General features: G+C 36.1%; 2 protein-coding genes, 1 non-coding gene and 1 pseudogene across 3 annotated transcripts; all 4 read left to right on the plus strand.

Moving 5' to 3' along the window:
* Positions 1-20,245: 20,245 nt before the first annotated feature.
* On the plus strand, positions 20,246-20,351 carry LOC127813789 (U6 spliceosomal RNA). Its single transcript, XR_008026195.1, has one exon. It is a non-coding gene; the product is annotated as a U6 spliceosomal RNA (small nuclear RNA).
* Positions 20,352-20,597: 246 nt separating this feature from the next.
* On the plus strand, positions 20,598-22,598 carry LOC127812820 (zinc finger BED domain-containing protein RICESLEEPER 2-like). The gene is made up of 3 exons (XM_052353348.1): positions 20,598-20,812; positions 20,903-22,247; positions 22,356-22,598. Exons 1-3 carry the CDS (start codon positions 20,598-20,600, stop codon positions 22,596-22,598), a joined length of 1,803 nt encoding a protein of 600 aa, XP_052209308.1.
* A 19,532-nt stretch (positions 22,599-42,130) lies between these two features.
* Positions 42,131-44,002, plus strand: LOC127812821 (disease resistance protein RPV1-like; annotated as a pseudogene).
* A 367-nt stretch (positions 44,003-44,369) lies between these two features.
* Positions 44,370-47,231, plus strand: LOC127812822 (disease resistance protein RUN1-like). The gene is made up of 4 exons (XM_052353349.1): positions 44,370-44,657; positions 44,822-45,220; positions 45,329-46,219; positions 46,356-47,231. The coding sequence occupies exons 1-4, from the start codon at positions 44,370-44,372 to the stop codon at positions 46,641-46,643; spliced, it is 1,866 nt and encodes a 621-aa protein (XP_052209309.1). The 3' UTR covers positions 46,644-47,231.
* Positions 47,232-72,089: the final 24,858 nt, after the last annotated feature.

Genomic DNA, 72,089 nt, shown 5'->3' on the forward strand with positions numbered 1-72,089 from the left:
GACCCACACTAACCGACTCGTGCACTAACCAACCCGTGCTGCTACACCTCGACTGTCGGCTCCATTCAACATTCATTGCCTATTTTCCTTTCTTCTTCCTTGCGTATCACACCTGGACCTGATAGCCCGCCCAAGCCGAGAAAAATGGACCGTCTCACAGACTCCCCCACCCATTGTCAACCTTCACATCGCTGCCACCATCGTCGTCGGAGCCAAACACCTTTGTCATCAATTTCTCCCCCACCCGACCCAAAACCCAACCCCCCTCACTCGTCGTTGTCGAAGCATCAACCCTAGGCCCCTAAGTCTTTGGCGGCTAACCCTCACCTCGCCATCGACGCATCGTCGTCCTCGTCAGACCCAAGCGTCTTCAAGCCCTTCACCGTCGGCTTCTTCCCCACCCAAGTCCAACACGACAACACCCAACCCCCTTGGTCGTTGAAGCATCGAGCCTAGCCCTAGGTCACCGGCTAACCGAACCCTCACGTCGCCCTCGCCCTCGCCCTTGCCCTTGCCGTCAGACCCAAACACCTTCATCGTCGGCTTCTCCCCAGCCCAACACCCATCCCCCCTACACTTGATAGTCCGAGGCCCAGCCCACCCCCTGGCTGCACTCTCACCCTGCAATTAAAACACATTAAAACTTTTATATTTTTTTCTTTATTTTGGTGAGAGGTTTATACTCGTCAGTGTACGAGTGCAGTTGTAGTCCAAATTTATATTTACTGGATGAGTCTAAGTCGTCCACTGAGAGATTTATTTATGGCAAAAGAAAAAGAATGTCACACACACGCACACGCATTTGGACAAATTGACAACAAGGTTTTTTATAGTTTTTTTTTAGACAACATATACTGGGAAATAAAGTAAGACAGAAATTGAAATAAATACTGAACGTGAGAATATGAAATTGGATAGTACTTGGGTTAAGACAATTTCAGCACCAACCCGTTAATTTCCAAATTTTAGCAGAAAATATTAGCAATATTAATTTAATTTCAGATATGAGAGTTTGTTATTAAAAACAATTAGAGATGATAATAGTTCTAGTTTAAGTAATCCTCATACATGATATGCGAGATTCTAATTTAAGCAATCATCATAAATTCAATTGCAATTAATACACAAAATAACTAAATTAATCATCTGGGTTTGGGTATGATAGCATTTTCAATTCTAATAACTCCCATACATAGCATGGAAGCTCTAAGTTAGGTTTACGCTTCAATCCAAACCTAGTGATTTTTCAATAATTAATGCACACTCATACTGAAAATTAAATTAATGTTACTCATTTAAAGCACAAGTTTCTTTGGGAATCATTGGCGTTGGACACTGTCATTGTCTTAACCCAAGATTGGATTTAGCTAATCATCTCCATTTAAAAGTTAATTGACAGGAATTTAAATGACGTAATTTAGATAACAGAATTTAAATGACAGGAATTAAAATAGCAAAAATTAACAGGCCATTTAGGCGGTGGATAATTAAAATATAAGAATTAAAATTGTAGAAATTTAAAGGCATAAATTAACCGGCCATTTAGGCGGTGAATAATAAAGTAACAATAAATAACATAAGAATTTAAAAGAAAAAAGAAAGAAAGTAAGTAAGATCACAAGAGAAAATAAGAAAGAACAAAAGCAATTCTCAAAGAGAGAATTTTGAGAAAATAACTAAACTTTGATTCAAGAATAATAATCACACTTACAAATGTAACCAAGTGAGCTATTTATAGCCCACAAGATGTAATACAAACCACACAATTTTAATTATTCAACTAAACATAATTATATCTAATGAGCACTCACACACTTAAAATTAAATGGATTTTAGCTATAATACACATCTAATATTAAATGGATTTTAACTAAAATACACACTTAATAAAGCACTCATAAAGTTAAATAGATTTTAGATATAATACACACCTAATAGTTAAATGGATTTTAGCTAAAAAACACACATAATAAAGCACTCATAAAACAAATATTTAAAAATAAAAAAATAAATTTCTACAATTGGGTTTTTTATCTTCATTAGGATTAAAAATAATGCTTGTGCCTTCTCTAAATGATATCTTCTATGGGTTGCCCAAGTTAGGCCTTAATTCTTCATGAGTTTTAATTCTTCATAGACTTTAATTCTTCATGGGGTTTAATTCTTCATGAGTTTTAATTCTTCATGGGGTTTAATTCTTCATGAGTTTTAATTCTTCATTCTTCAATTCAATTTGAGTCTCCAAGCCCACATTCTTTATGCCTACAAACAAGCAATTGAGTATTATTAAATTATATAGATGCTACATGCATACACTCCATTGAGTATATGTATTATGTTATAATATATATATTATATTTACATATTTATTATAATATATTATATATTTATATATATTATATATATACATTACACATAACTATTCAATTAAACCAATTTAAAAATCAAAATGGGGGTTATAATTATAACAAAATTAACCACTAATCACCCCCACCCTATCGAATGCGACAGCAAACCCTCAGCCATTTCACCATCCTCACCATCAATATCAACAATCTGGTTGGTTTCGACAACTTAGGTGTAAAGATTCGAAAAAAAAAACTAAATTAATTAATTTAATTAAATTATAAATATATAATAATTAAATAAAAAAAGAGGAAAATATAAAAAGAAAAGGGGTAGGCGCTCGGCAGCCCCCCCCAAACAGAAATCAACTTTCTCTCTCTTTTATTTTCTCTCTTGCTCTTTCTCGGATTTTCTTCGATTCCAAGCGATTGAACCGTTCGATCTTCGATCCGACCTCATTTTTACCGTTAAAGCGCCCCTGATCTACAAAGAGGTTAGTATTTTGGCTTCATCTTTTCGATTTTTCTTGTTGTTTTCGTGAAATGTGGGTTGAGGCGCGATGGGGTTTTTGGCCGGATGTTTGAGGTTAGATCTATGAAGATCCGACCGTTGGGTTTCTTTGGTTTTTGGATACGATGGTCGGTTTGCTTGAGGGAGTTGGGTGGCGGTCTTGGATCACCGGAAATCGCCGGCCACGGTGGCCGGCGACATTGGCAGTTTATTTGTCCATTTTGGCCGAGAGTTTGACTCTAGATCTACGAAAATCTAGCCGTCCAATCTTTCTTATTTTTGGGTATGTTGCTCTCCTTGGTGCTGCGCACCTCGGGGTAGTCTCTGATCGTTGGAAAAATGGCCGACGGCCGGCAAACGGCAATGGCCAGATTTCGCCCCTATTTTGGCCGAAAATTAATTCTTAGATCTATTAAGATTTGACCGTCAGATGGGTTTCATTTTAAGGTATGTTGTTATTCGTGGTGAGGGCTTCGTATCGGTATATGGATCGTCGTTTTTGGCCTGCCGGCGGTGGTCGCCGACGGTGGCAGTTTGCTGGGAAGGAAAAGAAAGAAAAGAAAAGAAAAGAAAAGAAAGAAAAGAAAAGAAAAAAAAAAGGAATAAAAGGAAAGAAAATAAAAATAAATAAAATATAAGGAAAAAAGAAATGAGGGCTTTTGGAGTTGGGCATGTCGGGTTAGGTTTTAGCCTAGGATGGCGGGGCCCGATTGGGTTTTAGGATGGCCCAATGTGTTGGGCATGACTAACCCAATTGTGGCAGCCCTTGGGCTGGCCCACTCGGCTTGTTCTCCCTTGTCGCTTGTCCGTAGACCTAGGATGACTTGGTTAGATTGGTCCTACTCGGGATATCGAGGTTGGTCTAATTTGGGTTCTCTTTAGGTCTCTTAGAATTGGCGATATGATTGGCGAGTCATTTTGTTGATCGGAGTCCTAAGGATGAAGCCCTATTAGATGACTCGAGGTCGAGTAAGACTGACCCCAAGTGCGTTCTAGGCTAGCCTATGAGGATGATGTGGGTTTATTTTGAATCCTGATTTCTGATGGATTCCTTTTACTCTGAGGCTAGAATATTACAATTTATTCCTTTTAAATTATTTATTAAATTATTAATTAATTATTAAGTTTTTAAGAAAATTTACCAATTTAGTTATAAATATATATATATGTATGTATTTTTGATAAATGAGGAATTTAGATAAAAAAAATATATTATCTATATTAAAAGAAAACTAGTTTATGGGTAAATATATATATATATATTATGATATTGCAGCCTATAAGTGGGTGTGTAGTTCCACTATACACTTACGCGTAACATGCAAGGCGAGGCATGATGACGTAGTCGATGGCTTAGCTCGACGAATTCCATGACGCCAGATTTGAATATTGTGCGGGCCAAGGTATTAAATAATCAATTCATGGTGTTAGGTAATGGTTAGGGTTTTTGGTAATTCCATTTCATCGTTACTCTTGTTACCTAAATGTGACCACCCCATTCTATTTATTGTAGGCTCAGATTCTCAGGATTTTGTTCGGTCTTCTCCCCAGACTCGGACTCGAGTCATCGTTTCCCAGGCGAGTAGACATGATATGTTATGTTTACCTTATATTATGCACGTATATACTGTTTCATTCATAAATATTATAAACTTGTACTGATTTTTATATGCATAACTCGTACATGATTTTTATATGCGAATCATAGAAAAATACTCTTAAATGTTTCTAACTTGCATGAAATATTTTCATCATACTAGGAGAGACATAAACTGAAAGATACCCAAATTGATTTCTTGTTTTGAGAATGTGAAATATTGAATGATATGGTGTATTTTAGGCACCACATGAAATGATAAATGATTATGACTTGTGCATAAATTAGGGTATCATTTGCATTATTATTAGAGGACTATCTAGTAGATTCCCTGGTGACTCACAGCAGGAAAAGATCATGGTACTGTGAGGCTTGGCATGCCAAGGCCATGAGAGACACGGATAGTATGTTTCAGCACTGCTATCACGTGGGCCTTTATAATGATATTATGTGATGATGATGTATGTGCCGATATATATACTTGTGTGCATGTGTATATAGGCATTAGGCCAGTTTCTACTAATGTGTCCTCAGAATCAGTGCATGCATCTCATATAAAAGTATAGGGGACTTAGGTGGTTATGGAACAATTTATGGGGGTTGTCTTTAGGCACCTATTTTTCCTACACTATGTTTTCCTTTGAAACTTCAAATTATTTAAACTTATGGTTCATATTTCCGCTGTTTATACCGTTATTATGTTATTGTACTCATGATGATCATTCTAACATTTTTATTGTATACTCTCCTAGTGGGCATGACATACCTTATACTCGCGAGTCCACAAGACTCACCTCGTTTTATTAAAAATATTTTCAGGGAATTCTCTTTTTGATTATTGGTCTAGCAAATCTTCTGATATGATATCAAACCCTCTTTTGAACCTTGATGTGATATAGGATGCTCTGTGGAGACATACACGTGTTGTAGAGTCTGATGCTTTGTCTTTTATTTTTGTTGGCACATAATTATGCCAAGGGCCCGAGGTACGAGAACAGATATGTATTTATGACAGCAGTGTGATAGATATTTTGTACAGCTGCTGTATATGGAATATTGAGATATTATGTTAGAAGGTGAATTGGTATTTTATTCATGTTCTATATCTTGTCAGTAGTATTGTCTTATTCAAATCGAGCTAGAGAAGAGGCTTACTAGTCCATTGTGGGGCCATTGGGCCTAGGGATTAGTGCCGGTCATGACATATCAGATTTCGGGTCGTGACATTAGGAGTGAACGATCTTGCGGGTATCGTCGTCATCGATTTGAGAAGGTAATACTAATACGATTTCGACAACTTAATCAGTTAATCGTCATATAGTTTTGATTGTCATGTCTGATCTGGTTGGTAATACGATTTGGTTCGTTTGATTTGTTTAATTCATTGTGATTTGGTTCGTTGTTTCTCTTTTGCGAATTTGTTGGTATCACTAATCTTAATCGTCATGTGGTTCTGATTTGCTCATTCAAAAGAGTAAACAAACAACTTAATCGTGTGATTTGGTTCATTGATGCTTTGACTTGGCTTTGTGAATGTGCTGTTATTAATATATAGAATGCACTGTTAATGGGATTTTTGTGCAACTGTGCTTTCTACTTTCTGTTATTGTTATTGTTTAATTTGTTTTGTTTTCTGCTATTATTGTTTTGATATATAAGTGAATTGTGCAGCAAATGCAATGAATGTTTTTTCTGTTTTGTTGGTTTTTAGTGTTACTGTTTGCTGTTGATGTATAAGTGAATTGCACCGTTACGTGAATTGTGCAGCAATGATATATAAGTGAATTGCATTGTTAATGAATATTGTCATTTTAGTGTTTTTTCTATTTTAATATCTTTTATGTTAGTGTTTTCTGTTTTGTATTGATCAAGTGAATGTTTTGTAGCATATTTGTATTGATCAGGTATTTTTTCTGTTAATGGATTTTTAGTGATACTGTTTGCTGTTGATATTAATGTTTTTAGTGTTTTCGATTCTCTTTTTGGATTACTTTTCGATTTATTTTTTGGTTCGGTTAGTCTACAGTCCAAATCGATTAATTCGATTTGGTTTATGAAATATTTTTTTGGTTCGGTTAGTTTAAAGTTCAAATCGGTTATTTTGGTTTCTGTTATTTCGGTTAGTGTATTAAGTCGGTTCAGTTCGATTCGGTTCGGTTAGGCAAAAATGAGGCGGTTCGGTTCGGTTATAACCGAATGCACACCCCTACCAATGACTAGAACTTTACTATCCACTTGGCTTTTTTGATTTTTTTAATTTTTTGGTATTATTGTCTTTTATTTTAATTAAACATAAATTAATTAAAGTTTAATTCAATTCTATTAAAGTTATAAAAGCTAAACTACATTGCTTTACATCAAAATTAATGGTGTTAGCTCTTAAAACTAACAAAGGGATGTATGCAAACAAAATTGTAAGCAAAGACTTCTAAGAATAATTTTATAGTATAAAAAGTATCATAAAAAATGTATCAAACTAGAGGGTATATATGAAATTTATTTTATTATTTATGTTATTTCATATTAAAAATATATTACAAAGCTAATTTTACTTGTTCTACATAAACAAACCTAAAATCAAACTTATAATGACTTTTAATTTGCAATTTATAGAAAGATTTATATGAAGCTCACTTAAAGTTTATTTGAAATTTATTTAAAACCTGTTTCATGTTTAATATAAAGAAGTTGGGTTTGCGCGTAGGCTCGAGTTTGACAATTTCTTAAATCAATAAACACGATTCTCATTTTTTAACTCAACTCAACATCGGGTTAGAATTTTGACCTAATAAAATTCTTAATAAACAAGTCTAAGTTTTAATGTCCTTAGACTTGTTTGCAACTCTATTCAAGTATTTATGATAAAAATAAATTTATTGATAATAATATAAAATCATGTTAAATATATTTATAAGTTAACTTTATCACCAAGGTATCATTTAAAAAAATACCACTATCAGTTGACAACACACTTGATTAGATTGAAACAATAAAGATTTGTTTGATATGCACTTTATAATTAGCTTTATGATTAAAAAGTCAATAGAAAGTTTGAATTTTAATTATTATTTTATAAACAACTTTTTAAATGAACATTTCAACTAATTTTTTCAGTTTCCACCGACACTTGAGAAAAAGTTAAAAGATTTTTAATAAGATTTTTAATAAACCCCACTTGGAAAAATGAAAAGTTAATGCTATTTGTACATAGTATTTTGATATTATGTTTTGATACTCATAAAATTATTATTAATTTTTTTAAAAATTAATTATAATTTTGTAAGTACCAAAACACAATATCAAATTTCATTATCATTATTTTTTTATGATAATAGATAAGTTGAATTAAATGAAATTATTCATTTAATTTAATATATATTAAGACAAACATATAATACTTCATCTACAAATCTTAGGACTAATAGTGTGGTTAACGAAGCTTTGATTTGACAGCAAGAAAGAGACATTGAGAATCTTAAGGTCTCATGTTAAAGTTGTATTATGTGCAATTTTTTTTTTTTTTTTTTTTTTTTTGGGGGGGGGGGGGGGGGTGATTTTTCTCCAATGTGTTGAATTTTTGTACTTTAAAAATATTTAAATTGTTATATTTTTAAAAGAAATGTATATTATATTGATAAAAAAAAGACTAATAGTGTTTGTTAATTTTTTGTTCATATTTAAATATCATTATAATTCAATATATATATATATGCTGAATCTATAATTTAGGATTTTAGCATTGATGAGTTAAGAGTGAATCATAGAATAATTTGACAATCAAACCAAATTATATATTATTATTATTATTTGAAAACAATACACGACCAAAACCTACCGCAGTATTAAGATTCATAAATATCTGAACAAAAATGAAGAAACGAAAAAATACAAACACACACACAATGCAACAAAAATAGAAAATGGACACACAACGTTTACGTATTCCGATCAAAAGATTCTACTCAAGGCAAAGTTTCACCCTAATTAATCCACTAAAATATGTACAATGAATTACAACAGATATACAAGATGAATCATAATCGTCTTACCAAATCAAGAAGATGAATCAAACAGAGTATAAAGCTCAAATCAACCCAAGCAATCACAGCACTCTCAATCTCACCAATCTCTCGCCCAAACAATTAGATATACAAGTGATACACACTTACAGAGATTGAAATCAAAGATTTCTTTTCATCGAGTTCGTCTTTTTAATTGTCGAGTTTGCCGGTTCTTGTTTCTAGGGTTCTCTGTTCTCAGATATGTTTGTGCATAACAATGTGCAAAAAGTGATTGTTTAATTGCCTAGCGAAAACTTATATACAAGGGGAGAACAACTTGCATCCATCCGATTTAAGGCTTCTAAAGAAATTAAGGGCCCATGTTTTAACCGGCCATATTGTGGCTTTGTTTGGCAAAACGATTTGACTCTTTATAAGCTATATTAATAACTTATAAGTTGTTAAGAAAAGCTAGTGAGGTGTTTGGATACACCTCACCAGCTTAAATGCTTGGTAGCTTAAACGCTACCGATATAGCGTTTTACAAAAGCTATTGGGATATAGCTTTTCCAAAAAGCATAGCTTTTGTAAAACGCTGCTTATTTAAAAGCTAAGTTGACCAAGTAATTTACTATTTTAGCCCCATATTTTTGTTAATTTCTAGTCATACCCTTCATCTTCTACCTTTACCTCTCGTCGCCTTTTTCTTCAGCTACTTATTCCCGTCAGCTACTTCATCATCTTCTACCTCTGGCTCTCGCTGCTTCCCGTCGACAATCGTTCCCATCGACCCCCATCAACAACAAAAGCCGCCTTCGTCCCCATCGCTACTCCCATTGTTGTAGGCCACTGTCGGCCCATTGGTTGCTGCCCATCGCCATCTGTGCTTCGCCTCCTTTCATACCCGTTATTGTTTGTGCGTATGTATATATATAAGTATGTGTATATATATAACAATATATTATATATATAACACATAATAATATGTATACTAATATTGTATTAATATATTTTTAATAATTATGTATAATTTATCAATATTTAATGATAAATGTTTACATCATTCAATAACATGTCTATTTTCGTCTTTTTATCAAGTTATAATAACTTATCAGCTTTTTCAAAACAAATACATAACTACTAACTATTATCTTAAAATCACATTTATCCAAATACATCATCAACTTAAACGTTACCCAATTTAAACACTATGGCTACCTTAAACACTATTCAGCTTAAAAGTTTTTAAAAAAAACGCATAGCCAAACTAGTCTTACATATATACATAATATATATAAACCAAATACTAATGAAATGCACATGAAATGAAACTCAAATTAACTATTAACATATTCAATTATTTTGAATCATATATTAACAATTATTATCACAGAATTCCTACTACTGTAGGTGTCACCTCCTTCAATCACGAGCAAACAAAAAACAGTTAAAAATATTTAGCATAAGGATGATAGAAAATTATAATTTAATAATAATATGTCATGTATTTATAATCTCAATACGAAAATAAATTGAATTTTAAATTTTTCACCAATCAACATGCATTGAGATCATAAATCACACGGTATGTCATTATTGAGTTGCAATATTACATTAACATGATAATGTGATATAATTGTTATATAATATTAAATATTTTCTCCAGAAATAATGGTTGTCAGTGAGAGAAAATATTTTTGTATTTTTAATACACTATATTAACGAATAAATTCAAGACTTGGTGTGGTTTAAGATAGAGTTAAAACTTTGCTTATAAAAGGTTTGCACATTTTTGGGTGTAACAAAATCAAAAATTGATTATTAAAGAGTTATCATTTCGATAATGCTTATTTGTACATTGCATTTTGACATTATATTAGACATTCACAAAATTATAAATATTTTTTTAAATAATTGACAATACTTCTTTATAAAGTAATTAATTACTTTTAAAAAATTATAAATAATATAAAAATTAAAAGTATTTCTAAATTTTGAGAATTATACTCTTTAGGCTATCTCCAAGGCTTTGCTATTTCAATTTGCTAAGTCAAACATATGGATCCAACCCCAAATTGATGCCTTTAGCGGAACTTGCAATCACAAAAAATTTGGCGAAGTTCAAAAGTATCATCGCCATTTCAACGCAGAAAAGACCAACCAAACATGACAACCAACGGAGGAAGACGAATTAACAACCAGATTTGACGGTTGCAATGACTAGCGAAAGCGCCATCGACTACAACAAAAAGAATGACTGGCAGTGGTGCTTGCACGACTTGTTGTTCATCGTTCTTTGTGAATTTTTTATCTGATTTTTTTATTTATTTGTGTATTGAATGAGTGATATTATATATTTGATTATTGATCTGTGTATTTGATTACTGATTATATGTATGTGCGTATCTGATTATTTTGTGTATTTAATTATTTATAAGTAAGTTAAAATAAATATAATTAGAGTTTATTAATAAATAAATAAAATATAGCGTGAAATAAAGAAGTAAATACGGAGTGTGGTTGGAGTACGTACAATTTTTGAGATAAAATCAAAATAGAGAGTAAATTATTTATAATATAATAGGCATTGAAACAAAGATCCCTATTGAAGATAGCATTATGTATAGCAAAAATACTTAAAATTTTTATTGTGTTTATAATTTTTAAAAAGTAGTTAATAATTAATGAAAAATGTTATTAGTTTTTAAAAATATTTATAATTATGTAAATATGAAAAATAATATATACAAATATTAGATGGATTGCAAAAGGTTCGAACTAGTGCTGCAATTTAGAAAATAGAATTATTGTTAGAAGACAGCATTTAATTAGAAGACAGCAATAAGACTGCATTTAGCTAGAAGACAACAATAAATTTGAAAGACAAATATCACATGGATTGCATCGAATGTTCAGATTTGAGTATATAAAAATGTGTTTGTATTCAGATTTATCCAATGAATGTATTAGAGGGGAAAATTACTTATCCTTAAAGATTAGTTAAGCAAAACTTGAACACCTTATATAAATAAAAAAAAAGAGTGACCAAGCTCAATCATGTCACCGACAAAGTCCTAAACCACCCAAAATGATTGAACGTTAATAGTGCCTTAAAATTAATGCATTTAACACAATTGTCTGGGAAAGAACCTGCCTTAAAATTAATGCATTTGACACAATTGTTTGGGAAAGAATCCTGAAAATAAATGAAAGATTGTCCTCATTGAGTGATGGAGTTTAATTAAAATAAAAAGAAATTAGGATTTGTTTAAATTGGGAAAGAATAAACAAAACAAAAAATATTGGAAAAAATAGGATTAGTTTGATTTTCAGTAGTCAAAATTACAAAGGAAATTCGTAATTATTTTATTTTAATATAATGTATATTTTATATTATATTATTAATATGATATATTAGTACTTAGATTATTATTTTACACTATTAATGATATAATTATCTTATACTGTTATTATTCTTGAAATTAGATTGAATTCAGTAGCTACACTTATTGTCCAAACAAGTGGGCGTGTTACCCATAAAGAAAAAAAAAAAAACACGTGGATGGGCTTGATTGGTCAAGAAGATAGCGCCCAAATAACTGTAATTTAGCTTGCTGAGTATACTTACGATGTCAAGTCCCTTTTTCAGATCTATCTTCATAAGGATTATGCTATTTGTACATAACCTCATTTACAAATGGATTTACAGATAAGGGAAAAAAAAAAAAAAACTATTTTGTCTCCCTCTTTATTATCTCAATCACCATCTTACCTCTTTCTTCTCTCTCCCTCCTCCTCTCTTTTCTTTCCCTTCTCATTCCCCTTTCAGCACCGCCCGCTGACGCCCACTGCTACCTCGTATCTTGCCTCTTGCCTGGCCCATCGCAGCCTCACCTCTCGACCAGGCGCTCGCCTTGCTGAGAGGCGAGGCGATGATCGGCCAGGCAAGAGGCCAGAGGCGAGGCGACCAGGCGAGAGACGAGCAGCGACCAGGAAAGGTAGTGACAGGTGCGAGGCAACGATGATAACTAGCGACTAGGCAAAGGCTGAAGAGAAAATGAGAGAAAGAGAGAGAGAGATGATAGGAGAGAAGAGAACTCGTGAACTTCTAGTGATAAATCTTTAATTTATCGCAAGAATATCATTTTGTAAATCACCTATAAAACTATTTTCGTACAAATAGCATTTTCCATCTTCATATGAGGTTGGATTTGAATTTTAAAACAATTTATCACCACTTTGTCAACAAAAAGAGAGGAAGTACTTATTTTTCTAAAATTTAAAAAATAAGTATTTATATTTTAAAAATAAAAATACAATAATAATAAACAAGTTTTTAATGAGATTAAGATTTGATGTGATATTAATTTTATCCATAAAAAAAACATTTGAGGTCCAATTGTTCCTCAGCCTCATCTCTCTAAATAATGTCAATTCCATGTTGGCCAATTGAGGTCCAAATCAATGGAAGATTGTGATGTGTGGGGGCACAGAAAGAGATTGCAAATCCTTTGTTTGGTGGATTGGGCTACACCCTAATGCAGACGGAGGTGGCTTTGTCTAGATTAACATCACCGGAGAAGATGACTGGATTGGGACTTGGCCCACCTTAGCTGGTTGTTGAGCCATTTCCACCCGTTTTATAAGTCGCCAAATTGGCAAAAAATGTTAAAAAATTGAAGCTTGATGTTCACATTTAGATCTATGATTTTGAATTTTTTTTACAAAAGCAGTACCCACTATAATGCTGTTACCTAGGATGCTTACAGTTTGGCACAGCTATATGTTCGTTTAATTTGCAAATGAAGTATGTGTGATGTCTTAGGAGTTTTGGGGTTTTAGGTTCAATTTTCGTTTCATTTAATCGTATTCAACTGAATAATTGATTGATAATTGGAGTGTATTTAATTTTAGGGTCCCTAAAAATAGTTTATTTAATTTTATTGCCAATTTTCATGTACTTTTTTTTGGGATTAAAAAATAAAAACTAAATATTGTGTTTGGTAATGGTGTTGTTTTTCAAAATTATGACTATTAAAACAAAAAATTACGTTTCAATGAAATATTATGTATTAATTAATTTTATAGTTTTATTAGATTAGATGTTGCTGTTCACTTGCCGTTATCTTTTGGATTTGTTGTTTAATGTGTGTAATAATCAATGTTATTAAAGGTAAGCTTAGTCGCGAAACTCATCTTTGGCGTCTGGAATGCTCCCAAAAAGATGCAGACATGGGCACACCTAGACCCTCAAGCACAGTCTTGAGCTTAAGTGCACATGGCTTGCTTTTTTTTTTAATTATTTTACTGTTTAAGTTTTTATTGTTATAATTTTTAATAGAATCCTAATAACAAAAGGATATTTTTCATATTTTAATTTAAATTATAACTAAATACTAATTAAATAATAAATTATTAAAAAAATAAAATAAAATAAGACCTCACAGCCAATAAAAAAAAAGAAAGAAAGAAATCTATCAAACCAAATAGACTCTCGAAATCTCCTTTCTTCAAGTAGTGCATTAGGGTTGGTAATGGTTCGGTTTGATTTCGATTTTTGCTAAAACCATAATCAAATCAAACTTAAAATACTAAAACCAAAACTAAACCATTAACCTAGTGGTTTTAAAAATTAAAAACCATAACCATATCATTCGGTTTCGGTTTAACCATGATTTTTTTAGTTTGATCTATATCAACAAAAAAAGACAAATATTTGCAAATAGCATTCATAAAAAAAATTTATAACTCCACAATAAACGAAGACAAACTCTAATAAAGTTAAATTTTTCTTACGTAAAGTTACAAATTAACTTCAAACTTCTTGGATAGAAAATCATATCTCCAAACCTATAATTATTAATATAATATCCCGTATCGAGCGATAGAAAGGACTGAAACAACTTGTAGTGGCCCACTACCGGATAGTCCCGCTAGCATAGGATATCCGAAAGGAGGTCATCACAAGTGTGATATAGAACAATAACATACAACACCATAATACTATCCTTAGATAAACTCAGCGGAAGCTAACATAAAGGTTTACAACATCTTAGACCATAATCTAAACAAAATGAAATACAAGGGCACTAACAAATTTTACAACATAAAATTTCCTCACACTTGCCCTCATCACAAATGCTAACATAGACCATCTAATTTGGAAGGTCTCTGTACACTTCTAACCCTGGGCTTTAGCCCCACTGGGCTCGCCCTCAACCACTGCTCTACTTGTACCTGGAATGACATGAGAGTAAACAAGGTGAGCCACAAGGCTCAACAAGTGTATTTATAAAGCATGGAGATATAGAATCAAAGGCAGGGATAATCAAGATAGAATAAACAACTCTATGAGAAGATATTAGTATAACGCGACTCATAAGTTCTCCGTTTACATTAATTTCCCATGCCGTGATTATTACATGTATTATGCACTCGTTCCCATGCTCATGCATATGCACCAATAGTAGGGAATTTTTCCACATAATTCTCAAGGCTCTCACGGCCTATATATATATATATATCCATTCATGAATATATATGCATCATGAAAATACATCAACAAATGATAACAATTTGAGCCACGCCTTCTGGGTTGATGGCCACTTCACCCGCGTCAAGCGCTCATAGGATATCCTTTCTCATCCACGGACTTAGCCGTCGCGCAAAATAATAGGTGCGCAAATCAGTATAATCATGCATCACATATGCATATCTCCATTTCATATCAATCCTCAATGATTAAGAAAAATCTCAAATCATGCTTAACATGCACAATTACATAAATTAAAGTGTGCACTATCTTATGATCACAGGTAAAATTTTAATACATTTATTTACTCATACTTATAGAAATGCCCAAACCAATATTTACGGTATATTTTTACCCCAATAATAATCGCAAGGAATCAAAATTTATACATGCAAGAAACACTAAATCTTGCATGACACTAGACCCTAATGAATAAATGTCATTCCTTAAGAAATGTAGGGTGACACAAAACCCTATTTAGATTTTTGCAATGTTCAACAAGAAAACGAATTAATATTGCAAGATTTATCGAAATAAGGAAAATAAAACCCTTTTATCCAACAGTGAGGGTTATCAAGAATAATTCAAAAAAACAATGGAAGAACTATACAAAAATCATAATTCTAAACGTAGGAAGGATAGACTACATAGGAAGAGTTGAATAAAAACATATTTCAGAAATTTCCAGATTTCAAGCATATTTTCAAAAATCCAATCTGGGCTCAATATTTGGTCAAATACCACAAACGATATACCAAATCAAAGCCTAATGAGTCTAGTTTCTGGAACATCAACTGGATTTGAAATCGGAAATAACCACAAGGAGATATTCCACAAAAACCGAAACAAGGCAGAATTTGTAACAGTAATTTACAGAATTCTACATAGAATTCAACAAGGTTGTTATGGGTACAAATCATAACCAAAAATTTCAAATCTTATACCGAATCGAAGCCCATGAAGTCTATTTTATATAAAAAATAAATGAATCACAATTTGGATATAACCACAGAGCATTATACCCCAAAAACCGAAGCAAGAACAGATTATTCAAAAACAGAGCAGAAAATTTCCAGATTCTGGGCAATAATTTACAAGGATACTGTAGGCTCAAAACGCAGCCAAAAATTCTAAAAAATTTACCAAATGAAGATTATCAAGTCTAGTTTATACAAAAACAAACGGATCTTGAATCGGATATAACCACAGAGAGTTATACCCTAAAGAGTACAACAAGGTCAGTTTACTCGAAAGCAGTAAAATTTCCAGATCTTAGCATGGATTTACAAGGCTATAACATGATCAACTATTAGTCAAAAAATTCGATTCTTGTGTCTAAAATGAAGCTTAAGATGTCTAGTTTACAACCCAACAAACGGATCTCAATTTGGATATAAACACAAGGATTTATAGACCAAAGAACATAACATGGTCAGTGAATCCGAGAATAAGAATTTAAGAGCAACAACTTAAAAATGAAGGAAACAAGCCTTCTAAGATGGAAACAAGGTTGAAGAACTTGCATTAAAAGATAAACAAGAGAAGAAGAACTTACACAATCATAAGGAGAAGAAGAAGAAGAAGAAAGATCTTGCGTATGAAACAAGAAGGAAGGGAACTTGCCTTAGATGGTTGCAAATCCAAAGAGATGAAGACACCCCTTCAAATTGAAAATTCAATATTCTCCGCTTGAAGCTTCAATGAAGAAGAACAATGGAGGAAGAAGAGACAATCAGGAGAGGGAGAAGAAGAAGGGAACAAGAAAGTAAGAAGAAAGAAAAGGAGGGAAAAATGTGGGAAACTTGTCTCCCAACTCCTTCCAATCCATCTCCCTTTTCATTTTTCCTAATTTGCCCCTCGTACTAATACACACAATTCACATATCTTTTACCCATTTTGGTCATTTTACCATTCTCTTAATCTTTTTTTTTCTTTTTAATTAAGATACCATTCTCTATGCCCATGGCCCAAGCCCAAGTCAAAATATATAGCCCAAGCCCAAGTCAAAATATATGGCCCAATCCAATTAAGGCCCAATGGACTTTTCTTGAGATTTGGGTTCAACCCAATTCATTTACACTTAAGATTTAATTATTTATCAATGGTCTAATTCAAATAAGGCCCAAACCCATTTAGCCCACAACTTTGAGACTTTTTCACACCAAATATTATTTTCATTAATTTACCCCCATTACCAACTCATATAATATTCTTAACAATTAATTAATAAAGGCAACAACTCTAATATGCAAACTAAAATACCCATAACACCTAGACCCACTAACGGGTCGTTACACAACTTACCTTGATGGGGCTACACGAACTTTCCAGGGGGGTCACCCATCATTGGATTACCCCAGGTCAAGCACGTTTAACTTAGGAGTTCTTTGCCAACATTCAACCCAAAGGGTATCCAACTGGTGTTGTTTCCTTTCTTACACTATCCTCGATATATACTAACTTCTCTGGGCTCTCGGGATATTACATTCTCCCTCCCTTGAGCACATGACGCCCTCGTCATGCGACCTTACAACTAGTCTTAGACCTTCTCCCATTTGGAGGCTGCCATCCTAGAAGCCTGCCAAAAGTCGCTCCTTGTACAAGCCCTCGAGCCCCGGCGCTAGGGCCGACAATTTTTGACACGACCCGATTACACGACACGACACAACACAGAGTTAAGCGGGTTAGGGTTGGGGCTAATCGGGTTCGGGTCATAAACGGGTCAACCCGTTTATGACACGGTTATTTTCGTGTCTTAGGCGGGTCAACCCGCCTAACCCGTTTAGACACGAAATGACACGTTTAATTAAACGGGTTGACCCGAACACGTTAACATGATTATATACGAAATGACACGTTTAATTAAAAGGGTTACTGGGTTGATTTGAACACGTTAACACGATTATACACGAAATGACACGTTTAATTAAAAGGGTTAGTGGGTTGATCTGAACATGTTAACACGATTATACACGAAATGACACGTTTAAGACTAATTTATAAGAAAATAAATTAAAAACAATTATAATATTAAAAAAACTATTATATATTCAAAAAATTTATGATTATAATTTAATATTTATAATTAGTAGATCTAATATGTAAATTTTTAAGTTTTTGGATCTCAAGGTTAAAAAATTTATAAAAATGATATATATATATACATATAGAGAGAGAGAGAGAATTGAGGAAGAGGGTGACAATATTCAAACTATTAATCTCTTGCACTATGAAATAGACATTTGATCAAGAGTTATTCATAATATTTTAGAATTAATAATTAAATTTTCTCCCTTTTAATAGCCTATATGAATGTGTAAGATTGATAATAGCTTTATAGTAATACATGGATCAACTCTTAAAAAATTTGCGTAATCAAGTCACAAATATAAATTGTTAAATAATTTAACTTTAAGTTATAAATTTAAATACCAAATAGTTTTAAAATTTAACTATGTTATTTTTTTAAATAAATCTAATATACATATATATTTTATTAGAATTTTTAATAAATTATTGGATTTTTCAATTAAAGAGTCACGAAATTCATTTGGGCAATTATTAGTTGATGTTATATCATTTCTCTAAATTTGATCTCTAATCAACAATTATGAGATATTAGCACTATGGTCAAATCCAATTTGAATTTAATAAAAAAAAGTTTATAATAATTAAGCAATATAATTATTTTAAAAGAAAAGGACAAACCATAAAACTGATAAAGTAATCGATGCTTAATGATGACGATAGTTACCAAACACGATAGGTCCCAGCTCATCGATGTTATATGGGAGTGCCATCTGACTACTGTTAGTGTCATCAGGGTGAGGTAGAGAAGTAGCATCGGAGAAACTAGGGAGTAAGACGTTATCTGTGATGATGGGAAGTTCGGAACTCTAATTTGAGTTTGGATCACGTTAAAGATCACGGGCGATTAAAGAGTCACTAAATTCATTTGGGCAATTATTAATTGATGTTATATCATTTCTCTAAATTTGATCTCCAATCAACAATGATGAGATATTAGCACTATGGTCAAATCTAATTTGAATTTAATAAAAAAAAATTATAATAATTATTTTTTTATTTAATTTATAACTATCAACTCAGTTACATCTATAAATTATAATGATAACTAAAAAATAACTAAATGTATAAAGATTAAAAAAAAAACCATATTAAGAATTCTAAACTTTACAAAATGGATTCATAAACTAAGAGCATTGTAAGAATTTTAGCCTATTATGGTAAAATAATCATGATAGATTAAATTTTGTCACAAAATATATATTTTTTCTACCAATCATAAATTTTTTTCGTGCAAAATTCAAAGAACGAGTAAAGTTGCAACAAACCATATTTTAGATTATTATTTTATTAATTATCATAATTATAAATTATTTTAATGAATTTTAATCAAATAATTAATAATATTATTTATATTTAACAAATAAATATTTCAAAAAATAAAAATAAAAACCAAATTCACCCCCCCACCCAATTTCCTTATTCCCGAAACCCTAATTCCCTAAACTCCCCCCCCTTTTTCTCTAATTCTTCCCCCCCACTGTCGGCGCCTTCTCTCTCCCTTTCTTTCATTCGTTGCCCTAGCCGGCTAGCCCTACCTCTCTCGCTCCGTCGCACCTCGCCCTCTCCATCGTCGTCGGCTGCTCACCTTCACCATCGCTCGCTGCTCGGTCGGCGGTGGCTCGTCCTCGCCTGCTCGCCTCGCTGCCTCTATCTCCTCTTCCGCCTTCATCTCCCGCCTCGGGTCTTCACCGCCGCCTTTGTCTCCCGCCTCGGGTCGTCGCTGCCGCCTTCGTCTCCCGCCTTCGGTCGCCGTCACCGCCTCCTGATCCGCCTCCAGTCATCATCGCAGCTGCCTCAAGAAACCGTAAGGCTAAACTCCCCCCTTTCGATTTCCCTCTTTGCCTCGAGTCGTCCCTCTTTAGTCTTTGGTTAAGAGTTTGATGATTCCATTTGTTCTAGTCAGTTTGGTAGTTAATTAAGATAAGCCTTTTCTTTTTAATTGAATCGTTTCAATTTCTGTAGGTATTTGATATTTCAAACCAGAAAAGGGTATTTTACTAGTTATTTGGTTTCTGAAATTTGATGGGTTTAAAATTCATGGAAATTCTCTGCCATGTGTGATTTTGTAGAAAATTTTTCTGGGCGATGTTGTTGAGGTGAATTCCTAGGAAAATTGGGAAGTTTGAAAATGATTAAATCTCTGATTTCCTTTTGGTTGGCACAATTGGTTCTATTCTCTGTGTCGTATCTTATTAAATTGGACCAATATAGAGAACATTAACATGGCCCTTGCACAAGGATGACATGCACAAATTGAGAAATGGACCAAATTTTAGTTATAAAAAAAAAATTCCTTTTAGCTTTAATGGAATCTTATTATCACATAAAATGGCAGATTCACTTGTTTTTATTTTTTCTTTCCTTGGCAATCTGATGGTGGAAAGATAAATTGCATAGTGTGCTTGAAATTACTTGTATGGATGCTAAGTCATGGGATTCATGGGTATCCATTTGGAAGAACTTATTCTTTAAATGCCATTCTTTAAATAAACATTTAGTACGAGGTCATGTCTATATGCAGATGGATCCTGATGGCATTCAAGTTAATCTTGAGTCACAGTCTGTTTCTTCATTAGGCACACATGAAGATGATGATAATGTGATTGAGCTAGAAGAATTAAAAGTTGATGGAACTTCAAAAATGGATAGTAAAGGAAAGCGCAAGAGGAAGTTAACTTCACAAGTGTGGATGTTTTTTGATAAACTAATAGAGAAATCGGTGGATGGAAAGCAAAGGTGAAAATGTAAGAAATGCGGTGCCATATTTATTTGTGAAAGCAAGTATGGGACAGGTAATCTTAAACGCCATAGTGAAACTTGTGTTAGAAAAGACATTGCTGATATTGGACAATTGTTGTTGAACAAAGATATGTCAATGAGGTGCACCAAATTTGATCCTGATAAGTTTAGAGAGCTGGTTGTGGCTGCCATTGTTATGCATGATTTGCCATTGTCCTTTGTTGAGTATGTTGGTGTTAGGGCATTTTGTTCTTACCTTAATCCTAATGCTACACTTGTCTCTAGAAATACTTTGAAGTCTGATTTGCTAAAAATGTATAAGAAGGAGAAGGATAAGCTGAAATGTGTACTTAAAGAGGCACCAGGAAGGTTGTGTTTGACTTCTGATTTGTGGACTTCTATCACTACAGATGGGTATATTGCTGTTACTGTCCATTTTATTGATAATGATTGGGTTTTGCAGAAAAAAATATTGAATTTTTCTTTTATGCCACCTCCACATAGTGGTGTAGCTTTGAGTGAAAAGGTTGGTTTGATTTTAGAATCAGATTGGGGAATAGAGAAGAAAATATTTTGTGTTACTTTGGACAATGCTTCAGCTAATGATGTTTTTGTTAGCTTATTGAAAAAGAATTTGAACTTAAAAAAGCCATTTGTCTGTAAAGGAGAATTTTTTCATCTTAGATGTCGTGCTCATGTTTTGAATTTGGTGGTGCAAGAGGGATTGAAAGAAATTGATGATTCTATTCACAAAGTTAGGGAAAGTATTAAGTATGTTAGAGGATCCCAAGTGAGAAAACAGAAATTTTTAGAATGTGTGAAGTTTTTGTCTTTGAATGCTAAGAAGGGTTTGAGACAAGATGTTCCTACAAGGTGGAATTCTACTTATCTTATGCTTGAGAGTGCTCTTTTCTACAGACGGGCCTTCAACCACTTAGAAATAAGTGATTCAAATTATAAGAATTGTCCATCTCAATTTGAATGGGATAGAGTTAAGAAAATCAGCAGTTTCTTGAGTGTCTTTTATGACATTACTTGTGTGTTTTCGGGGATAAAGTATCCTACTGCTAACTTGTACTTTCCTTCTGTCTTTACGGCATACATGATGTTGAAAGAGCACATGGATTCAGAAGATGTGTACTTGAAAAATATGGCTAATTTGATGATGGCAAAGTTTGAAAAATATTGGTCTGAATTTAGTATGATTTTAGCCATTGCAGTGATACTAGATCCCCGATACAAACTTCAATTTGTGAATTGGGCTTATGAAAAAATGTATGGAGTTGACTCACCACAATTTGACAATGTCAGTTCAAAGTTGCATGAAATTTATGATGAGTACAAAGTGTCTCCGTCTCCTACTCCAACCTCTCAAAGCAAGGATAGTGATTCCAACCAAGAAGAGTCATCATTTAAAAAGGGTTTGTTTAAGGTAATATATTATTTTTCCTACTTATTAATTAGGTTGCTTCCATTCCTTTTCGTTTACATGTGGTTGTAAGTACTTATTATTAATTATTTTCATGTTTTAACTTATTAGCAATTTGATTCATTTCGAAGTAAAGATCAAACTCGAACTCAAAAATCACAGTTGGACTTATATTTGGAAGAGGCAAGCATTGATAAAGAAGAAAATTTGGATATTTTATCTTATTGGAAAGCAAATCAATATCGGTATCCAGAACTTGCTTTTATGGCTCGAGATATTTTGAGTATTCCTGTTTCCACAGTTGCTTCTGAGTCCACTTTCAGTACTGGTGGTCGAGTCCTTGATCAGTATTGAAGTTCTCTTAAACCTGAAATAGTGGGAGCACTCATATGCACTAGAGATTGGATGTTTGGAGAGATTGGTGATATTTCTTTCTAGTTTGTTTTACAAAATTTATTATTTTATTTTCTTCATTACTTTTAATGAATGAAAAAAGTTGATGATTAACATATAAATTTTTTTCTTGCAGAAAATTCGGAGTTACATATGGTGGAACTAACTGAAGATATCATTCAATTGGATATTTCTAAGGAAAACACTTATTCAATTCAATGCTCTAATTCTTTAAATGTTGATTAGATTGTGTAATATCTAATTTAGAACATTTTATTTTATTATTGGATGACTGTATTTTATTTTATTGTTGGATGACTGTATTTTATTTTATTGTTGGATGACTATATTTTATTTTGCATATTAGATGACTTTTATTATGTGTTGATTATTGAGTACTCATATTCATATTTTGACAGGTTAAACGTGTTTTATTCGTGTTAATAGGTTTTTATTCGTGTTAACGTGTCGTGTCGTGTTAACGTGTCATGTCTGTTTAATAAGTGGGTTACCGTGTCGTGTCGTGTGTGATAAACGGGTTAAACAGGTTAACAAGTGACACGATATGATACGTTTAATTAAACGGGTTAAACAGGTTAACAGGTGACACGACACGACACGTTTAATTAAACGGGTTAAACGGGTCGTGTCGTGTTACACGTTTAATAAACGTGTCGTGTTCGTGTTTAAGAAATTTGACACGATTATTAAACGTGTCGTGTTCGGGTTAGCCTGATACGTGTTATACGTGTGTCTTGACACGACACGATTATGACCCGCCAACTCGAATTGCCAGCCCTACCCAGCGCCACTCCTCGCCCTCATCGAACCGTCTTTTCCAAGGGTCAGCTCTGATACCACCTGTAACATCCCGCATCGAACGATAGGGTCATTACAGTTAAGATCATTAAATTAATATTTGCATAATTAAATTATAATTTAAGCTAAAAAAATTTAGCTACGAAAGTTAATACCTTCATCAACAACATTAATATCTTTTTCGTAAATTGATGCATATCCATCTGAAATGAATGGGCCAACTCCATCTAACAAAAATATAAATATAAAAAGTAAATTAATATAAAAAATTTAAAATCTTAATAATAAAAAATAACTAGTAAATGAAATAAATTCACCTTTTTCCACTTCATTTGACAACCAACTTTGGGCACATATCAATGCTTCTATTGTCTTTGGATGAAGTCGATTACGATGAGGACTCACCAGTTTCCCACTAGAACTGAATGACGACTCCGAAGCAACAGTAGATACAGGAATGGCTAATATATCTCTTGCAATAGTTTGTAAGGTAGGATACTTCACCCGATTCACTTTCCACCAAAGTAAAATATCAAACTGTCCATTGTCAACTATAACATCTTCATATAAGTAAAGGTTAAATTCAGTTATGAAACTAGTAATCTTAGTACTTTTTCTCTTTTTAAGAAAATATTGATATTCATCATCAAAAGAAATGAAATTCTCTCTTAAAGTGATGCTCCCATCCAATGTATATTCTTGGTTATTCACATCATTCACTTTGTTCTTTTTAGTGTGATATTCCTCCATCAAATCATAACAAAGGTACTTGATGCTGCTAATTTGTTCATCATAGTCATAAGGATAGACCTTAGAAGAGTAAAAATCAAGAAAAGTCATCTTATATCTAGGATCTAACACTGCAGTTATAATATTCTAGTATTTTGAGAATAATAATAATTAATTTTTTATTTTTAACATCAATTAGAGATTATAATTGAAAACAAAAATTAATGGGTTTAGAGTTAGTGAGTTAAGTTGGAAAAATAAAGACTAAGTAAATGGACTTAAAGTTAGTGGGCTAAATTAGAAAAATAAAGACTAAGTAAATGGGCTTAGAGTTAGTGGGCTAAGTTGAAAAAAATAAAAGGCTAAGTAAATAGGTTAATTAGTAGGCTAAGAAAATATGTTTAAAATTAATGAATTAAATAAAAGAATAATCTATTTAGAAAAAGATTTAGTGAAAAATAATTAAGGTGACAAAATAATTAAAGATAGTAGGTGAAATAATTGAGAAATGTGGGAGACAAATTAAGGTGTGGACAAATAATCGAAGATAATGAGTGAAATAATTGAGAAATATTGGAAACAAAGTAGAGTGTGGATAAATAATTAAAGATTATGAGTGGGATTTAGTGAAAAATAATTAAGAAAAATGACAAAATAATTAAAGATAATGGGTAAAATAATTGAGAAATATGGGAGATAAATTAAGGTGTGGGCAAATAATCAAAGACAATGAGTGAAATAATTGAGAAATGTTGGAGATAAAGTAGGGTGTTGACAAATAATTAAAGATTATGAGTGAGATTTAGTGAAAAATAATTAAGAAATATGACAAAATAATTAAAGATGAAGAGTGAAATAATTGAGAAATATGGGAGACACAGTAAGGTGTGGATAAATAATAAAAAATAATGGGTGAAATAATTGAGAAATGTGGGAGACAAAGTAAGGTATGGATAAATAATTAAAGATTTTTAGTTAGATTTAGTGAAAAATAATTAAAGATAGTGGGTCACTACAATTATGTTAAGTTTAATTCAACCTCCTATAAATAGAGGAAACTTGAAAGATTTGAACACTTAAATTAGAAGAAGAAAGGTTGAAAGAAAGATTTGAGAGTGAGAAAGAGATTTGAAAAAGAGAAAGAAAAAAAATAGAGAGAGAGAGAGAGAAAAAAAATACCAAAAATAATTTCTAGAAAAATCTTATAGACTGGGTTTAATAGTTTGTGTGAAAATTTGTGGTAAAAGGTATTGTTGGATGCGCAAATCGAGGATTCGTCGCAATATAAAAGAATACCGAATCGCTCCGTGGGAAGGTGAGTTATCTTAAAAAATTTCTTGAAAAATTTCAAAAATATAAAAATGATATTTTAGAATTTTTGATGATGAAATTGGAAGAGAAATGCATGATTGGTATTTATTATAAATTTTTGAGGCAATAGATGCTTGAAAATCAAAGAGAAAGTGAGAAATAAATAGAATATGCATTCTGAAAATTATGAGGAAATTTATGAGGTTTAGGAATATTGTTTTAGGAATTATTGTGGAGAGAAATTGAGAAAATTTTATGAGAATCTATTTATTTCATAATTTGGAGGAAATAATAGGAGAAAATGAGAGAAATTAGAAAAATTAGAGAAAATTATAAATCTAATTTTCTTAAGTAATTATGATACCCAGGATACGTCAAAGTTCATAATTGAGTATGATTGGAAGTTCGATACGAATTTTGAGGCAAAATTATGTCAGGAGTAAAATTATCTTTTTGCAAGGTAAGTGATACTTCCCAACCAAATTTAGTTTTATGAAAATGTTTAGTTTGTAAGTTGTTTGACCCCAAAATCTGATTTTAAGTAAATAATTTTATCATGTTGTCATGCCTTGATATGAGTATGTCATGTAGTTTGCATTTACATGTTTGATGATGAAATATGCATATGAGCATGATGAGATTCACGGTCATACGTTGCATGGGTTTGGGATTAGGTACTGGCTCCGTTACTTTGCCAAGGGTGCACCCATACACCTCAATCTGGCAGGGAGACTAGAAAAATGATGGGTAATCTTAAGGTGCAGTCAACCTAAACATGAGAGTTATGATGTTATGTGCATTGCATACATACATGAGCATTAAATGTTTTGTTCTCTTACTTAGATGGTTCATCATCTAACTTGGGTTTTGCCTCTGGAATATTCAAACGTTCCAAAAGAAGATTGTAGCAGAAACGAGGATGAATGAGGCATGTAATGGCACTTAGCAAAGTACATAATGAGTTGTATGATCAGTTGAATGTATGTTATGTAGCTCATGTATTTATGTCCTGCTACTTTGAATTCTGAACGTTTGAGAAATGATGATGTAAAACCTTATTTAGGGTTAATGTTAGTTGAGAACTTATGTTATGTATTAAGTCATGTTGAGAAATTTATGTTCCCGTGATGTAAAGAACTGATTTATGATTAATGTTATGATATTAGGTTCAATTCTTGTTTCCACTATTGATGTTTATGTAATTCTTTCTCGAAATAAATGTATGAAAATTTTGGGATGGATAAAAGCAATAATACGATTTAGTTTTAGTAGTATTGAAAAAAAAATTTATTATCCCAGAATTATCTTAAGTTTTAACGCGCTCGAAAAACGGAGCGTTACAGCAACAACACCCATCAACTTATGAATCACATTCCAATATGCATTAAACTTATCTGACATACTTTTTGCCATTGTACTAATCACTTCATTGAGAGACATGACCCACTCATTCAATGTTAACTTAATCTTACAAATTATTGAAAAGTACATATTAGCAATTGGATATTTTGTCCCAAAAAACAACTTAATTACATTATAAAACAACTCCAATCTATCGCAAACATCATTTGCAGTTTCCAATCTTTCTCACTTGGCACATTCTTATATTGTGATTCAAACAATTTAAGTCGAGGAAACACATACTTGTAAACCAAAGCAGTTTTAAGCATCACATAAGTAGAGTTCCATCTAGTAGGATAATCCAAACCCAACTTTTTAACACAAGACACTTTCATTTGTCGACAAACTTCCTCAAACTTTTCTATTCTTTTTGGAGATACTGTCCAAAAAACTACACTTTCCCTCACATTATCAATGTCATGCTTAATCATATCTAAACCAATCTTAACAATAAGATTCAAGATATGGGTAGAACAACGCATATGCAATAAAGATCCACCATTCAAAAGACATTCAACATTTAATTTTGCTTTAATCTTATCAATCATACTATCATTGGTAGAGCAATTATCCACTATAATTGTGGATAATCTTGAGTCCACATTCCACCCAAGCATAACATCAATTAACACATCGATCAACACATCACTTGTATGAGGGCAAGGGACATAGATAAACCTAAATGACATACAATTATAAATTATCAGTAAACTTAAAGTTTAAAACTACAATTATCAAATTTAACAACAATAAAACAATATACTAAGTTAAAAAATACTTGTCATACCTCAAAATTTTGCTATGCAATGTCCAAGACTTATCAATGAAATGTGCTGTAACAGCTATAAAACCCCTTTTTTTGGTTACTAAAAGTCCACATGTCCGTTGTAATAGCCACCCTAATGTCAATGTTTTCAATCAAACTCATCACTTTATCCCTCTCTTCACTGTAAATCATCATGATATCATTCTTCAAAGTATTATGAGAAGGACACTTGAAAAGAGGTTGAATGATACTTGTGAAATCTTTGAATCCACTATGCTCCACCATCAAAAGAGGATAATCATGCATAATGATCATCTTTCCTAATTTTTCTCTTCCTTTTTTTCCATCATATGGACCAAAAGAGATCTCTCATTTCAAATCAGATTTTATAAACATTTGTCTTATATCTCCTATCAATTTTCTCTTAGGACACCTATTGAGATGTTGCTTCATAGTTGATGTACCATTCGTTAATTTCCCCGCAAGTAATTTCTTACAATAGTTGCATTGGGACTTAATTTCTTTATTAATGATCACTCTTTGAAAATGTTTCCATACATCACTTCTAGTCCTACCACCAATTTCCTTATCAAAAGCATTTACCTCTTGAGAACTCTCCACCGGTATTGATTGATGAGTTTGTTCACCGGACGAAGATCCACTCACAAAACATTGTTGTGTGCTGCCACTTTGCGAGCATGCCATATTATGTAAAAACTACCTAAATCAAAATGACAACAACTTCAATAACAAATCAAGCATAAACAAGTAAAAAAAATATTGCTGAAAAATAGAAAAACTACCTAAATCAAAATGACAACAACTTCAACAACAAAACAAATCAAGCATAAATAAGTAAAAAAAATATTGCTGAAAAATAGAAAAACTACCTAAATCAAAATGACAACAACTTCAACAACAAATCAAGATTCAAGCATAAACAAGTAAAAAAAATATTGCTAAAAAATAGAAAAACTACCTAAAGGGAGATAGCCGAGAGGCAGAGAGCGAGCGAGGGCAAGAATCAAGAGGCAGCAAGGGCCGGCAAGAGCGAGAGGGGTCGAGCAAGAGGCGAGGGTGAGCGAGAGCAAGAAAGTCATAGAGCGAGGGAGAGTGAGAGCAAGAGAGGGCCAGCGAGGGTGAGCAAGAGCAAGAGAGAGGTAGAGAGCAATGGCGAGCGAGGGCAAAAGAGGTCGAGAGCGAGAGGCAGCGAGGGTGAGAGAGATCGAGGGCGAGCGAGAGCAAGAGAGATGCAGAGAGCGAGGGCGAGAGCGCGCGAACGAGCAAGAGAAATGAGGCAGCAAGGGTGAGAGAGATCGAGGGTGAGCGAGAGCAAGAGGGGCCGAGCCCTAGCCAGAGCAAGAGAGATCCAATGAGGGCGAGCGAGAGCAAGAGAGATGTAGAAAGCGAGGGCGCGCGGATGAGCAAGAGAAATGAGGTAGAGAGTGAGAGGCAGCGAGGGTTAGAGAGAGCTAGAGCAAGGTCGAGAAAGGAATGAGAAAAGAATGAGAGAAGGGTTTGCAGCAGCAAGTGGGCTGGGATGGGCTAGGCTAGGCTCGGGTGGGCTGGTTGTATATAATATATATATATTATATATACATATTATATTATATATAATATTATATATATATTTGGTTCGATTTGGTTCGGTTACCCACCATTCGGTTAGGTTTCGGTTCGGGTTTTAGTTTGATTTTAGTGAAAACCATACCCATTGAAATAACGTTCGATTTTTTCGCAAACCAAACCATTACCCAGTCAAACGATTTTTAACCGCATTGACCGATTCGGTTTTGGTTCAGTTTCCCACGGTTTCGGTTGCAATTGTCATCCCTAAGTGCATCTCTTCCTTCAAATTTACTATATCATCTTCATAATTAGTTAATCTTAATTAGGATTTAAAACTTATAAATTATAAAGATTTAATTTAAATTGAGTTAAAGACTTTTCTTACAAAATTTTTAACTTTTGTGATACTTAATTATATACGCGGTTGCTAAAATATGATGGAATGCAATTTGCTAAAATTTACTGGTATGTAATTTGTTTTAATATTTTTTTAGTTTGTATATAATGAATTTTTAATTTTCTTAATAACATGTTTGTGAATATGTTATTAGGAGTTATGACATATTTTATATCTTATTATTCAACTAGAACATATATATATATATATATATATATTAGTTAGCATGCGCCTCCTTCCACCAAATACATGTCTCACCTTGCGCCTTGCACCTTACACCTCAAGTTCTAACACTCTTATACATCTTAGTGCACCTTAGGTGTAAGCACCCCCGCTCGGATATCCCAACCACCCGGTCTATCCGAACGAGTGCGCTCACAGAAGGGAAGAGGAATAGACAAAAGACAAAAATGCCTTGGCATGCATAAATAAGAAATTTAACAGCGGAAGAAAAACGGTAAACATGCATGCCCACAAGCACCCCGCTGATACAGCGGTCATGGAGTATATAAAAATACATACAGACCCTGTGCCAACAATAGGAGGTACAAATGATAACCTGGCACAGTCAAAAATAAAAGACAGCGTCTCTAGCAAAACATCAGAGATGATGGGGGCAACTAACTGTACACCTTACCAACGCGGCCGACTGCTAAGTGGAACGATCCTCGCCCTCGGCCTTTGCTTTACCCTTACCTGGAATGATGGAAAGCAAGGTGAGTCGCAAGACTCAGCAAGTTTATAAGAAATGAAAGGCTATAAATAAAAGAAGAGACCATCCCAAACACAGCCCCACAAGTACACACAAGTCATGAGACGTTACAACACAACAGTGCAGTATAGTAAGAGCACATACCGGTCCTTGGGGCCCACACAAGACACCTGGCACCCAAGTCCCATACCAACCTGCCGCTGCCCTGAAAGGCAACAATATCCTCAACAAACCTGTGCGCATTGTCCCGGGGCGGTACTCCCGTCACCCGTATCCACGTCGGTACTCCCGACAACCGAGCCATAGGCTCCCTCGGAACGGTACTCCCGTCCGAGAACTAAATACTATCAGTAGCCATGCAATGCACATAAAATGCAATGGCGTAGTGAGCATCAACGTGATACCAGGCGCCCATACGTCCAAGCATCAGGCCATGCTCCGCCCATATAGTAAGCCACACACGATGCATATGCCCGTGCTGGATGCATCATAATCAAGCTAAAATGCCCGTGACCAAGCATAACCAAATCATGTTAATCCCAACATGAGCCCGTACCCATGTACACATCAAGCCATGCAACGAGAATAAAATATAAGCAAGCATGCTATAATCACATAACGGCTAAGCAAGTTAGCAGTGCCTGGCACCGGTCAACGGTCAGTGGGTAGGAGAGACTCGCCGGCGGCCTAAGGTAGTCCGTACGACAGTCACTCCGTCACCGAACCGCCGATCCTAGCCCCCACTGCACAACCGTTCCAGCCAGAAAATAACCAAAAATCCAATTAATACCCGAACCGCTAAGAACCTAGTCCCGGGTGAGTACGGCATCATTCCCAACAGGCAGGGGGGTGGCACAAACCCCCGTAGGCAACCAACGAATAAAACCCACGAGATCCATTTAATAAATTAAATCGTAAACTAACCGTTTAAAAACTTCATAATTAATTAATCGCTGAAACAAATGAAGGGAGGCCCAATAAATCGCCAACGACAGAAACGTCGAGATAGGTAAGAAGAACTTGCCTTATCAGAGATATCCTTAGGCTCGTTGGATCCAAAAGCAGTAAAAATTATACAAACTGCAATATCCCAATTATTTGCCAAAATTAATAAAATTGGGCTCTAAAAGAAATTCTGACCGTACAGAATATTTATTACTAGCTTGTTTACATACCTGGATAATCAATTCACTGATTAAACTTGATTTAATTCTGATTTGAAGCCCAAAGTCTCTCAAATTCACGATCGCGCGCTCGCTGGATTCTTCTGAAATTGCTCACTGCTCGTGCTGTAAAAGTTGAGCAGAAAAGCGGCCTTAAATTGGCCAAAAGAAGCGGCCAGAATGTGGCCACGTGGCTACTGCTGGGAAGCCACCGCCTCTAACCCAAAACGGCGCCGTTTTGGGCGCCAATTAGTTGATTAAAACTCAACCAATTTCCAACCTTGCGTGCGCAGCCCCGCCTGCGTCTCGAACCCGCATCCGCGCCCGCCTTCACATGCCCGCGTGCCACCCATACTGGCTGCATCTTCATTTAAATTAGCATCCCACTTCAATTTTAAATGTTAATTAAGGCTGCCTTTATTAATTCCCACCACTTCACGCACGCCACTCAATTCTTTCCCTTAACTTATACATTGAACCTCTAAATCCTTAAACATTCCATGAAACTTCCTAAGCCTTAATAATAATTTATTATTATTATGTTTATTAATATAATGATTCCTATACTTCACATTATTGTTAATATCAACTAAATATATATAAGTGACCACTTTAAATTAAGTTAACATAATAAACTAATAATTAAATTAAATTATGATTCACGGTACGTTACAAATTCTCCCCTCCTTACAAGAATTTCGTCCCCGAAATTCGTACCTGGCTAGGCAAACAACTGAGGATGAAGTCGCCTCATGTCCTCCTCTAGCTCCCAAGTAGCCTCCTCAGGGGTATGTCGCTGCCACTGGACCTTTACATAGGGAATCGTACGGCTTCGGAGCACTTTTTCTTTCCGATCCACGATGCTGGTAGGCAACTCGATGTACGACGCGTCCTCTTGCACCACAAGCGGATGATAATCAATGACATGCCCGGGATCTGCCACATACTTGCGGAGCATAGAAACATGAAAGACATCATGTACATGGGCTAGCTGAGGGGGTAAAGCTAATCGGTATGCCAACGATCCGACTCGCTCCAATATCTCGAACGGTCCCACATAGCGAGGACTCAACTTGCCAGATACTCCGAAGCGTCGAACACTTCTCATCGGCATAACTCGAAGGAAAACATGATCACCCACATCAAACTCCAAATCTCAGCGTCGTCTATCAGCATAACTCTTCTGACGATCCTGAGCTGCCTTCATCCTAGCCCGAATCAACTGGATCTTTTCTGTCGTCTGCTCCACCAACTCCGGTCCAAGTAACGCTCGTTCCCCAGTCTCGGTCCAGCAAAGCGGTGACCTACACGGCCGCCCATATAATGCCTCAAATGGTGCCATCCCAATGCTGGCCTGGAAGCTATTATTGTAAGCAAACTCCACCAACGACAAATGGTCATCCCAGCTCCCATGAAAGTCCAGTACACAGGCGCGGAGCATATCCTCCAAAGTCCGAATGGTCCGCTCCGACTGCCCGTCAGTCTGAGGATGGAAGGCTGTACTGAAAGTCAGCTGGGTCCCCATAGCACTCTGCAACGCCTCCCAAAATCGTGAGGTAAACCGAGGATCCCTGTCTGACACAATACTAGCTGGGACTCCGTGCAGTCTCACCACCTCATCAATGTATAGCTTGGCCAATCGATGAATAGGATAGGTCTTCTTGACAGGTAAGAAGTGCGCTGATTTAGTCAACCGATCAATAATTACCCATATCGAGTCGTACCCCCGGCTGGATCGTGGCAATCCTGAGACAAAATCCATAGCTATGCGCTCCCACTTCCACTCCGGCACAGATAAAGGTCGTAACAATCCTGCGGGCCTCTGGTGCTCAGCCTTAACCTGCTGGCACACTAAACATCGCGATACAAATTCTGCTACGCTCCTCTTCATGCTGCTCCACCAATACTGACGCCGTAAGCCCTGATACATCTTCGTCGCTCCAGGATGGATAGTATAGGGAGAACGATGAGCTTCCTCTAGGATCCTCTGCTTGATATCACCGTCACTCGGCACACAAATCCGCCCATGGAATAATAGCAAACCATCATCCCTCTGGCTGTACCCCAATGGGCCAAATCTCTCCATATCAGCCATAATCTCACCAAGCTCCACATCCTGTCGCTGTCGATCGCGAATCTGACCCTCTAGATCTGAATGGATACTCATGGCAGCACAATAGAGTGTAGGATTGTCGGGTGCCACAGAGATAGTAAGATCGCTCATCTGCTTCAGTAAGAACCACTCCTGCACCATCATAGCTGCAACTGATGCTCCACGGCGACTCAGTGCATCTGCTACCACATTGGCTTTACCTGGGTGATAGAGGATCTCGCAATCATAGTCCTTAAGCAGCTCCAACCAACGGCGTTGTCTCATATTAAGTTCCTTCTGAGAAAATAAATACTTGAGACTCTTGTGATCTGTATATATCTGGACTCTCTCACCATAAAGATAATGCCTCCAAATCTTCAAGGCAAACACGACAGCCGCCAACTCCAGATCATGTGTGGGATAATTCTCTTCGTGCCTCTTCAACTGTCTGGATGCATAAGCATTCACTCGGCCGTCCTGCATCAAAACACATCCCAACCCTGCATACGAGGCATCACTGTAAACAGTAAATAACTCACCACACCTGGGTATCGTCAGTACTGGCGCCGAAGTCAAACGCCGCTTTAACTCCTGGAAAGACCTCTCACAAGACTCGTCCCAAATAAATCTGACGCCTTTCCTTGTCAACTTCGTCAGGGGCGATGCAAGCCGTGCAAAAGCTTCTATGAATCGTCGATAGTACCCAGCAAGGCCAAGAAAACTCCGAATCTCTGTCACTGTCATTGGTCTCGGCCAATCCATCACGGCTTTAGTCTTCTCTGGGTCTACTGAGATACCCTCTCCTGAGACCACATGTCCTAAGAATACCACTCGGGTCTGCCAAAACTCACATTTCGAAAACTTGGCATATAACTGCTCCTCTCTGAGCTTCTGCAAAACCACGCTCAGATGCACCTCGTGTGTCTCAGGGTTCGGTGAGTAAATTAGGATGTCGTCAATAAAAACTATGACAAAGGAATCCAGATATTCTTTGAACACCCTATTCATCAGATCCATGAACACTGCAGGTGCATTGGTCAGCCCAAATGGCATGACCACAAACTCATAATGGCCGTAACATGTACGAAATGCGGTCTTCGCAACATCCTCATCTCTGACTCGCACCTGATGATAACCTGACCGCAAATCTATCTTGGAAAACATCGATGCACCACGCAACTGATCTAGTAAATCATCCACACGGGGTAGGGGGTACTTATTCTTGATTGTTACCTGATTAAGCTGTCGGTAATCTATACAAAGTCGCATAGACCCGTCCTTCTTGCGCACAAATAATACTGGGGCCCCCCACGGCGATGTGCTCGGCCGAATAAAACCTTTCTCCAAAAGATCTTGCAATTGCACCTTGAGTTCTTTCAGTTCATTGGCAGCCATACGGTAAGGAGTCTTGGAAATAGGCTGCGTACCTGGCATCAGATCGACGGCAAAATCAATCTCTCGGTGCGGTGGTAGTCCCGGCAACTCATCTGGGAACACATCTGGAAAGTCTCGCACCACAGGATAGGCAGCCAACTCCTTCTTCTCCCCCGCTATCACGGTCACGAACGCAAAGTAGGCTTCACACCCACGTCGAATAAGTCTCTCGGCGTGCATAACCGATATCATCGGCGTAGTCACCACTGGTTTCACACCCCGGTATGTAACAACTGGTCTCCCCGGATGCTCAAATGAAATTACCTTCCGACGACAATCAACCCGAGCATAGTGCCGAGAGAGCCAATCCATACCCAACAGTAAGTCAAAATCCTGGATCGCCAAAACAACAAGATCCCCCACAAATACCTGGTCATAAATCCCTATCTCGCAATCCCTGACCATCTCACTCCCCAACAACACCGTCCTTCCCGGTGTCGAAATAGATAAATCATATGGTAAGGGGTTACACGGGATTGGGATCTTATGTAACAAATGGGGTGCTATGAAAGAGTGGGTGGAACCTGTATCAAATAGGGCACGTACGTCATGGCCATAGAGAGAAAGTATACCTTGCACTATATCACTGCTCTCAGCTGCCTCGGCCGCTGACACTGCAAATGCCTGTCCCTGCATCTGAACTCTCTCTATAGGTCCCGGGCGCTGTGCTGCTGGAAGAGGTAATGGCGCTCCTGAACCCTGCGCCCTAGGTGCAGACTGTCTCTGAGCTGGTCTGGGCCCCACACCTCCAGTCCGTGGCCCTCCACTCTGTGCTGGCTGGGAGCACCTGTTCGCTCGGTGGCCCCTCTGTCCACAGCGAAAACAAATAATCTCCTGCCCTGTGGCCGGTGTAGCTGGTGGGGCTGGTGTAGTCGGTCTAGGCGCCTGCGGACAGTCTCTCTTCAAATGCCCCGGCTGACCACAGCGATAACATACATCTCGACGTACCTCCCGACACTGCCCCTGGTGTCTCTGCCCGCACTGCCGGCACTGTGGAAACCCCGAACTCTGGCTGCCTGCATCCCACTTCCTCTTCTTACTGCTGCTCCCTGCACCCTTCAAGACTAACTGCTCTGCTCGGGCCTCCAATCGATCCCTCTCCACCGCGTGGGCTCGCTGAACAGCCGTAGGGAAGTCAGGGGCCTCAATACCAGCCATGGCATGACGGATCTCTGGTCGTAACCCCCTCTGAAACTTGCTAACTCGACGCGACTCAGGGGTCACTAACTCAGGAGCATAACGAGATAATGCCACGAACTCGGTCTCATACTGCGTAACTGTCTTACTGCCCTGCTGTAACTCAATGAACTCAAACACCTTCTGCTCTCTGATCCAAGCTGGTACATAGGTCTCATTGAACGCCTCGACGAACTGTGCCCATGACGGACCTCCATCGCCATATCTCTGTCTGGTGGTCTCCCACCACCGCTCGGCGTCACCTCGTAACAAAAAAGTCCCCAGCCGAACTCTGTGGGCCTCTGCACAGTCTATGGATCTCAAATGCTTCTCCACCGCTAGTAACCAATCCTCAGCCTTCGTCGCATCAGCGCCTCCACTAAACTCTGGTGGTCGCAAGGCCATAAAATCTCTAAGCACTGTAGCACCTGAACCGTCCCCTGCTCCTGACGTACCTGAATGCGACGCCTGGGCCGTAGCGGTCCTATCATCATGTCTGCGCTCCTGTCGCAACTGAGATGCTGCCAGTACATCTACAGCTCGTAAAATACCCGCTAATGTCTCCTGCATATCTGGTGGCCCTGGCTGTCTCTGCTCTCCCGCACCTGTAGCCTGAACCTCCGGAGTAGGGACAAGATGTCCTCTACCTCGTGCCGACGGTCTACCACGACCTCGCCCACGTCGTGCGTCCATGATACCTAGACAACCAGATTTAATTAGAACGCATTTCGAAATAACAGACACGTCCTAACACTCTAACTCTACCTAACAGCCTTGGTGTACAGTTACTTGTCCCCCAAATTGACTTAATGACGCTCTGATACCAACATTGTAAGCACCCCCGCTCGGATATCCCAACCACCCGGTCTATCCGAACGAGTGCGCTCACAGAAGGGAAGAGGAATAGACAAAAGACAAAAATGCCTTGGCATGCATAAATAAGAAATTTAACAGCGGAAGAAAAACGGTAAACATGCATGCCCACAAGCACCCCGCTGATACAGCGGTCATGGAGTATATAAAAATACATACAGACCCTGTGCCAACAATAGGAGGTACAAATGATAACCTGGCACAGTCAAAAATAAAAGACAGCGTCTCTAGCAAAACATCAGAGATGATGGGGGCAGCTAACTGTACACCTTACCAACGCGGCCGACTGCTAAGTGGAACGATCCTCGCCCTCGGCCTTTGCTTTACCCTTACCTGGAATGATGGAAAGCAAGGTGAGTCGCAAGACTCAGCAAGTTTATAAGAAATGAAAGGCTATAAATAAAAGAAGAGACCATCCCAAACACAGCCCCACAAGTACACACAAGTCATGAGACGCTACAACACAACAGTGCAGTATAGTAAGAGCACATACCGGTCCTTGGGGCCCACACAAGACACCTGGCACCCAAGTCCCATACCAACCTGCCGCTGCCCTGAAAGGCAACAATATCCTCAACAAACCTGTGCGCACTGTCCCGGGGCGGTACTCCCGTCACCCGTATCCACGTCGGTACTCCCGACAACCGAGCCATAGGCTCCCTCGGAACGGTACTCCCGTCCGAGAACTAAATACTATCAGTAGCCATGCAATGCACATAAAATGCAATGGCGTAGTGAGCATCAACGTGATACCAGGCGCCCATACGTCCAAGCATCAGGCCATGCTCCGCCCATATAGTAAGCCACACACGATGCATATGCCCGTGCTGGATGCATCATAATCAAGCTAAAATGCCCGTGACCAAGCATAACCAAATCATGTTAATCCCAACATGAGCCCGTACCCATGTACACATCAAGCCATGCAACGAGAATAAAATATAAGCAAGCATGCTATAATCACATAACGGCTAAGCAAGTTAGCAGTGCCTGGCACCGGTCAACGGTCAGTGGGTAGGAGAGACTCGCCGGCGGCCTAAGGTAGTCCGTACGACAGTCACTCCGTCACCGAACCGCCGATCCTAGCCCCCACTGCACAACCGTTCCAGCCAGAAAATAACCAAAAATCCAATTAATACCCGAACCGCTAAGAACCTAGTCCCGGGTGAGTACGGCATCATTCCCAACAGGCAGGGGGGTGGCACAAACCCCCGTAGGCAACCAACGAATAAAACCCACGAGATCCATTTAATAAATTAAATCGTAAACTAACCGTTTAAAAACTTCATAATTAATTAATCGCTGAAACAAATGAAGGGAGGCCCAATAAATCGCCAACGACAGAAACGTCGAGATAGGTAAGAAGAACTTGCCTTATCAGAGATATCCTTAGGCTCGTTGGATCCAAAAGCAGTAAAAATTATACAAACTGCAATATCCCAATTATTTGCCAAAATTAATAAAATTGGGCTCTAAAAGAAATTCTGACCGTACAGAATATTTATTACTAGCTTGTTTACATACCTGGATAATCAATTCACTGATTAAACTTGATTTAATTCTGATTTGAAGCCCAAAGTCTCTCAAATTCACGATCGCGCGCTCGCTGGATTCTTCTGAAATTGCTCACTGCTCGTGCTGTAAAAGTTGAGCAGAAAAGCGGCCTTAAATTGGCCAAAAGAAGCGGCCAGAATGTGGCCACGTGGCTACCGCTGGGAAGCCACCGCCTCTAACCCAAAACGGCGCCGTTTTGGGCGCCAATTAGTTGATTAAAACTCAACCAATTTCCAACCTTGCGTGCGCAGCCCCGCCTGCGTCTCGAACCCGCATCCGCGCCCGCCTTCACATGCTCGCGTGCCACCCATACTGGCTGCATCTTCATTTAAATTAGCATCCCACTTCAATTTTAAATGTTAATTAAGGCTGCCTTTATTAATTCCCACCACTTCACGCACCCCACTCAATTCTTTCCCTTAACTTATACATTGAACCTCTAAATCCTTAAACATTCCATGAAACTTCCTAAGCCTTAATAATAATTTATTATTATTATGTTTATTAATATAATGATTCCTATACTTCACATTATTGTTAATATCAACTAAATATATATAAGTGACCACTTTAAATTAAGTTAACATAATAAACTAATAATTAAATTAAATTATGATACATTAGGTCTTTAATAACACTAGTAATAATTGTCAATCATAAAAAGACTGTTGAGTATTATGTTATGAATATTTTGATGATGACTACATTATGCTAAAACTTTGGTTGCGTTCTCTTTACTTTTTAATTTTCAGTTTTGAGTTTTGAATTCATTTTCAGTTTTCTGTTTTGGTAGTCTGTTTTTAGAAAATTAAAAACATGTTCTCTTTATCATTTTGAAAAAATATTTCTTAAAATAGAAAATTAGAAAACACGTTCTTGTTGAAATTTTAAAAATTATTTTTTAATGATATTTTATTCAATAAATTTTATTATTCAATAAATTAGAAATATTTAATATTAATATATTATTAAAAAATATATACATTTTAAAGTTAATGAATTTTGTAATATTTTTTCTCATTATAATAATAAAATATGAATAAATAAATAAATAAATAAATGTGTTTTGAGTTTAAAGTTTGTTTTGGATGAAAATACTCAAAATAACTTTTTGTTGTTTTGAGTTTTCTTCACAATTTTTTTTTTTTGTTTCAAAAATTTATTTTTAAAAATAGTAAAGAGAACGCGTTTTCATTATTTTAGAAAATTAAAAACTAAAAATGAGTTGAAAACAGTAAAGAGAACGCAACATTAACGTCCTTATATGTTATGTTAAGCTTGTTTTAGTAAGTGTGAAAATTATTTTATTCCTCTTTAAAATATTGCTTAAGGATATGTTAAGACTATATTGATAAGATATATATTGAGATTGTCTTGAAAATATATAAAGTCAAAAAACCTTAATAGGTTTGTCTTTTAGTATAATTTATCTATTAATGATCTCATATGTGTTAAACTTATTTTAACTATATGTTTTATTGATATATTTTTAATATAAATAATGCTATTTATCTAGACTCGAGATCCATCTCCAATCTAGATAAATAGCATTACCCTCTCTTTGGGGTCATCCTAAAAATAAGCCTATTTTTGTGGAGCTTGTGATATACTTATGATATGCTAAGCATTACTCAAAGTTTTAAAGTAATATGTTACTTAAGTGTTAAGCATCAAGATGTTTGAGTAAATGATCATATACTCAAGTGGTGATACTTGAGTTTTGATTTTTAAAATTTAAATTATTTTATTCTTCATGTTAAGATTGTGCTTAATATGTTTTGTTTGTGATCAAGCGTGTTTTGTTTCTTATGTGTCAATATGTTTGTTTTGTCAAGAGGTTGCTTCAAGATTTCATGGGATATGTTAAGTATCCATATTACATGAGTGTCGTATGGACCTCGTGATATTAAGAGTAAGTTTGAGGTTGAAAAATATCTTAAATACTCTAAATATGTAAAAGCATTACTCAAGTCTAAGAGCAGTATGCTTTAGTTGATGTTTAAGTGTCAATCATTCTTGTTTTTGAGTAAATATATATATATATACTTAGGCAAGTGATTCTAAATTCTATTTCTTGAAGCATAACTTGTTTATTTGATATTTAATATCAAATTTCTAAGGCTTTCAATGTTTTGAAATTTAATGAAAGAACACTTGAATAACTTATAATTTGAATGTGCGTTGCTTGATAAGCAAAATCATTCAAATTCTTGAAAGGATTTAAATGTTGTATGTTTTCTAAGTAATACGTTATAGTGTGGCTCATGTTTAGCTTCGATGCATATAAGTAATAGAATTCTATAATTACTCAAAATATACATTGGTAGAATATGTATATTTAGCTTATAGAATAAGAAACCATGTATGCTTTGTTCAGCTTATGTATACTCTTGTTTTAAGAGATCATGATGTTCAAGTTAGGGCATCTTTGTGATATATATATATATATATATTGTGTTTTGATGCATATTGAGTTATGTATGTTTCATAAAGTAAGTGTGAATATGCATATTATACCTTTATATTGCATGTTGTGATTTAATATTGTATGAGTCTAGTAGAATGATTCTTATTTGAATATAGAAAATGGAAGCTTTTAGTTGAGTAACATATATTATTCTCAACTTGTTATCAAAGCCATGTGATTTAAAAATATATCCTTTATTCTCTAAGACTTTTTAAGTAATCAAGTAAATGTGATTGGAAAGTTAAGTTCAACCAACTTTCAAAAACAACACTTGTATTTATTTAAGTTTAATGTTTATATTAGATGATGATGAGAAAATTGTGTTTTAAGCTCAATATTTATGATATTTAGATGCTTATGTTGATGACCAAATTGTTTTGATAATGATATTCAAAACAATATATGTTGTTTGAATGATAGTCGAGTAAGGCATAGAATAAATCAAGTATTTATTCCAAGAGAAATGTCAAGTTTCATCACTTGAGCATTAGTTGACTAAAAATTAAGCAAAATCGAGTAAAATCTTATATTAGTAGAGTATATCTATTCAATAATCGAGTGATTTTAGTTGAACAAAGATTATGAGGTTTTGTTTTCTTTTTGATCGAGTATTTTTCATGAGCAATCGAATAAAAATTGATGTATAATTGACTATTAATGAGCAATAATCGAGTATCTTATGCATCTTTCGGTAGGCAATGTGCAGACAAGTATAATCGAGTATCTGTTAAGCATAATCGAGTGTTGTCAAAGCTTACTCAAGTAAAGACCAAGCTTACTCGAGTAAAGATCTATATTAGTCGATTATTTTTGTATTGAAATTAAAAAAAAGAGTTATTAAATTAGTCGTTACAAGTGCTTTTAATGCACACTTTTAACTATTAAGACACCAAAATGGTTTTAAATTTTTCCTCAATCATTTAGCATGATATTTAAATATTCTAATAATTATTTTATGAAAAAAAAAGTTGTCCTTGCAGATTTGATTCTACAATTTTAATAAATCTGTCGGGAACCTAGACCTAACAATATGAATTCTCAACCTATGGTGAGAATTAGGGTAGGAAATAGCAAGAGATAAGATTGACTTGACTTGGGGATCAACGCTACGCTTTCTTTCTTCCCAGTTTCTCCTTCTCCTTCTAAGTATTGCATTTGTCTACCTACGTGGCCTTGGCCATTGAATCTAAGAGAGTGGGTAGAAATTTCTTGGGTTTCTTTCCCACAGTCTCCACTCTTGCAAATTGCAACTATTTGGATTCCAGTTTCTGCAGGGAATTTGGAAACGTTATCTTCACTACTTCATTTGCATGCATGCATTAAATTTGAGGGATTAAAGAATAGCAACCACAACCAGTGGAGATCTAAAGTGACGCTTTGCTTTCTTCCTTATTTCTCTCTCTTTCTCCACTCTCCTAGAATTGGCTTTTGACTTGGGAGTTGGAGATCAACGCTACGCTTTCTTTTTTCCCAGTTTCTCCTCCTTCTCCACTCATCCTTGCACGCACCTTCAGGGTTGATGAATCAACGAGCTACGAATGAACACTTGATGGTCTCAACTGTTTAATATCGGTTCTGCAAAATCTCTGCTATATCCTGTTTTCAGCGCATGTTCAATGAGTAGAAAGGACGAGTCCAAGAGAGCGCCTCCTCTTCCGCTCCTCGGAGCCGCTACCACGTCTTCTTGAGCTTCAGAGGCGAGGACACGCGCCGGACGTTCGTCGACCACCTCTACACCGCTCTTGCCAACGCCGGACTTCGCACCTTCCGAGACGACGATGGGGTGGAGAGAGGAGAAAGCATCAAGCTGGAGCTGCACAGTGCAATTGAAGAGTCTAGGGTTTCAATTGTCGTCTTCTCCAGAAACTATGCTTCTTCCAGCTGGTGCCTCGATGAGCTCGTGATGATCGTCGGAAAACGGAGGAGGGAGGATTCCGGCCACGTGGTTTTGCCGGTGTTTTACGACGTAGATCCATCCGAGGTTAGGAAACAAAGAGGGGATTTATGCGGAGGCATTTGCGAGGCATGAAGAGCGATTCGAGGGTGAATCAAATGACTGGAAGGAGAAACTAAGGGGTTGGAGGGAAGCACTCGAGGAAGCTGCTAATTTAGCAGGCATGGTTCTACAAAATCAAGCCGATGGGTAAGCTTTTTCTTCCCTCCTCTCTCTTTTATCTTAATTATTAATGGTAGCTGTAGATTCTATAAATAGTAAAACGATTAATAAATAGCATAGTTGAGTTACTGTAAGCAGGAAGCATTATATATCAAATTTGTCTGACAATTGCATGATATTGTTTTTGCTGCAATGGCTTTGCAATAGCACATAGCAAAAAAATTGTAAATTAAAGTAGAGAACCTTTGGAAGGGGAGACAGGAAACGAGAGAACCATCATGTGCAAATAATGCATCTTGTTTATTAAAAATTGGATTCCCTTCTCATTAAAGAGAGTTCTCTCATGATTCGATTTTCCAAGATCTCGACAGTATATCTGAAGGTATTTTTTTCTGTCTTGAATTCCAACATAGGCACCAGTCAAAGTTTATTGAGAAAATCGTCAAGGTTATTGAAGACAAGCTAAGGCGAACAGCCTTGAATGTTTCCTCATATCCCATTGGACTTCATTCTCGTGCCCAACACATTCATTTGTGGTTACAAGATGAAGGGAGTGATGTTGGAATTGTGTGGGATGGGTGGGATTGCGAAGACAACCATTGTCAAATTTGTATACAACTTAAACTTCTCAAACTTTGAAGGTAGCAGTTTCCTGGCAAATATAAGAGAAGTTTCTGGACAACAAAATGGCCTAATACGATTACAAAGACAACTTCTTTTGGATATTGTAAATGGAAGAAAGGAAAAAATAAACAGCGTTGATGAAGGGATTATTAAGATTAAAGAAGTTGTAGGTTCTAAAAGAGTTCTTATAATTCTTGATGATGTGGATAAACGAGATCAATTGCATGCGATCCTTGGGATGCTGGATTGGTTTTTTCCAGGTAGTAAAATAATCATAGCCAGTAGATATGAGTGTTTGCTAAAAACTCGTGAATGTTGCAAAGTACACAGGGTTGAGTTGTTGGATCACAATGAATCTTTAGAACTTTTCAGTTGGCATGCCTTTGGACAAAACAATCCAAGTGATGATTATTTGGTAGAATCAAATAAGGCAGTAGCATACTGCAGAGGGCTTCCATTAGCCATTAAAACCTTGGGTTCTTCTCTATCTGGAAAGAGCATAGATGTGTGGAAAAGTCAATTGCAAAAAATGAAAGAAATTCCTGACAATGAAATCCTTAGAAACCTCAAATTAAGTTACGTCTCTTTACAAGGTGACCATGACAAAGATTTATTTCTTGATATTGCTTGCTTTTTTGTTGGGAAGGACAAAGACTCCACAATCACAATCTTGAATGGATGTGATTACCACACATTGGTTGGAATCGAAAATCTCATTGACAGGAATCTTTTGACAGTTGATATGCATAACAAGCTGGTGATGCATCAGCTGATTCAAGAAATGGGAAGGGAAATTGTTCGGCAAGAATCACCTAAGGTATTGGGAGAACGCAGCAGGCTTTGGAATAGCAAAGATTCCTTTCATGCATTGAAAGAAAAAAATGTAAGAATTAACTATTCTCGTGAATTTTTGTACTTATTTATGGAAGGATGTTGTGTATTTATCAGTGTTTCTCCCTCCTCCCATTATTTATTTGTCAGGGCACCCAAAAAATCACAGGCCTTGTTCTTGATATGCATTTCTTGAAAGAAGATAAATCTGTAGGGAACAGCTTGGGGCACCGTAAAGAAAGCAGTTCCAAAAAGCGCAAGAGATGTCACTTTGAAATCTTCTCCGGTCTTCTTGAAGGCACTGCTAACATAAATTCTAATGAAGTAGTTTTGGAAGTTGATGCATTTGCAGGGATGTCCAACCTACAACTTCTACAAATTAGTGATGTACAACTCTGTGGCAAGTATAAAAAGTTTCCGAAGGGATTACGATGGTTGTATTGGTCTCACTGTCCTTTACAATCAACACCTAATGATTTCGCTTTTGACAAGCTGGTTGCTCTTCAGATGCCTTACAGTTCCTTGAAAAATGTTTTCAATGGAGCCAAGGTTTGTTTCTTAATTCATTTCTTTTCCTTTCTTTTTTGCTATAAAGTTGTAACTTCATAAGATTTTTAATCAACTTATTAACATTGGTCGTGTTTCGCTGTTTTGCAGTGCCCTGCAGTAGTATTGAAGATCCTTGATCTAAGTCATTCTCGTAACCTTTTTGCGACTCCTGATTTCTCAATGCTACCCAATCTCGAGAGACTTGTACTTAAAAATTGTACAAGGTTGGTTAAGGTTAATGAATCAATCGGACTCCTACAAAGACTTGTTTTCTTAAACTTAAGGAACTGTCAAAAGTTGAAGAAGCTTCCGAAAGCCATTTGTAAGCTAAAATCTCTGGAAACACTTGACATTTCCGGTTGCATAAATCTTGAAGAACTTCCAACAGAGCTTGGGAATATGGATTCTCTGACAGTGCTTCTTGCGGATAGAACAACAATCACTCTGGAGGTCAAAGCTTGGAATTTCTCCGTGTGGCCTTGGTCGTCGAATTTAAGACCAAATCCAAAAATTTCATGGGTTTCTTTTCCCCCGTCTTTGGTATATTTAAGTATAGCAAATTGCAATTTATTTGATGACACTTTCGCCAGGGAATTTGGCAACTTATCTTCATTGCAGCTACTAAATTTGAGCATGAATCCAATTTGTAGCCTCCCCAATTGCGTCAAGGATCTTCCTAGTCTCCGGGTTCTGTGGTTAGACTCATGCCCAAGCCTTCGGTCACTTGAGCTGCGGAAAAAAATGGAAAAACTATCTGTCAATGATAGTAAATCGTTAGAAAAAATAACCTTTCAATCAGGGCGCAGCATTTCATGTGTAAATGATGGTGGTTGTATGAGTCTATTTGAGATTGAGGGCATATTCAAGTTAGAACCCTTAGAAAGGGTTGACGCAGAGCTAATAAATTATTTGGGCTTATGTGACTTTGAAGCTATGGATAAACCACCTGTGCGACTTTTACGCTGTTGTTCAACAAAGATGAGGACTGTTCGTCACTTGGTACTCCCATTCTCTCTCTCTCTCTCTCTCTCTCTCTCTCTCTCTCTCTCTCTCTCTCTATATATATATATATATTATTTATATGTTTGCTTGTGTTTCCACCTTTAACATTTAAATTATACTTTTTGTGGCTTAGGGAATTTACGAACGTCATACATTTTACACTTATCTGCGGGGAAGCAATGTTCCGATGAAGTTTATTCTTAAGAACGTGGGATCCTCAATATCTTTTACCATACCTTCTGATGTTAATTTCAGAATTCAAGGCTTGTCTGTGTGTTCTGTTTATGTTACCAGTTATCCTCTGCACAGCCGGTTCCCACACATAATTATCAATAATGCAACCAAGCATTTGACATGGAGCTTTTGTCCACATTTCGTTGCCATTCCTGGGGCTGATGAGGACTTCTTGTGGTTAAGTTAATGGAAGTTTGAGGATCTGTTAGAAGGTGGTGATGAGCTGAATATTTCGATTATTACAACCAAAGTTTTCCATGTGAAGGAGATTGGCGTCCATCTTGTGTACAAGGAGGCACAGGAAAAGAAGAGCACCCAATGTACCAGTTTAGAAGTTGCCCAACAAATCCATCCCTATGGAAAGGTAGTTCCTGGTTGTTGTAATGGTAGTTGCTTGAAGTGCAAGAATTATCCTGTGCCTGCAAATCCTGCGAGCACTAGAGTCATTCGTCTTGGCATTCACGATGACAATTGTTGGGATTGCCCTGAAGGTTATTTGGTAAGCCTTCAGGGAGTACAATTCCTTCTGAACCTCTAATTGTTTTGCGTAAGAAATTAATTCACAAAAAATAAAGAGAGCGAAGATATTATTTTAGCCTTGAATTTGTTTTGACTCTGGCTTTAATTCCAAGCAGCTCACATATAGAGCCCAATAAGCAATCAAAATGTCATTGGTAACCCTATTGCTTGAGTGCTGTTGATAACCGTAGTGTAGTTATATGTTTGTTTAGAGTTCTGCTTTGTTATTAATTGTAACGGCTTGCCCTTGTCTTTATTGATTGTGACTGATTTTGGATATTTTCTTTCTCTTCATGATCTGCGACTTCCAATGCTTTTCGGCCAGCTCTGGTGATTGTTGCAAAATTCATATGTTTTTCATTCCTCAATTTATGCTTTAATTCTAAGACCTTGTAATTTATTTCATCAATAGATTTTGCTCATCAGAACTGGTTTATTTTTGCCCTTCCACTCTTTTGTGTCTTCATTGCTTGGATTGGAAAATCTTTAATGTGCTTGATTTATCACTTGGATGCAGCTCCAGGAGTATCTCCTGTTATTGAAACATTGTCATCTGTATTGATATACAGAGTTTTTGTATTCCTTGAGACCATATGGATGGTAAATGATGAATCTTGTCTTGTTTTATGGTGATTTTGCTCTGAGTGGTAGAATCTCAATAGATTGGATTTATTTTCTTCTTTCAACTAATAGATTGGATTCATTTTCTATTTACTCTATTGCTGAATAATTGAGTTACTCATCTTCATTTTCTTGGACAATTCAAACTATGTTAGGACTCTTTAGGGTGATCACGATAAAAATTTATTTATTAATATTGCTTGCTTCTTTATTGGAGAGGGCAAAGACTCTAATCACAATCCTAAATGGATGTGATTATTTTACATTAATTGAGATTCAAAATATTATTAGTAAAAATATGTTAATAATTAATATACGTAATAAGTTGGTGATGCATCAATTGGTTCGAAAAATTAGAAGGGAAATCATTTGGCAAAAATTGATCAAAGAGTTAGGAGAATGTGGCAGATTTTGAGCTTACAATGATTCATTTCATAATAGTGTAAGGATTAATAGAGAAGATAATAAAAAATGTGGTCGGAGCATGTACAATTTTTAAGATAAAATCAAAATAAAGATTAATTATTTATAATATAATAGAGATTGAAATAGAAGATTCTTATTGGGGATAATCTTGCATATAGTAAAAATGTTTAAAATTTTTAATGTGTTCATAATTTTTAAAAGGTAGTTAATAATTAATGAAAAATGTTATTAGTTTTTTAAAAATATTTATAATTATGTAAATATGAAAAATAATATTATCCAAATAATAATAATAAATGGATTGCAAATGCCGTTTTCAGTGTATGGAGTTCAATGTCATGTTATAAAAGTTATTTTGTCTATTTATATGCTTAAGCAGAATCGCGCGGGCGCCTCCTTCCATCTAAGCAAAGACTTGAGTGCACGTTTTCACGAATATGGTGTAGGGATAAAATATTTAAAATTTTATATTAAATATTAAAATTTGAATTAATATGGTAACTTAAAAAATAATATTTAGTTGGAAAGTAACAATAAAATTGAAAGACAAATTTCGTGTGAATTGTGCTGAATGTCAATTCAGCTCTGAGTGTATATCGATCATATCAGTATTTGAATTTATTCGAATGACACATCACATAGAAGAGTCACTCCTCCTTGAAAATTAATCAAGTAAAATTCAAACACCTCAAATAAATATATATATATATATATATATCAACTAGAGTGACCTACCTCAATCGTGTCACCGACAAAGCCTTGAACCACCCAAAATGATTGAATGTTAATAGTGCCTTAAAATTAATGCATTTAACAAAATTGTTTGGCAAAGAACATGTAATGAAAATAAATGAAAGATTGTCCTCCTTGAGTGATGGAATTTAATTAAAATAAAGAAAAATTAGAATTTGTGTTTGTTGAGCCAACTTATTTATATTAATTAAATTTTGATGATTAATAAAAATATTTTTATAATATAAATATATTTTTTTATATAAAAAATAAATTTATTTTGAATTAAAAGTTAATACAAAAAATAAATTTATTTTGAATTAAGGAAATCGTCTTTAGATATGTTTTCTACTTTTGATCATTTATGTCTTAAAAGTTTATATTTAAATCTGTATTTATTAATAAATATTTTTATTACTTATGCAAAAAGTATATTTATTTTGAATTAAATGAGATTGCTTTTAAACATGTTTTTTTGTTCTAATCATTTATGTCTCAAAAACTTATATTTGAATTTTCAAATCTTGATTTCTCATATAAAAAGTAAACTTATTTTGAATTAAATGCGAGACATGTTTTCTTATTATTTGAGAAAGTATAAATATTTTTTAAATTTCAAACTTCATATTAACCTTTTTTTTTAGTGATCAAAATGCTTATAAATACCCCCATACACATATTGCACATCCAAATCTCCCAAAAGCTCTCAAACTAATTTTCAAATATTCTAAGGCTGTCAAAGATTCATTGTTCATCCACTGAAGAGCCATAATGCAAGAGGAGAAAAGTTTTTCAAGTCTTCTAAGACAAATCCGAACTTTTTCATTTGAGATTATAAATTTATTTATTTATTTAAATATTATTGCCTTATATAATTTGTTCTTAATTGTTTATTTATGTCCAAATGTGGAAAAATTATTTGTAAATATTTAAATTATTATTGAGGATTGTATAAGTTTTCCAGATCCGTTAAAATTTAGGTGAATCTAATTTTCAAGATAAGGTAGGGAGAAAACCTTAGTGTTAGTGGTTTTCCTAGAACCCATTGTAATCTAGTAGTGTATCTAGTTTTCAATGTGAGATAGTGTGAAAACCTTGGTGAAATTAGTGGAACTCCAAGAGTGATTGAGACATTGAGAGAGTGGAATAGGTGTGTGTGGAGACACCGAACCACTATAAATTGTCTTGTGCCTCATTTATTTATTCTTGTTATATATTGTGGTTTGCAATTTATTATTCTCAAACTTACATAGTTATAAAATCTTAATTTGTTTAAAATTAAATAACAAGAATTTAATTAAAAGAAAATAATTTATATATATTCTTAGAGAAAATAATTGATCAATAATATTTATTAAAAGGGAGAAAAATTTTAAACACTCAATTCACTCCCTCTTGAGTGGCCAAACCTTAAGAGACCAACAATTTTAATTGGAAAATAATAAATAAAACAAAAAATATTGAAAAAATTAGGATTGGTTTGATTTTCAGTTTTCAATTGTCAAAATTACAAAGGAAATTCGTAATTATTTTATTTTAATATAATGTATGTTTTATATTATATTATTAATATGATATATTAGTACTTAGATTATTATTTTACAATATTAATGATATAATTATCTTGTACTGTTATTATTCTTGAAATTATATTAAATTCGATAGCTGCACTTATTGTCCAAACACGTTGGCGTGTTACCCATAAAGAAACAAAAAAAAAAGGAAACACATGGATGGGCTTGATTGGTCAAGATGACGGCGCTCTAATAACTGTAATTTAGCTTGCTGAGTATACTTACGGTATCAAGTCCCTTTTTCAAATCCATCTTCATAGGAGGTTGAATTTGAATTTTAAAACAATTTATCACTATTTCGTCAACAAAAAGAGAGGAAGTACTTATTTTTCTAAAATTTAAAAAATAAGTATTTATATTTTTAAACATACAAGTACAATAATATTAAATAAGTTTTTAATGAGATTAAGATTTGATGTGATATTAATTTTATCCATGAAAAAACATTTGAGGTCCAATTGTTCCTCAGCCTCATCTCTCTAAATAATGTCAATTCCATGTTGCCCAATTGAGGTCCAAATCAATGGAAGATTGTGATGTGTGGGGCCACAGAAAGAGATTGAAAACTTTGACCAATCATAAACATAATTAAATTTAGTCCATTGAATTATACAAATCCTTTGTCTGGGGGATTGGGCTATACACTAATGCAGACGGAGGTGGCTTTGTGTAGATTAACATCACAGGAGAAGATGACTGGATTGGGACTTGGCCCACCTTAGCTGGTTATTGACCCATTTCCACCCGTTTTAGAAGTCGCCAAATTGGCCAAAATGTTAAAAAATTGAAGCTTGATGCTCACATTTAGGTCTATGATTTTGATTTTTTTTTTTTTTTACAAAAGCAGTACCCACTATAATGCTGTTACCTAGGATGCTTACAGCTTGGCACAACTATATATTTGTTTAATTTGCAAATGATGCATGTATGATGCCTTAGGAGTTTTTGGGTTTTAGGTTCAATTTTTGTTTCATTTAATTGTATTTAACTGAATAATTGATTGATAATTGGAGTGTATTTAATTTTAGGGTCCCTAAAAATAGTTTATTTAATTTTATTGCCAATTTTTATGTACTTCTTTCTTTTTTGGGTTAAAAAATAAAAACTAAACATTGTGTTTGGTAATGGTGTTGTTTTTCAAAATTATGATTATTAAAACAAAAAATTATGTTTGAATGAAATATTATGTATTAAATAATTTTATACTTTTATTAGATTAGATTAGATTAGATGTTGCATACGAAAATTATTTAAAAATTTTCTCGTCAGAATGCCATGGGCTTTGGGCGGCGGCGCGTAAAATTATTGGGCTATGGAGGCTTGCAAGTTGGAGCCCCATTTGGTCGTCACTCTCAAAGAATAGCACCGATTCTGGGAAGACTTTAGCGAGTGCGATTTTGTTCACCCCATTTAACTGAGGTAACTTCATCCCCTGTCATTCACCGTTAATTTAGAGGCACTGAAAAGAGTTATTGGAGAATTAGAAAGAAAATATTTAATTGATTTTACGCGGCTCAATGCGCCCCCCCCCCCCCCCCCCCCCCCCCCCAAGCCCTTCTTTTATTCTTCTCTCATGCAACTCTCTCTCTCTCTCTCTCTCTCTCTCTCACTCAGTCTCTTTCCAGCTGCTCTCTGTCTCTCTCTCCAGCAGCAGCCTTCCACCTTTGGCGTCCGTCCAAACTCCAGCAGCAATCCTCCACTCTCTCTCGGTCCCCTCCAGCAGCAGCCGCGACATCCCCTCCATCTCTGGCGTCCCCTCCACCTCCGATGTCCCCTCTCTCTCTGTCTCTCCAGCGTGTCATCCACCTACAGCGGCCATCCACTCTCTCCTGCATCCCCTCTAATAGTGACCATGGTCCTCGAGCGTCCTCTCCAGCAACGGCCGCGATGTCCCCTCCACCTCCACCGTCCCTTCCAGTAGCGGTCCCTGCACCTCCGACGTCCTTTCTCTCCGATGTGGGGAGACGGTTTATCAATTTATTTGGGCTTACAGAGGAGACATGACTCATCCTGATTTTGATTTTGTTTGATTTCGGTTTTACGCGGTGTAATTTGAACAGCAGCATATCATAAATTATGATTTATTTACTTCTTAAAATCTTTTTAGTACTTAAACTAAATAAATTCATAAAATTATATACCACTATTTGGACACTATAAAATTCCAAAAAAAAACCTTTTTTTGCTGAAAGATATTGTTGGGTAAATATTAAACATTATATGTAATAATATATGATAAATATTATGTAGTATATTACCGTACATGATTTCGTTTTAATCTTTTGTAAGATAAACTGTAATGGAGAGGTAAAAGTTATGTTTTTAACATTTACAATCAAAGTATGTTTCCTTGTTTTTTTTTTTTTACCAATTATAAGTAATATCTTATAACGTTATCATATAATAAAAAAAAATTTAAACAGATGTGTGAAAAATAAAATATGTATATTATTTTTAATAATAAAAAAATTACTCAAAAATACTTATAGTTGCTTAATTTTACTTTTCTACGAATTCACACTATGGCCAAAAATGATATTAATAATTTAATAGAATTGAGCAATTAAGCTGGCCGGTATATTATATACTCGTGCCAAAGAACAAATTCTTTAAGCAAATATAAGTATTTTTTAAGTAATTTTTCGATTACTTTGGAATAAGTAGGAGTCCGAGGGCTTGTTGAGGGATTTGAGACCCTGAAAGATGGGTGCGGAGAACAAGGCAGAGGCCATGGTAGAAGGGAGCTTCAGAAGAAGAAAGAAGATGAAGATGAGATAATGGATAGGAACTATCAAGAAGAGGATATATATATGTTTGTTTGGTATTTGTGAAACAAAGTCAAGATAGAGTGTGAGAGAGAGTCGGGGAGAGAGAGAGAGAGAGAGAGCCGCCGCTGGTGGAAGGGACACTGGAGGTGGAGGGCCGTTCTCCAACGACAACAGGAGGCGGACGACACGACAGAGGTGGAGAGACATCGTTGGTGGATGAGGGGTTGTCGGAGGTGTGAGAGAGAGTGAGAGGAAAAGAAATGAGTCAACTTATATTGCGCCGTACGCAATTTCATTTGTCTCTCTCCCTCTCTCTCTCTGTTTAATTCGGTGGGTAAAGTTACTCACCGTTAAATGGGGTGCACAAAATTGCACTCGACTTTAACCCTGCTCTATTCAAACCATGCTCAGGGTTGCCTCCTGTGTTTTCCATCTCTTTCTCTAAAGGTTCTCTCTCTTTTTCTCTCTCTGTCTCTCTCTCTCTCTCTCTATATATATATATATTTGCGTGTGTTGGTATGCGTATGGTAGACATGGATCGTTTTGTTATATCTACGAATTTCTTCTCGATATGACTTGGAGAAAACCTATTAATGTGCAATTTCTTGTCGATGGAATTCTCTAGTGAGCGAGTCTGAATGTGCATTTTCGTTTCCTATTCGTTCATTTTCTCGATCATTTTCTCGATTTTAACGGACGGTGAGGCCATTTCTGCTTGGGATTAGATCTTGGAATGACATCACAGTAATATCTGACGGAGCCAAGCTTCCAATTTTATTTTTTTTTAAATTGATGGAGAATTTGAATTTTCTCCCAAAAGCTGAGAGTTGAGACTTCCTGCTACAAAGAACGTCTTTCAGTTTTTTTTTTTTTTTTTATTATCTCAGCTTTTCACATTTTCTTTCTCTAGTTTTTCTTTTTCAGTTAAATTTTGAAAACACGTTCAATTGCTGAAAGTAGAAAATTATTTTCACATCTTACAAAGTGAAAATTGAGTCCAAGAAGGGTCGGTCCTCAGATTTTAGAGGCCTAATTGAAATTTTTATGGGCGCTCTACGGTTATATTGAAAAATAAAATTAATATGAATAAAAAAATTTATTATATAAAATTCATAATATTTCAGTTTAAATTTATTCTCTTATCTTTTTTAGATGAAAAATTAATAATTAAATTATTATAATTAATTTGTTCTAATATATGTTTTTCAATAGACACCATCGCCAATCCATTAATATAGATTCACTAATAATAGAGAGATCACAATATTGAAATATATACACAAAATTAATTAATAATATAAGAGCTAATAAAAAAATCAAAAAATATACCTAATAAGTCACACAACAAGATGATGAAAACAAAAATAGAATCGCTAAAAAGAATGCGTAGTTGTGAAATAGGTTGGATTGAGGATCTATGCCTGCGCAAATTGATGACAGATGCCAGTGACAATGGATGGATAAAAAATTGAGAAGAAGAGGACATAAGGAAGACGATAGAATCGCGGTCAGTGTCAGACACATAAAAATAGTTATGATACAATCATACAAGGGATAGATTGAGATTAATTAAAATACATGAAATAATTGTGAGGGAATGTGTGTCACTGCTAGACGCATGAAAATGAGATTGATTATTAATAAAGGAATGTGAGAAATTGAGATTAATTAAAAATTATAATAATGCTTGTGAAATTAATTATTAATAAAAGAAATGTGAGAGATTGAAATTAATTAAAATTTTACAATGATTTGAAATGCACATGGCCTAACTTCTCTTCAATTTTTAAATTTATTATTTTTAATTAATTTAAAATTTAAAAATTGAAAGGACATAAACCCCCCAGTGGCTTGAAATAGGTATAGGCCCTAGGCAGTTGCCTAGATAGCCGATGTGGGTCGGCCTTGGTCCAACACCCTTTTTTTTTTTAAATTAAAATATTAATTATTTCTAAATGAAAACTAATGCATTGTTAAATTGTCTGCCAAATACTTGGCCAAGAGAAGAAAAATTGTGTTTTATGCTAAACTGAAAGCAGTTGTCTTTTGCATAATAATAAACGTTATTAAAGACGAGCTTAGCTGCAAGGCTCGCATTTGGCGCTTGGAATGCTCCCAGGTGGGTGTTAGCCCAGCCGGGTGTAGACCTAGGCACTACCCACTATAGGTATTTGGGCTTAGGTGCTTATAATTTGGCACTACCCACTATAATGCTGTTACCTAGGAGGCTTACAATTTGGCACAACTAAATATTTGTTTAATTTGCAAATGATGTACTACGTCTATAATATGTTGTTGTTTTGATATTTATAAAATAATAATATTTTTTATTTTATTAATTTTTTTAATTTTTTAATTTTTTTACATTTTTTAATTTAATTAATTTTATTTAATTTATATAATTTGAGTTTGATTTTTTTAATTATCGATTAGTTTAATTTTTTGGATTAATTGATTGATTTAGTTTAATTTTACTCTTAATTTAATTTAAATAATTAATAAATTTTGATCAGTCCAGTAATTGAATTGACCATTTGCACACACCTAATCTAAGAGAAAGAAGCATTTGAGGAAGCTACTAATTTAGCAAAAATAATTTTACAAAATCAAGCAGTACGCTAAATTCTAGTTAGAAATATTAATAATATGAGTTATTAAAAAATAAAATAATTGAATAATATTAAATTTAATCATTTGTTAATCTTACATTTAAGATTAACACATTAAAATATCTCAAAATTATTAATCTTAAATTTAATCATTGGTTAATTATCTTCATAAGAAATTTTAATTTATTAAAGTTGTCACATCCACTGAATGTTAAATTATTGCCTTTTGGTCCAAAAGGTGAAATCGCTCACCCCGAACGCCCCCCACACCCGGACCGACAGGATATGGGAGGAAGTTAATCATGGTAACTCAGCCGAACGCAGTGACTAGACTCGGTCTCACCGCGCACAAGGAGTCCCCTCACTTTAGAGATGTGTACCCCACACTGCCGCTTGCGAGACTCGATCCTTGATTTTGGTCTAAAATTTACCACGAAAAATATTTTGTGCCCCCTTCTTAATCAACTGGGCTGTCCATGGGGGGCATGAGTTAAAATTTATTACAAAACTTTTCAACCAAAAGTGGTTATTCAAAAAATAAAATTAAAAAAATAAAAAATAAAAAAAATAAAAAAAATTACTTTTTTCATGTCATGAAATTAGACAATAGAGACGGAATAGGTCTCTAAGGCCATTTCTGTTCAAATATTTCTATTTTGTATAGAAGCAGAATAGTATTCGTTTTTATTCAAAGAATAATTATTTTACTCTCTAAAAACAGATATCTTTTGTCTCAAATTCTGTCTCTAAAATACCTTTCATATAATATTTTTTTTTCAAAGACAGAAATAGCCAGTCTCTAGTTCCGTCATTGATTTTGAATTGTCCTATAGACACAAAATTTTTCTGCCTCCGAATTCTTCTCTAAACAAGTATTACTATTGTGTTTAGAGATGAAAAAAATTCGTTTTTATTAAAAAAATATTATGAAAATAATAATAAAAAAATTTCTTCCCTCATAATGGGAGGCAATTCCATCTCTACCAACTCTTTAACTTTAGACATAGAATCTAAACATGAAGGGATTTTTTTGCCATTGAAGATGAAGATTATTTTGTTTTTGATAGTTTTTCCACACTTACAAATAGAATCAAAGATGAAAAAATTCTCACTCAAATTTCTTCTGCCATTGTTAAAATATAATTTTTTTATTTTTTTCTAAATTTAGTCTCTAATTTCCCCTCTAACTCAAATGGAAGATAATTTTGTCTCTAAAATTAGTTGTTAAAATTCACCTTTTTTTTTGTAGTTGTCTGAGATAAGTTTAGGTTATCAAACCGACGCAATCAGTCAATCCTTAAGTGCCCAAGTCTATTCCAGTTGGTGGATCGCGAGGCCTTGCCTTACATTCTCTCTTTCATCGTGCCGACTACCATTCTTGGGATCAAACAAGGGCGGGTCAGTTTGACATGATCGGATCTCGAGTCATCTCGGTCCAAGCCGTGTTGCGTGTATCAAACCTGTTAGAACAGTAGGTTCTATGGCACACACCAAGAGGGAAGTGAATTGGTTATTTTAAAAACTTGATTTAAAACTTTGAAATCCTTTTGATTAAAAATAAAAATTCAATGCAAGTGAGGATAATGAAAAGCTAGCAATGATAAATAAATCAAAAAACATAAGCAAGAGAGAACACAAAGATTTATAGTGGTTCGGCTTAACCCAAGCCTAATCCACTACCTTAGCTCCTCACTAAGGATTTTTCAAACCATCAACTATCAACCCCCTACTCAACCCGAGTAGGTCCTCTAGTCCGAGACTAGAAAAATACAACCTCCCACTCAAATGGGCCCTCTAGCTACACAAGCTAGGAAAATAACAACGATACAAATGAAAGAAATAAGCTAAGAGTTAACACTCTTAGTTACAAGTTCTCTCACAATGAAAACAAGGCTTAATAATAAATTTATAATGATAGAACAACAAAGCCTTGGAGAGAAAATACAACAGTGAATGCGCAAATATTATAAGCTCGAGTAAAAATGATTTAAACTCTTTATATCAACTCGTTCTCATCCATTAGCCTTCTCTTGATCATCCATGACTTGTATTTATAAGCTTCCCAAGAGATTGAAGAGAAATGTAGTCGTTTGTGACTGTTGGAATTGAAAAACTAGCCGTTGGAAACTTTCTGTAAAACACATAGTCGACAGAAGAAAATGCATAATTGACTATTTTTACAAATAAAACAAAACATAGTCGACAGACAAAAACGCATAATCGACTATTTTATAACACAAAAATCCCATAGTCGACAGATACATATGCACAGTCGACTATTGCAAAAATGTGAAGAAAATTTTGAATTTTATGAACAAAAATAGTCGACAGATAAAAAGCCATAGTCGACTATCCTTATATGATAGTCGACAGATTCAAAAATAGTCGACAGAAGCCTTAAATAGTCGACAGATCAAATCAGCATAGTCGACTATCCTTATGCATAGTCGACTATCCTTATAACATAGTCGACTATTTTTAGGCATAGTCAACAGCATTAAACCACATAGTCGACTATCCTTTTGAAAACATTAAAAACTTAATAAATCCTCATTTTGATCTTTTGAAAGCAAGTTGAGATTATCAAAAATATATTTTGAAACAAAACCTCACTCAACCATACTCAATATTTCTTCCATAGGATTTCATACCTTGCTTCAAAAATCATATATTACAAATATGTTTTCTCATTCATATAATCCATAGAGATTGATTTTCATATAGTCATTATCAAAATTATTTTATTATCCAAGAGTAAAATATCAAAACCGACATGGTCAGTCTGCCCCTAAGCGACCGGGCAGACCGCGAGGCCTTGCATTGCTTTCTCTCTTTCGTTGTGCCGACTATCATCCTTGGGATTAAACATGGGCAGGGGTCAAGGCCGGACCTTGAGTTATTTCGGTCCAAGCCGTGCTGCATGTATCAAATTGATGCGGCCAGTCCGTCCCTAAGTGCCTGGGTCTATCTGGATAGGTGGACCGCAAGGCCTTGCCTCATTCAATCTTGCCTTGTATCAAACAAGCATCGACATTAAAAGACCTCGAGTTATCTCAGTGTCGCCCCAAATCATGCTTTGTATCAAACAAACATCGGCATTAAAAGACCTCAAGTCATCTCGGTCTCGCCCCAAATGATGCCTTGTATCAAACAGACATCGGCATTAAAAGACCTTAACTTATCTCAGTATCGCCCCAAACCATGTCTTGTATCAAACAAACATCGATATTAATAGACCTCAAGCTACCTCAGAATTATGCCTTGTATCAAACAGGTTTTGGCAAACCTCGAGTCATCTTGGTCTCGCCCCAGACCATGCCATGTTTGATATGAACATTAGAGGACTTCGAGTCACCTTGGTCTTACCCGAGTCGTGCCTCAAATCAGACAGGTCCAGTGACCTCGGCTCATCCGGCACCCTATACCAATCAAGACATTCGAACAAATACTACAACAAAGCAAAGGAAGAATAGAAGCCACAAGATACTCACAGAATTTCTCATTTCATTACTTTAGTGCAAGGTTTACATCTTTGATAATCAACCTACAATACTACGAGGATACAACCAAAGTAAAACAACTGTTACCACTACGAAACTAGCCCTATACCCTATGATAATCAACCTAGAACACAACAAGGCTGACACAACTACTAAACATGCTCCACCCATGCCATTGGAAGAGCCTCTCACAGCACATCTCGGTAGGTTGACACCCCAACAGGAAACCTTGCCATGCATAAATGTTGGGACGACCCAACATGGTGATCAAAGATCTGTTAGTAGAATGAGCCCCTTGCAACACCCCACGTTATGTGTCTCTGTTGGGAATGTTAAAGGGCTCAAATCAATTGGAAGTTTTCTTAGCTGCGCCTTGGCTGAAGGAACTACCTGGAAATCACATAGTGATGCAGATCTACAGGAAGGAAGAGAGACAAGAGTGGTAGAGTGTGTTCCAAGATATGCAACCACTTACCCCAATATCACTCTTCCCCAGAGCAACCAATCACCACAGGAAGTTGAGGGAGCGACAGAGTTGAACTAGAAATAGGCTTAAGCCACCCATTTTAGGATCACTCTAGCTCGAAACCACCCATACTAGTATCACCCTCACCCAAGCATACTTAAATCCGACCATGAGTACATCAACTAACACCACAACACCACTGTTGGAGACACCGCCATTGGCCGACAGGACCCCAGCTCGAATTAACATCCTCATCCCTCAAACCCTAAGGCCCTCTCAAAAAACATAAAGTAACCAAAGACAACTACAAGATGCATAGAACAAAGGCGGGATCCTCCCATTTTTATAGGCATTATGAGCGACATCTAATGGCCAAGGGTCATCCACCTCCACATATAATCTCGCCACGTGTCCTGGTATTAATGTGTTATATCTGGTAATTGAAGAACTACCATTACAATAGGGCCACGTACCTCAACAGTTAGTATCCTAGCCTAGGGAAGTGGCGCATTCTGCTTGGGAAAATGCCCTCTCACCTTCGCAAACGGGGCTCCTAGGAAGGCGACACACCCCGCATCTAAAAATGCCACCTCGTCTTTATAATCGCACACTTCAGACTTCGTGTCACGCGTGCACTCCAAACACAATACTCAGATAGCCACCCTCGGACTTTCGGGTAAGACCGAGTGCCCAGGTCCATCTCGACGAGCAGACCTTGGGTCCACCCTGACCTTATCCAGGTCCAATCAACCCAAGCTAATGTACCCGGGCCAATTTCGTCTCACGGACCCCTTAAATCAAACCAAGGGCACAATGTGCCCCATGTTGATGAACGTCGCCTCGACTTTTAAGAGCACATATCTAGGAATTCGTATTGTGAAAATTAAAAGGACGATTGTTTCTTTCACTACCAAGCCCAGAACCCAAATCGACTCCATCAAAACCAACCTCGCTACCCAACGTTGTCAAAAAATAGGCTTCACAAAGCGGAAGCATAAGACTCAAAATAGGGAACAAAAGCTAGATTGGGTAATACGCACGCTTTATTCAAGCAACCAAAAATGGGCATTACATTGAAATTCAAACAAAAAGGACCTACGTTATCATACGGCTAAGGAAGCTCGAGGGCAGGTGAAGAGCTCAAGGGTTGATAGGATCGAGAGTGGGCTCAGAGAGCGGATCAACATCTCTTTGAGGCTGACCGTCCATGGCTTCCGATACCTTTTCCAAATCCCTAGACTAATCAACTCGATCCAAAGAAGAGCCCACAAGCTAACAGTCAATGATCTCTTTAAAAGGTCCGCAGGGCGACATATCAACCTCAAGATACAAGAGTTGTACTTGAGCCAAACCCTGGGAAAAACCCTCAAGGTATTGATCAAAAGCTTCATCTTTTAGCAGCTCAATCTCGGCTAAGGCGGGCGCATTTGACTCTTACAATTGACCTACATAATAGTGAGATGCTGAAAGCTCGGCCTCGAGACCCGCCACTTTCTCCGTCTCAACTTTCACTAGGTCTTCGGCAACCTTAACCGACCCTTTCAAACTCTCAACCTTGGCGATCAGTTTCACCGAGATCTTATTCACTCTATCCCTTTCACCCACAGCCTTATAATCCCACTTCCGCAAGTCCTCCATCTTAGCCTCCACTCGTCCTTGCGCCCATTTGTTGGCCTTTTCTCGCATGTTATTGGCTTGTTGCTCCGTCACCTTCAGGTCTTCCTTGGCCTTCCGAAGGTCACGTGACATCACAAAAGCATCTAACTCCAATACTCGGAGTGCGCTGGCGACACGAAAGGTTTATAACTTAGTTGTTGATGTTACATGTGAACCAATCACACAACCACACGGCCAAGACCAAGAGAAGTACCAAGATCCACAAGTCAGAACAGAAAATAAAGGACATCCAACATCACAACACACACAAGAACAAGAGATATACGTGCTTGGATCAAAAGATCCTACTCACAGCAGGGGTTTCACCCCTAGTCAATCCATTAGAATATGTATGAACATATTTACATAAGATTTACAAAAACGAATACAACGAGAGATACAAGAACCACTCACAAGATCTCATGGTAAATCAAGAATGATACATCGATCATAAAGCATAAACAAAAACGCAACACAACAAAGTATATCGCTCAAAACCCGAGCAATCCCAGCACTCTCATCTCATCAATCACTCATCCAACGACATCGAATAAATAAGTAATACATACTTACAAAGATTATAACGGAGATTCCTTGCGTCGACAGCCTTTCTGATCGCCTTGTTTTTCCTCCGATCTTGCTTCTTGAATCTATTCTCTCTCTTGCTCTCAGTTATAGTTTTTTTTTTTTGTGTGTGTGTGTGTGTCAAAGTGCAAGAGAAAAACTTCTATTTTTATTTCCCCCAATCTCATTGCTTTATATACATGGGCCAAGGGACACAGATGGGATAAATGGGTTTGACACAATAAGCTTGGGCTTGGGCTTGTTGGGCTACATACACCAATAGCCCAACCTAAGGTATTTATATATAACCCAAATAACAAAATATAATCAAATAACGTATAATATATCAATCTATTTTGAATAACAAATCCTAACATTAGCCTAGTGGCATAGCCCTTTATGACTGAGCTCCTCTATCTGTTTCGATCTGATCTCGAAGAAAGATGTTTCTTGACGAACCTATTAGGAAGAAACCCGTGGCTTTAGAGACTCTCCCCATCAGACTCAGCATCATCGCAGCCCCAAATTTCAGACCTTCGATGATCCTAGTTTAGGTCAGTAGTTGACGATCTCAGCTCGGTGGCTGCGACCAGTTGCCGATCCGAGCTTGCGACTTCTTAATTCAAACTCGACTACCTCGGCTCGACCTCAACCTGAAGCTTCTTCACTGGAAGTGGATCTTTCTCAGCAACGATTAGCTCCTCCGTTACTACCATAGACGTAAACTCATTAGTGGCCACTAGAAGGTCTAGTCGGGATGAGGTGGACTTTTTTAGCAGAGCATGGGCCTGGCCAATAGATCTACTAGTTAGCTTAGCACGAGAAGGAGCAGGGGCCTTACCAGCCACCCTCTTGGAAAATTCAGCGACTAGCCCAGCACTCGAGGCATGCGCACTCTTCTACCTAGTACGTTGTTTTATCTCCTCAATGGTCAGTCTCGATGCCATCTCATCTGAAATAAAGCAAGCAAGGGTAAGTAGTTGAGGACAAATATCGAGTAAAGAAAAATGAAAGCAAACTATGCATATATCTGGCTAATCCCCTCCCCCAGATCACCCTTAAGCTTGACAAGCTTCGAGGCTTCGAGCGTCTGGGGGGAGAAGGATATTATATCCACAAAGTCCTAGTCCTCAAAACTCAAGCCCTCATAACTAACTTTGACCTCTGAGAATGTGCTCAGCTCATGCTGCCAGAACAAGGGATATTCCGGAGGCCCCGGGTGTCTAGAAAGAAGGAAAGATGGCTCTCTACTGAAGCCACCTTAAAAAAACCCTCCTTAAATTTCTTGTAAAAGCTATTGAAAGCCTTTAGCATCTTCTTCCCCGGGACATCAGTCAAAGAAACCAACTGTCGTTTCCTACTCCCTTCCACTAGAAAAAATGATGAAACAACGCTCAACTTGGCTTGTGACCAAGAAAGCCACACAGTACCTTGAACGCCCTTATGAAACTCCAACTGTTGGGATGCAGTTTGGTAGGGCCACTGTTTAAGTACATCAAGACCGAGCTTTGGAACTCGGTCAAATGGAGTCGCACCCCTAGACAGGAGAAGAGCATCTCATACATAAAAATGAACCTGACGTTAGGAGCTTGGCCTAGCTCCATGTAAACACGATCCTCCGCTCGGCATGACTGACATACAAACAACCCCTCCCTGTCGGTGGTTCCAGAAAGAGAGATCCGCTCCTTTATAGTGTTCACATGCACAGAAGTGGTGTACATCAAAATGACCTTGGTCACATCCTCGCTCACCCAATCATACGAAGGTGAAGGCGGTCCAGCCATGAATAACACACCTACAAGGTCCCAGGAAAAGAGAAAAAGTTAGCACTCGAAACCTCGCAACCCAGACCACCTCTCTGAACCTAATAAGAAGAGCCAAAAGCTTAAACCCTTGCCTAGGCGTCAAACCCCCCCAGACTCACCCAAGCCTCTCTCTTAAACCTCTTTGCGAGGACCAAACGAAGATGAAAAAAAAGCATCTAAGGATATAGCCATTACTTGAATATGAAAAAGCTTGTAGAAGATGAGGGAAGCTAAAAATCATAAGCAACAAAGAGCAAGATTCTTCAGGCGACAAAGCTAGAAAAATTTGAAGACGAATAGAAAAATACAAACAAGCGAGTAAAAAACCTATTTATAGATACCTCAAAATGCATCCAAAGGACGGGAATCATCCGTCGTCAAAAACCCATCATGAAGATCTTGACACCTGGCATCTAATTAATACCCCGACAAAACGCCACGCTTAGGATAGTGGAGCATTGCTACAACGATGTGCATCATCACATCCTCTCGGGTAGACGTTCCGAGTCTCTGACTAAGTGCAATAAAACGTCGCCAGAACGACTCTCCAAGCTCCCGCAGACATCGGGCAACACCAAGACCAACTTTGAGTCTTTAAAATAGTGCGCTCATAACTTGGACCCAAATTTTGGAACATCAGTCAAACCACTGCACATCAGCTCGACCATCTGTCCCAGCCAAGCCCAAATGACAACGCAGCTATATACATCGACCAAGTAGCAAATCCACCCAGCTTTCCCTTTTCTAGCTCGAATGCTCGCTTTGCAACCAACCAACTTGGGGGGTTGTGGATCGTACCAGCCCAAATCTCGTCCCTTGGCTTGCGGCTCAACCAAGGCCCAATCTTAACTTTAGCTTTGCGCGAGCTTGCAACAACATCATTACAATTGTACGTTGGGTACTTTCGTGCCCTTTGAAAATCTCATCCTCATTAATGCCAGATCATATCCTCACTAATGAGGGTTTCGTCGGCACCATACCACCATCAAGGAGCCTTGTCGGTGCTGGATATCCAATCCCATCACCTTGTAACACACAACGCACGTATGCAAGAGGACCTTTCCTTCTTCTATATAAACTAGCTATCTCCAGAGCTAATGTATGTTCTTCTCTAACTCACTGATACTCTGTCATTTTACTATCTTACCTTACTGGAGTGTCAGATTGTTTTGCAAGTGCCAGCCACTTCCCATATCCCATTTCCTTACCATTTTGAGCACATGTCTAACCGCCTCCCTTTTTAGGTAGGAAGGAACAACAATCTTGAATGTTGCCTAATATCCCCTTGGATTACATCCTTGTGTTGCTGACATATGCTAATTGGTTGGGTTACTATTAATTCTTAGCGATATTGTATATTTTTAATTTTCTTCAAATCATTATTCTTGATTACTCGAGTTTAATGCTAGCAATCAATAAACGACGACCAAAAAAAAAAAAAGAGAGAGGAGATGCAGATAATAAGGAGTGAGCCATCCTCCTTAATTATTTGTTATACTCTCTCATCCTCTCTACTAATAAAGATTTTGTAAAGTATGTTTTCAATTGTGAGTTTAGGCTCCTTATTTAGAGATTGCAATTAGAATCTTAGTAGTAATAAGGGTGTAACATCTTTGATTTTGGAAATAATTAATTTATGAATTTTAAGGAGATTTATTGAGTTATGTGTAATTTTGAGGAAATTGATAAATTGTTAAATCGATGGCAAGAAATGCCTCGGGACTTGGATGTTCAGGGAAGAGGGCATGAGATTGGTGAGCGTCTCGAGGTAAGGCTAATGATGCTGGAAGCAGTTAGATCGAAAATAAATTTTGAAATAATTTGTGTATAAACCAGAATGGATGTCGATACCGAATGGTCGTAGGGGACTTTCGGGAAGTTGAGGGGACCCTAGGGGTGGTTCGATTTTGTCAGTGAGACAACCCTGAAGCATTTTAGGGTGAAATAAAGATCCCGTACAGGTGCAGGGATGAAATCTGCCTTTATTAAGTAAACCTAAAATTATTAATCTTAGAATTTTGATATTTTAATATAAATAAAATTGATATTTGATGATGTAATTGTAATGTGCAAAGGTTAAAGCGAGAGTATGAATATAATGAATTTATATGAATTTTTATTATATAAATTATATATATATATGTGTGTGCGCATGTGTGCAGATAAGGTTTATAGCATGCATATATACTCATGGTCAAGTCTGTGGGTGAAATCAGTGGGTGAGGAGTATTACATAATATACTATATAATGCATAGATATATACATATATAATTTTGTGCGTGTTGGCCAAGCTTATGAGAAGATTTATGGCCGAGAATTACTCCAAATATAATATGTATATGATAGAGTGGCGGCCAAGACAATTGGGGCTATAAATAGGAAAGCAATGGAGCTGTGACTTGGCAATGAAATCGCGAAGGAAAAGCAGAAAAGGAGACTCAACAGTGAGGTAAGAATATTAGGGAGTTTTGATTTATTTAGATTAATTACTTTATTTTAATTAGTTAATTAATTAGTTAGCTAAATTAATTAGTAAATTTATATCGTGACTATTTAATTAATTACTTAGCTTTATAACCGTGATAAGGTTATTGCGGGGACGCTACTGGTGTTTATAACAAAACAGAGTTAGTCACCAAGTGTTAAATAAATTAAGGTAAGGGTTTAATATTCTTTGCGTGTAAATTTCTTTTGTCATGGCTTGTATAAGATATTGAGGAAGTGCCTAGGTATGGGACAGTGGATTGCTGACCATGAGGGCCCTAGGATGGGGTCGTAGAGGAAACCACTAGGGGCCACCTAGAGCCTGAGATAGGTGCGGTGGATGAGCTTGCATACACGCTGCACTTTATTTTTGTCTATGATGTCATTTATTAATTTACTACATTGCATATTGCCTATACTGAGTCCCCGGACTCACCCCCTTCACTCCTACTAACCCAACAGATGGCTCAGAGTCTAAGAAAAGGAAAGCGGTAGTGGTGGAAGAGTCGTCGGTTAACAGTGATTGCGGGCAATGAGAATGTAGGTCATGTACATGTCATTTATGTAAATTATATATGCCCTGTACTTGATTATGGAAGACGACTAGGATTTAAATAAAATTTGCTTTGGATCAAGTAAGAGTTTCCACTATGGGTAATTTAGCGTATGTGATATGCTTAACTGTTAAAGTATTTTATTGAGTATGCTGATACTCAATTTGATTTATTCATTTGATTGATATTTTAAGAGCCTAGTTGGGTATGAGAGTCGGGTAAATTTTCGTTGCCTATGTATTTTAAACCCGACTACTCGACAGTTGAAGGCGGCAAAGCTTGGACCCCACCCAGGGTGCCCATATTATTTTAATACTTTATGATGACAGGGCATAGCCATCATTCGAGATAGGCCAGGGTTGTAACCACGGGTTACAGTGGCACCCGATAGTGGGTCCGGGGTGTCACAAAGGGCCTGTTTGATTGGCCATTTTTTCATGAAAAATGGCCATTTTCTACCCAAATTTCAACTTTTGGAGTGTTTGATTAGTCAAATTTTTCATGAAAAATATTTTCCCACTTAGGGCCACGTGAGCCTCTTTTTCCACTTTTACTGGAAAATGAATTCCCATGGGGGGCAAAGAAATTGTTTTCTAAACAAGCGTCAAAGAGAGAACTTGCTCTTTCCCTTACCAATGAGTCTGCAACAGTTATTGGGAGATGGATCGCCTGGGTGATGTCGGCTTTTTGAGGGGTTGGCTGGCGACGGGAGGCGAAAGTGGGGTGACGACCTTCTTGTAGGAGCAGAAGAAGGGCTGCATCAGGTGGGGGCGGAAGGAGATAAAGAATGTTACACGTAGAAATGTATATATATATACATACATACATAGAGAGAGAGAGAGAGAGAGAAAAGAGAGAGAGAGAGAAAAGAGAGAGAGAGAGAAAAGAGGAAACTCCCTATCTCAAAACTCTTCATCTTTGTTGCTAAGTAGTGAGGAAACTCCTTATCCTCTCTGTTTCATCAACAAAAATAGTAGCGAGGAAGGATGGATGAAATGGGGGATGTATGTTTGGGCAGCGTCACGAAGCTTCATCACTATGAAAGTAAACAGGTCCCAACGCGTTGGATTAACAACACCACTTTTGTTGACGCTTTGCGCTTGCTTAGTCGTGCTGCCGGATCTCTCCATTCTCCGATGATGGGGGGAGGCAGGGAAGAGATGTAAGCACCCTTGCCCAAAGATATCCCAACCACTCGGACTACCCGAACAGGAGCGCCTACAGAAGGAGAAAAAATGAAACACAAGACAAGAACTACCTGGCATGCATACACAAGGATACAAACAGCATAAGTTAAGCTATACACACGCATGTACTACGAGTACCCCGCTAGCATAGTGGTCACATGATAAATTAATGAATACAGACCCATGTGCCGACATACATGAGACACAAGGAAAGACCGGGCACAATCAAACATGATGGAGTAAATCATACTCAAACATCAGAGTTGACAGGGACCGACGGAACTGCCTGCATACCATACTGACCCTACTACTAGAAGCTGACTCCCTTGCCTGGACCCATGCTACCATGACCTGGAATGATGGAAAGCAAAGTGAGTCGAGAGACTCGGCAAGCATAAGGAAAGAAAGACAGTAGGTTGAACACATCCAATAAACTCTCCCCAGAACACCAACCCCCAAGCACACACAAGCTATGAGACGCATAACATAGTATAAAAGCTTAGATAAAAGTACGTATAAGTCATTGGGGCCCACACAAAACATACGGCACCCAAGTCTCATACCAACCTGCCGCTGCCCGAAAAGGCAACAAATATCTCCAACAAACCTGGGCGCGCCATCCGGGGTTGATGCTCCCGTCACCCGTGTGCTTGCGTCGGTCCTCCCGACACCCGAGCTGTAGAATAACCGAGCCATAGGCTCCGTCGGAATGATGCTCATGTCCGAGACCAATGAACTGTCTGTAACCATGCAATGCACATAAAAATGCAATAGCGTAGTGAGCATCAACGTGATACACTGGCGCCCATACATCCAGGCATCAGGCTATACTCCGCCCACATAGTAAACCACACGTGATGCATATGCCCGTGCCAGATGCAATCTAACCATGCTAAAATGCTTGTGTCCAAGCATACTCAATAAATGAATATCCCAACATGCATCCCATATCCATGTGCATATCAAACCATGAACGATAATACAACATATCGAATCATGCAATAAACCACATAAATCACATAATGGCAGACCTAGTCAGCAGTGTCCGGCACCGGTCAACGGTCAGTGACTAGGAGTGTCCACCCGACGGTTCACTTCAGGGCCGTACAACAGTCTACTCCAACGTCACCAAACAGTTGACCCCTGTCTCCTCGATAGCTTTAGCTGACTCACAACCGAGAGATCCATAAATAAACCCGTACCTCTAAGAACCTAATCCCCAAGTTGGGTTTAGCATCATTTCGAAAGAAATGGGGGTGGTACAAACCCCCGTAAGCACACAACAAATAAAATTTTGGAAATCCCGGATTTAATTTAAATGATACCAAGTGGATAATAACTCAATAAATAATGGTAGGAGTTGAATTGGAGTAAGGGATGGTATAAAATACGAGAAACCACGGAGTCTCTCACGAGAATTAAAGAACATTAGGAGAGAGTTAAGAATTTGTCTTTATACGGCCGTTTTTTGCCTTTCTTGTATTCCCGCTGCGAAGTAAAACATTTCCTGACAATAAATAAAATCGTAGCTTCCATTAAGTAAATCTAACCGTGTAATATAAAAAATTTAGCCATACACAATTCTTAAACATATAATGCTTTTAATAATTTTTACCCACGTACCTGGTTACCTTTCACTCCGAAATAATCCCAAATCTTTTTTTTTTCCTTTCTTATTTTCTTTTTTTTTTCTTTCTTTTCTTTCTTTTTCTTCTTCCCCGTGCCTTCTCTCTTACGCGCGCACTAGCAACCACTTGCCGCAATCGAGCTCCACCAGCCACCACCACCTTCTACCGGCGGCATCATCGGCCGCCCTCGCTACCGACACCGCCACCGACGGCCACGCTGCTACCCGCGTTGCTTGCCTTCCTCGCTCAGCTACAGAGCTCGCGGCCATGGTTGCCATGGCTGCGGCTTCGCTTACTTTTAGCCGCCCCGACCTCACCAACGCACGCATTGTCACCGACCGCATCACAGCCACACATAAATATAAACATATTAATTAATTTAATTTAATTTAATTTACTCTTTATTATTATTATGATCATTGTTATTATCTACATTATTTCTACTATTATTTGTTACCTTAAATCCCCAAATACCAAAATTTAATAATTATTATTGTCTCTAAAATTTCGAGATGTTATAGGAGAACTAGGTTGGGGGGGGGGGGGGAAGAGAGAGATGGGAGGAAGCAAAAAGGAGACAATGAGGGTTTGGGAGGAAATTCTATCGAAAAAAAAATTGTAAACAAATACCCTCAGTCAACAATTTCTATGTAAATAATTTCTAGACAATTGAATTGCCTAGAACTTATTTTCTTTTCAAGTAAGTTTCATCCTTGTAATCAAACACACCCTAAGATTATGAATATGGATTAGATAGATAACTAACTGTTTATCATCAAGATTTTTAATGAGTTATTGGGAATTTTAGGTTGCGTTCTCTTTGGTTTTTAATTTTTAGTTTTGAGTTTTGAATTCATTTTCAGTTTTCTGTTTTGATAGTCTGTTTTTAGAAAATTGAAAACGCGTTCTCTTTATCATTTTGAAAAACTATTTTTCAAAACAGAAAATTAGAAAACGTGTTCTCTTTGAAATTTTGAAAATAATTTTTTAATGATATTTTATTCAATAAATTTGATTATTCAGTAAATTAAAAATATTTAATGTTTATAAATTATTAAAAAAATATCTACATTTTAAAGTTAATGAATTTTGTAATATTTTTTTCTATTATAATAATAAATATATGAATGAATAAATAAATAAATGTGTTTTGAGTTTTGAATTTGTTTTGAATGAAAATACTCAAAACAACTTTTTGTTGTTTTAAGTCTTTTTTACAATTTTTTTTTTGTTTTCAAAAATACATTTTTAAAAACAATAAAGAGAACGCGTTTTCATTATTTTAGAAAATTAAAAACTAAAAATAATTTGAAAACAACAAAGAGAACACAACCTTAATTTCTAATATGAATTAGATAGATAAGTAACTACTTATCATTAAGACTTTCAATTAGTCACCTTTTAATTTGACTCTCATGTTTTAATTAATATATATCAAGAACCACATTGAATGCAATTAATTTACATAAATCTAACTTTTTCTATATCCAATTTCATGCTAATATGTCTAAGTCAATTAAATTTAATTGCTTTCAATTTAGTAGATTTTTGAAAAACTAATAATCGAAATATTAACCCATTTTTCTACTCAATGATCACATACATATTTAAGTAATTTTTTTTTTCAAATTGTGATAAAAAAATTAAAGAAGTTTGATCAAATTTTTATGATACATCATTATAACTTTACTAAAATATTCATAAGTCATGAAGTTACATATCAAAATTTTATTAGGATAAATATTTTGTTTCAAATTTAATTAACACTCATATTTTTAATTTTTTATTAATTAAACATTAATGTTATCTCACATACTTATATAAATTTAACTTTCCCTAAAGGCTTGAGTTCACATTTGGTCGTGACTTAGATGATCCGTTGGCTTCTGAATAATGTTATGATAATTATATGATACTTATTAATTTTGTGAGGTTAAGTGGCAAAGCTAAGGATGCTATTAATTGAAGATGGTTTATATTAACAAAGAATAGAAATAGAATAGATTATTAAACGAAGCAGTGGCATAGATGTAAAATTTGCTTCATCTTCATTGCACCTTCTCTCCAATAATTTTTCGTTTGGTCTGCTTTTAGAATTGGCTTTTTTGAGTTGAGCTGGAGATGAACGCTCCGTTTTCTTTTTTTATTTTATAAACTAGGCGTTATTACTTGGGGTCCGTTGAACCCGCTTTAAAGTCATTACGAAAAAAATAAATTAGGAATGTGTCAAAGTGATCAAGGCTTGAAAGTACGTCAACTAACACTTATAGAGAATCACTCTAAAAAAATACAAATTTACCTCCTTTAAAAATTAATCTCATACTGAGAGCCTCCAACGTAACTTTACAGCCTCATTTGCCACCAACTGTGCCCCTGCGGGCAACGAGCCGCTTTCTTTCTTCCCAGTTTCTCCTTCTCCTTCTAAGTATTGCATTTGTCCTTGGCAATTGAACCTAAGAGAGTGGGTAGAAATTTATTGGAATTCTTTCCCACAATCTCCACTCTTGCAAATTGTAACTATTTGGATTCCAGTTTCTAC

The sequence above is a fragment of the Diospyros lotus genome, chromosome 11 (assembly GCF_014633365.1).
Source record: "Diospyros lotus cultivar Yz01 chromosome 11, ASM1463336v1, whole genome shotgun sequence".
Lineage (NCBI taxonomy): Eukaryota > Viridiplantae > Streptophyta > Magnoliopsida > Ericales > Ebenaceae > Diospyros > Diospyros lotus.

Excerpts from the sequence above, each read along its gene's own strand:
- LOC127812820 (XM_052353348.1), top strand. The coding sequence starts at position 20,598 with ATGGATCCTGATGGCATTCAAGTTAATCTTGAGTCACAGTCTGTTTCT. Across the intron at positions 20,813-20,902 it reads TCGGTGGATGGAAAGCAAAG|AAAAGACATTGCTGATATTG; the intron begins GTGAAAATGTAA and ends AACTTGTGTTAG. Across the intron at positions 22,248-22,355 it reads TTAAAAAGGGTTTGTTTAAG|CAATTTGATTCATTTCGAAG; the intron begins GTAATATATTAT and ends TTAACTTATTAG.
- LOC127812822 (XM_052353349.1), top strand. The coding sequence starts at position 44,370 with ATGAAAGAAATTCCTGACAATGAAATCCTTAGAAACCTCAAATTAAGT. Across the intron at positions 44,658-44,821 it reads TTCGGCAAGAATCACCTAAG|GGCACCCAAAAAATCACAGG; the intron begins GTATTGGGAGAA and ends TTTATTTGTCAG. Across the intron at positions 46,220-46,355 it reads TGAGGACTGTTCGTCACTTG|GGAATTTACGAACGTCATAC; the intron begins GTACTCCCATTC and ends TTTGTGGCTTAG.